The sequence below is a fragment of the Platichthys flesus genome, chromosome 21 (genome assembly GCF_949316205.1).
Source record: "Platichthys flesus chromosome 21, fPlaFle2.1, whole genome shotgun sequence".
In the NCBI taxonomy this organism is placed as follows: Eukaryota; Metazoa; Chordata; class Actinopteri; order Pleuronectiformes; family Pleuronectidae; genus Platichthys; species Platichthys flesus.
Window position 1 is genome coordinate 11,884,210 of NC_084965.1, and position 65,536 is coordinate 11,949,745.

The window sequence follows — 65,536 nt, forward strand, 5'->3', positions numbered from 1 at the left end:
CTGAGTAACTAATTACTCTAACAATGTGGTAACTGAGTTACTAACTCAATTACTTTTTGGGAGAAGTAATTTGTAACTGTAACTAATTACTTTTTAGAAGTAACTTGACCAACACTGCTTAAGATTCTTTTCCTAAAATAATCGATTAAGGATTTTCCTACAATTTTTTTACCACTACCCCTGAAGAAGTTTTCATTATCACAAAGTGGAGAAAAATAGCCTGAGCCCTTACCCCTACATGGGTGGCTTAAGGCTTGATCCTTGCTTAATTTGCACCTAGTGAGAGCCTTTGTGTGTCTGGGAATCATAGTCAAGTGTTGCAGCTTGTAGAATGTGTCCAGAGTGCAGCGGTGACATCTGGTGAACTGTACCATTCATCGTTAAAGAATATGCAAATTGTTATGTCGGATTATTTTTTTTCAGTCAGCTTTTCTTCATTCATCCTATTTGGGGCCTGATCAAGCTACAGTAGCAGGGAGCCGTGCAACAGAGCACAACAACACAAGTAATGCCATTGTTACGCTGTCGTTTGTCCCATTCATGATCTAAGTAGAAGCTCTTGTTGGAGAAACCATCTCACGGTAGTTAGATCTGAAGGTAGATTGCTGAATTATGGACTTGGCATAACATTTTCAACTAGATGTTTCTATAGCTTAAGTTTTATTTTGTTAAGCGTGTTGTTTGTTAATTGGTCATGCAAACCCGAGCCGGGACTTGTTCCAGCTTCTTCATGTTTCAAAATATTATGATGTGACGATGACAGAAACCTGGAAATAAAGCTGCAAAGTCTAGGATATCAGAAGGTTGTGGACTAAAAGAGCCGTAACGCTGGAATTTAGCAAGTCTCTCAGCCTCTCACATTTGATTTGTGAGTAATATAATATCGTAAAAAGAAGGTTAAAGTCAAACTGGCCTGCGTCTTTATCTCATTTCAAACTGGGTCAATGACGTTGAATGAATAATCATCAACCATTAGCGTGCTCTCTCCTGGGACCATGTTTGTGATGACATCAGTGTTAGTGTTGGACTCGGCTTATCAGGAGAGCCTGAGCTTTCATGTGATCCGTGCTACATGTAAGTGATGGATTTTTGGTAAAAGATGAAGCAGAGTCTCTGGGGGTTGCTGGGAGTCCCCTGATTTGGTCTCTCGTCTGCGTCATCATCGCTGTGCCAAGTTCTCCCAAGAGCAGCGGACGGGCCTGGTCCAAGTGTCTCATGCTTTATTTCCCAAACGTAGGACCAGAAAGGTCTTCTAGTTTGGGGTCAAAGCTGGAGTGTTCCTGACATTATTTTTGGTGTGTTTATTTGATATGTCAAAGTGATTGGAAATAAAGCTTGAGGGGTTAAGCGGTGACTTTAAACTGGAAGCTCTCACTTGTTGTTCCTCTCACTCGACCTGTTTTGGTCCAAACTAGGTGACCTCACATGTTTTGCACTGCGCTCCCTCTTTGTGGGGCTTGAACCCGCTGCGGCAGGTGGCATCCATCTCGAGAATTTACAGCCTGGTTCTTCTGGTTCAGTGCAAACAAACCCAGGTTTTATGGAGCAAATACTGAAGAGTCGTGGTCCCCCATAGTTTGACTGTAACACACAAAATTGCTTCATTTTATCCTACAAAACCTGCTAGAAGTATACAGAAATTCAAACTACAATTTCCCCTGTATTTTAGACCTATAACGTCAATAATAGTAATAATCCTTCTTTTCCAGTGGCGGATCAAATTCGGGGGCCATAAGGGGGACACAATTTACACAGTGGGGTCAGTTATACGTCTAACATCCATTCACAACAACTGATTCAGTGCATGTTTAAATCCTTCCTTGTTTACTGTTAGCTCTATAGCTTTGATTCAAGGCCACATAAATTAATAAATTATTGCTTGTGTGTGCCAGTGCCCCCATAGCCCCACCCCTAGATCCACCCGTGGACTTTTCACAAAATCATCCCTGATTGTAACTCAATAAATTAATAGGAATTTTTCTGATTGCAGTTATTACATTAATATGGACCTTTCTTGGATAGTTGTCCCTTTGAACTTGACTGACCGACCCTGAATTTTTCTCTCGCGCCACCTCGAAGTTGGATTTTGTGGTTTAGAGTGAAATGTCTAGACAGCTACTGCCCTCCGCCCCCCCCCCCTTCTTGACAGACTGCAGTAATGACATTCCCATCACCTTCCCTTGTATTTTGTGTAGAGTCGTTAGAATAAAATGTAGACTTGAGTAATCTGATGTTCACATCCATAAAGCTGAAAACACCACAGTGCAGCCTCAAAGCATCACTTGCATGTAATCCATCCTCAGTGCAGTAAAACATTCAGCCTCAACGTTGATTAACTGGGTCAAACAGAGATCGTACTGACCTCTCAGGTCTGGACATTTTAACATGTGTGAGTCCTCCTGTCTGGGGCCTGTAATCTGCTGTGGACTGCAGATTTATGTCTTTGTGGATCTTCTTGTTGTTGTGTTTATGGACTTAAGCCTTGTTGGTTCCTTTTCGTTTGGGTTTTTTAGATTTGTATCTGTTTGAATTGAGTTTATCACTTCCTGTTTTATTTTGCACTTACTTGTGTTACTTGTTTCAGGGCAAATCACTTCCTGTTATTGTCTGTTTTCCCACTTCCTGTTGGTTCCCTGCATTGAGCCACCTGTGTGTGCCTACTTCTTGTATTTAGATTTGGGTCCTCTTCTATGTTGGGATCCAAATATTGTTGCTTTAGTCACTTCCAAGGTGGTTATGTTTTGTCTGTGTTTGTTGATGTGTTGTATGATTACACAAAAACTATTGGTCGGATTACCACAAAAGGAAGGATGTGGTATGGGTCTGGGAAGAACCCATTAAACTGGTGTGGATTCACGACAGGGAGCAGATCCAGGAAAAACAACAAATGTCACTCATGTTGGCATTTCTCATGAAACAATTCAGAACTTTATGAAACATTCAAGCATGTGTAGTGTGTGAATATCTATGATATTTATATACATTAGTCGATTGATCTTTATTCAGTTTCTGTATGGTATCAAATATTCCTTTATACCTCTTTCTATATCAGAGAATGGATATTTTGCCTGTGTTTAATGCGAGCACTTTGCAGAAAGGTGACAGAAGAGGTCAATAGCATAAAAATGTTGCTCGTCCTTTTGCAAGAAAAGCAGCGAATGTTGAAAGGTATCGTATTTTACCTCCCCTTTTAATGATATAATAATCCCTTTGGTTTGTCATCTTGGCAGAAAGAAATCAACATCTTCTTGGACCCAATATAACATTTATTTCTTTCAAAGCATGACATCATATGAAGAAGTTCTCTGTCATTTGAAAAAAAAAATTCCACATAGTAAACTTACTTTGTTTCACCTCAGGTTCTGACCCATGTGGTGTTAATATGCATGTGTGTGTGGGTGTGTGTGTGTGTCCGTTTGTCTGGCCGCTGTGGATAGCTGTGTTGGTTTTTAACCTGCTTTGAATCAGCAAGTGTTTAGACTCTTCTCTGCAGCCTGGTAGCTTTCCCATTTTCTTTCTGTCTTCTGGCGCTCATGATAATCCCATCTGCCAAATAGTTTACACACTGCAGACTGAACTTGGAATCACGGAAAACACCAGGCCAATTTCAAATCATCCCGATGCATGCACACGTATAGATTATCGGCCGACTGACCTCGCCTCTTAACAGTCTGCGTTGTATGCAAATTACCAGAAAACACTCAAACAACATTTTATTATGTCTGTTCCTACCAAGCCTTCCAGGTTGTGACCTCTTTGTTAGACGGGCAGCAGATATTTCTGTTTAATTGCAGCAGGACTGAAAAATCTAACTTCATCATATCAGATGAGAAGAAAACGAAACCAGGTTGATATCAGGCCCATCCAAAGGTCGTTCTCGTCATTGCTGCATAATGGAAACCCGTTGCGTTAATTTAGACCAGTGCCTGACCTGCGCAGCATGTACCGTGAATTCTTAATCTACCAGCCTGAGCATTCGATGTGCTTGGCAACAGTTCGAGCGTTTTATCACTGTAACAGGAGAAGCTCCGGACACGCTTAGTCTCAGTCTGTTTGATGTGTCCGCGGGACGTGCTGCTCAGTGTAGTTCAGGGGTTATTTTGTGGACAAGTGGTGTCTTTTAGCATTTCTAGTTACTTGCTAGCCACAGTTTCCTAGAACACACCACAACCTTTAATTCAATTTATTTCATCTCCAGCTGCAGATTGTTCTGTATGTGTTTGGAATAATTAAATGATCTGGATTATTAACTTTTCATTCTACATCAGCAAACAAGAGGTCATATTTGCGAACACACTGATGCATATATAACCAGTTGAAATAGGATTGTGTTATGACGTTGGTGTGAAGGTTGTTTCGATACACATGCTCAGCTGTCAATCGTGATATTTCACCTGGTTTTTATAGCATCAAATAAGTAAGTGCAACCCACGTGACTGGAAAAACACTTCAAACATTTAAAAAAAGACTATTGGTGGAATATGAAGAGGTTTTTCCCCTAGATTAGCATTTTATTTGGAACTCCATGCTTATTCATATCAATCAAGTGGCAGCTGTTCATAAAACCATCCAGCTACAAGTCAGGAGTTTCAGTTGATGTTCTCATGAAACATCAGACTGGGAAAAAATGTGTAATCGGATTTACGTTGACCATGCCATCATTGTCATTCCCTGACAGTGCTGCAGATGGAAACACTTTGAGGATGAGAGAGGTCGGTGAAGAATGGCCACACTGGCTGGAGCTGACAGAAAGGCTCTAAAATACTCTTTACAATAGTGATGGGCAGAAAAGGGAAAAAAAAAGAATGAGCCGCACGTGAGCCAACCTTGAGGTTGATGATGGTCTAAAACAGCAGAAGACAACGTCAGGTTCCACTCCTGTCAGCCAAGAACAGAAATATGAGGTGGTAGCGGTCACAAGTTCACAAAAACTGGACAGAGGAGGACTGGAAAAAAACTAAACCTGGTCTGATGAATCTGGATTTCTGCTGAGGTACTCAGATGGTTGGCATGATTCCATGGATCCACCCTGTCCTGTCTCAACAGTCTATCCTGATGGTGTAATGGTGTGGGGAAGGTTTTCTTGGTCACAATTGATGATTGTTTCATTGCCATAGTCTGTGAGTACAGTGAATCTCTGTCTGGCCACAATCTACCACCTTCTAAAAGCTACTTCCAGTATAATAAAGCACCATGTTCAAGATTGTTTCAAACTGTCTTGGTGTGTCATTGGACTTCAGTGGCCTCCCCAGTCCCCAGAGCTGAATCAAATGGAAGACTTTTGGTTTGTGGTAGAGCAAACAATTTGCATCATGAACGTGCAGCTGACAAATCTGCACAAATTACTTGATGCAATCTTATCAACGTGTACAGAAAGCTCAAGGACTGTTCTTGAATCTTGCAGAATCCATGACCTGACCCAGTACTGTATGTGCGTGGTTTCTCTAATAGGTACTTGGTGAGTGTATATCAGAGCTATCTCAGTCAAGACTAGCCAAAGCATGTAAAACAGTACTCCAGTAATGTTAAAGTAAGCTCAAAACAGTTCATAATAGATCATTTGACAGCGGCTATGCAGCAATTGGACCACGAAAAGGCTCAAATTGCAACGGAGCCAACCAAAATTTCTGACATGCCAGAAATCTATCCAATCATCCGACAGCCAGACGGTGTTGATTTGAGCAATTAATCAGGCGCACGTGAAGCAACAAAAAATCTGGCCAAATAAAAAATTTGGAGAGGGCAACATTTCAGGATTAAAATCAAGTTTTGTCCGTACAGTATCATCCCAGTTCAAGACTATTATAGCATGAGGAACACTGTGTGGCTCCCACAAAGTTCATTCATACTTGAACACATTTTGTATTTTTCTGCTTGTATGCACCATGACGGTTGTCTACAGTAAATTATACTTGCATGGCCACTTTGGAAAAGACGGTACAAGCTGCCAACACAGCGGAACACGTGAAATCACTTTGTAAATTTGATGAGTGCACTCATCTGCTTGGCTGATTTCCACATCCACTAGATATGAAGCAACATTCACAGTCATTGGGTGTCATGTTTATGTCTTCCTAACAAATTCAAGTCACAGTTCACACATTCATGCATCTCCCCAGAGAAATATTTGGGACTTAAAGCTCCATTGGGGTATCAGCTATGTTCTCCAGCTTGTCACTGGTGGGTTTGGGTCTCTGCAGGTAGAAAGGCAGGATTGTACTGGTAATTGACTGCTACCTGTCGCTGCTGAGACCACACTGATAAGAATGTGGAGTGAATCAAAAGAGTTGTGAGGGAAGCAACCAAGGTAATGAGATTAAAGAGGCTAGAACGTTTCATAGCAAACGAAGAGTTAGTTCCTTTGAACTTGATGACTTGTGTACTTACATTACTAAAATGTTTCTAACGATGTTCAAACCCACCTACCATTAAATATAGGATTTCACGCTACATATTTCATTTATTTCTCCAAGTCTCTATACTATAGCCGTGTATTGTGTGTTTATGGGCGACTTCTACAGACCAGTATGAAAGGTTTAAGTTGCACGCATAGTCCATCTTCCCAAAGCTGTGCTGCTTGTTGTAACAGGAATTGCTTATTATCAACCAGGAAATTTGTCTGGGGCCCAGGACCTCCGCCCCGGGCCAAAACAAATCCAACCTGCTGCTGGATTTCGGCTCTAGTTTGTTCAGCAGTTAGTCTGTCTACAATGCAACCCAGCATCCCCGAGCAAATGCACATTTCCTGTCCCTGTTTCCTGTAAGATGTCAAAAGTGCTATGAAGACTCATCTAGAGACACTGTCAATGTTCGCAAGGGCTGCACATGGTTACAATTACTACAAGGTCTTTCTGCCTTTGAGCAGACGAGCATCATTTCTAAATATCAGACTGAAATTGACACCACAAGAGGAAAGAATAAGGAGCAAACTTAAACTGCAGATACTTTGCTCGTTGGGATTGTTGGCAACAGAGAGAGCAAAGAGTTTGTTGTCGTTGGAACGGCCGCGTGAATGTATTGAAAAATCGACAGCTGTCAGTTCAGTGAGAGCAAATATACTGTGGTAGGATTCAATGAAATATGAAATAGCTGAGGATTCAAAGCCGTGCTCGTTTTTCACAGCCAAAAATGGCAAGAAGAGGAGAAAAAATAGTGATTTTGTTGACAGATGTGAAACGGGGATTTCCTTTCCTTCAGGCCAAAATATCCCCAGATCACCAAGGAGTACTATGATTGTCCCCGCCCCATCCGATGGTATTAATATACTACTAACTCTCCCATAACAACAACTGCTTAAGCTCAATTCCCTCCTTTAAGATCTCAGGAGGTGGTCCTGGAGATGCCTACTATAGCAGGAACTACCACAGATGCAGTTTGGGCTGTTGTGTTTATATTGTGTCCGTGTCAGTCACTGCAATAATGTGGTCCCACCAATACATGCTAAATGTCCTGAACAATGCACCATTGCAAAAAGGTTCAATGGCACCTTTGCACCCGTTGCAGGTCTATCTAAGGATACAGCTGAGAGTTTCTTGTCTTCTGTGGAAACATCAGATATCTCCTCAGGGTACCACATTTGAAGTGCCTGTGTAAATGAGGGTTAGCTGTCGGAGTGGGTCCATTGGGTTGGCCTACCTCATCAGGTAGGAGGACTCTGCTCTGCCCCTCTATATTTCAAGTTTAGCCTCCCCTGACCTTAAGCCTGCAGCCCCAAAGACATTCATCTGCCCCTCAGACTTGATAAGGATCTGATGTATCCTCCATTTCTGGGCTTACAACTTTACTAATACACCTATTTGTTCATTGGATTATAATCACATCTGTTTTGTTTTTTTTACTTCTTTAGACCTGTTTTCAATTTTTGCTGCTTATGCTGCAACTCTAGTTCAGTTCACTTTTTCCATGACTTCATGACCAGCCCTGTAACTATAACTGTTCTGGGCCTGTTTGGAAAAAACACACATTGATAGATTAATGTGTTGTTGGACTATACAAAAAAACTAGACTTATAAACACTGTGTTCCTCTAATAATGAAAATAGGGTCATCGATTAAAAAACTAACTTTGCTACAATTAAGAATGACAGACTGTCCTACCGATGAAGAACAGCAGCATCGGTTTACTCCAAAACATCTGTTTACTTTCGTGTGACAAAGCCCTCAAGCAGGTGTGGTAATAATGAGCATAGGAAGAAGTCAGGGTAGATGAGTATAAAGACTAAAGACTGCACAGGGAGGAAGTCAGGGTGGATGGATGAGAATTTAGAGGTCTATTTGAAGTAAGTTCAGCTGAGGTGAGCAGAGCTTCCTAGAATTAGGTCAAGACGAGGCTTGACTCGTGGCTGGATTGGAATAACAAACATAAACCTGTCACGATAGAAATCCCAATAAGCGCTAGAGTTTCACGTTGATATAATATTCATATTTTTGTCTTCTTCACATAATCCTTCAGTTGTGTGAAAACCTTCCCTCACCTTTTCTGTTAACTGCAGCCATATTTTTCTCTTTGAATTTTGGCCCATTGTCCGCAAATAACCGTGCCGTTCCCCTCAGCTAGCATTACATCTCTCCCTCCATGTCCATTGTTATGATTGGACCGAGCGTGGTTCAGCAGAGCGGCAGTGTCCTTCTGAGGCATTTCCCACACTGCAGTGTTGTAATGACAAACCTTTCTCTGCCCTCTGACCCACAGAGCTCAGTCCCCAGACACACAGTAGCAGAGTGATTCCAGATGCAGGGAGCCTGTGTTCGGAAATGCGTCGCTGTTCGAGCGTCATCTCCGCAATTTCGTGTGTTTCAATCCCATCCCAGGATCGACCGATCCCAATCAAACCAGTGGCAATGGAAGCGACGAATATGAATTCATTATTTCAGTGTTGTGCCCAAGCATCCCCTTGACAGCATGCAGACTTGCGAACAATCAAGAACATTGCAATAAAACAGAACCAGGTGCTAAAGTAAAAGAACCAATTTTTCTTCTCCTCTCCGAGCTTTATAGCCTCTGCGAAAGTCATTCCAGTCAATGTGCAGCACAGTGTGTGTTGAGGACGGAAGGGCGGTGGGTCGACGGTATCGGATGACTTCTCACCCAGTAACATTTCCCCCTGTGCCAGCAACGCAGTCTGTGAACCCTCCGCAAAATGCAGTGCAACAAGTGTGAAGTGTTAATGGTATAAGCAAGTCCATCGATAAGAAAAACAGGTGCAGTGTCCATTCACATGTCTGGATCAGCTGCCAAGAAGGCCGACGGTAGAAAAAGGAGGCGGTGTTGTGACCTTTGGGAGGAAGAACGGTTTCCAAAAAGGTTTAGTCCCTGTAAAAAGAACAAATATAGTCATGATTTTGCGTGTGTGTGTCCTTGTTTGGCTCAAGGAATCCCTGGGAAAAGGTGATTTCTTTCTCTGAGACACAACCAGGAGTCTGCCAGCTGCAGTGAGGATGCATATGCTCACCAAATTATGTAACATTACCTACTGTTAAAATTCGACTATGAGATCAGCTGGCAAATTTTAAATGGCTTTTTCGTAATGCATGGTAAGACTCTGAGTCACCAACGTTTCCGTGAATTAGACACCAGCTGGATTATCCTTTTTTGCTTCTGGGTGAGCTGAAACTGCCAGACTGATATTTGAGGTAAAAGTTGAAAAGGTTGATGGACGTTTCTTTTATGCATAAATAAATCATATGGTACCTGCATAGCCACAGCCAGTTAGCTTAGTTAACTTGTTTTGTTGGAATTATGTAAAAGTAGAAAAATGGGTCTTAGCTTGTTGATAAGTGAAATTTAAAACATTCTAATTCATCCCTTTTATTCATTCTGCCGCCAAAAGCTTTAACTTAGATGGAAAGAGTCGGGCAGTCTGGTTTGCAAATCACCCCATTAAAATTTGAATAACACATTTTGCCATAGGTATTGCAGATGCGTTAGCTTGAAAACATTTATGTAAGTCAAGTTCATGCTGTGCGGCAGTACCGAGATTATGCCAACTTGGCAAACAGGATAAACCGACAGCTTGAATCATTTAGGAATCGCAAAATATTTTTGAAATTTCACATCACAGGATGTTTTTGGAACATTGTGGACATGTGCTCCAACAGTACTAAGAGGCTGAAGTCCTGCTAATGCTAGAGACTCTGAGGCTCTTTGACTTTTAGCTAACTGCTAACATGAGCATGCTAACGTAAGCTAATGATGCAAGCAGATGTTTTGCCACTTTGTTAAGTTAATTTGCTATTTGCTAAGTAGCAACAAACATCGATGAAACTAAGGCTCATTTTGATGTCGGGCTGTGTGAAGAGTGACTGAGATGAGCAGACACACACACAAACACATCACACAAACACATCACACACACACACACACACACAGACACATTTCTGCAGACAGTAGAGAAGTTCTTCCCGCAGATTATGACACAACACAGTGTTTTAACTTCATTGTTGCAGACAAAGCAATGCCCCGTTTATCCATAAACATAAATATGAATTAACATTTTGATTGTTCATTAACTGTAATCAAGGTAACAGTTTGAAATAATCAAGATATTGATTTAAAGGCCTGTTATAATTTAAAGTTAGATTTTTCCTCAAGAGAACTGGATAAACTGAAGTTTTAATGAGATGACAGCATTAGACCATAGATTTTCGAGGAAACCAAATCATGACAACACTGAGTTTTCAGTTTTTTAGGAACTACATGCTAAATGTTATGTAGTCAAATACAGTTTATACAGTCCTGTAAAACGTACTCCTTTCATGAAGGTTTTGATCCTCTGCTTTCTTTTAACTTTGTTACAGAGTTGTTGACTTTACCCTTTTGTTCATTTTGGAGGCTGGGCTGAATTTACAGTACGGTGATGTTGAACTGCAGTATGTTGACAAATGTCACTTAAAAAATCGAATTCTTTGAAGCAACCTTTTAATCAACGTGTAAATCCTTTATGGCTCATTCTCTGCTGTTGGTGTTTTATATCAGTGAAGTTCTAAATTGTATATTAGCTACCAGCAAATAGAGACTTACCCAGTCATATTAGCTGATCCTACAAATGCGGTGTAAAACCTGGATCGTGTAGACACCACAGAATGTAAACACAGACCAACTGTACATAAATATCTCAGTTTAGCATTCAGCTGCATCCAAGTGGCATCTGAGTGGGAATCCGCAGGCCGCCGCTTTTTGTTTTAACTGGAAGACTTTGAGCTCCAGGTTTGTCTCAAATCCCCTCCAGCTGGACACAGAGGCCGCCTGTGCACCAAGCATCGCCGGTGTGAAACAGATAATTTAAAACGATTTCTTTACTTTACATATGCTCTCTATCCAGATCTTTTCATGCTCAGGGATACAGGAGGGAGTCAGATGCTGTCTAATGAAGTGTTTTGGATTAGTTTTTTTTTCTCTGGGATTTCCAGCTTTCGAAAATTTGTGAGTTTTCACAGCGTTAGTGTTACTCATTGTGGGACTTTCGGTGAGTTTTACCGAGTGTAACATATTCATCATATGGAGCAGAAAAAAGGAGACGTCTGGCCAAGTAAAGTCAGTCATCCTGCCGGCGGAGGAGGGACCTGGCCTGGTCATCTTCCATCACTGGCTTTTATTGAACTGTCATAAGGAAAAAAACTGAGAAGGTAAATCTTGTTTCAACCCAGGAACTTCAAGACTGCTACTCTCATCACTGCTATGAGATGAAAACCAATTTTGCTTTTCCATTTTATTTTTATTATTCTAAATTAAGAGTTTAAATAGGTAATTTAACATGTCGTAATTTTCATCAATTGTAATTACCACCACCTACTAAATAAGAGACCTGTACGGCGATCCTGAAGTGCAAATCACAATGGCAAACACACAAATACAGAACAATAAATAAAAAGACACAGATAATCACAATGGCAAATATGAAAACGCAGCGAAGGACAAAAAACGAATCAAAAACAACAAATATACCAAAACATAACGTAATTACCTGCTACTGGTAAAGGTACCTGCTATACACAAAGCTTGTTGCTGATTGGATGGATGCACTGCCCATCTTTCTTGTTTTGTTTTGTGATCTGAACTTAAACATCACCTTAGCATTGAGGCGATACAGGGAAAAAGGTAACAATATTTGACAACTAGTTTCCTCAACTATCAACATTTTATATCTCCTATGTTTAACCTCAAACACCAGGAAATGACGAGTCGATGACTTTTTATGGAGTAGGGTTCTGACTATTTGTTGGACAGAAGCAGTGACTTTGCTGGTGCCCTGACAAGCAGATGGTGACGACAAGACTTCAAACCACAACTTGTCAGGCTGAGGTATCGCACTTCACTTCACTTTTTATATAACGCGTTAACCTGCAAGCAATCAAGATTGATTTTGTCTCCTTAGGCTGTAGCCCGGCTAGCTGTTTCCCCTTGTTCCCAGCCTTGATGCTAAGCTAAGCTAACCAGCTTTAAAGAAAAAGTGAAATTCAACGTTATCACCCAAACAACACTGATACAAAATCCATCCTTCAGGTTCTCTGAGCCGGGGTTTGTCGGCCCGTCTTTCGCCAGCATGTGCAGTGTCAGTGAGGTGACCCATGTCATCAAGACCAGGCTAAGGAAACACATTCCTGTAGCCCTACCATATGTGGGGGAAAAGCAGTGGGTGGTAGTGACGTAAAACACGCTCAAAGAACCTACTATTAAGACCCCCAAAACAACATTCCCTTCTCCTCTGTTTTCCCTCTCATCTCGGCCTTGTGCGCTGGACTATCAGTGGGCATTTAAAAATATTTGTGAGCAACCTTTAAATGGCGGTAAAAGAGGAAGGTTTATGTGAGGCATGGGGCATGTGAGGAAAGTTAGTGCTCAAGATTTTAATGTGTTGTGTTTAGTTTGGTCCGCGTTAGATGTGCTGGCTGCTCTCCTGCATCTGCTGCGGGGAAACGGCTCGGAGAAACCAAACAGGATGGAAGTCACGGGTGTGAAACTGTGCTCACCTCATCTCGCTGTCACGTTTCTTTCCAGTAAACCTCAACACAACGTGACAAATGCTGCAACAACAGCAAAGACCCGCACATGACTTCGCTTTTGTCATTTCTCGTCATTTCCCATGAGAAAAGCATAACGGCTGCTTCACAGTGTCTGGTGAGTAAGATTTTATTGAACCCTACCGTGACTGGTTCTTCTCCAGAATCTGAGATTTCCCCGTGGATGTAATTGACGAAACCCTGCCAGTGTTATTACAGAGAGCCATTGGAGAGATGACGCAGCCTGGCACAAGAGTTAGTTTAGTAAAATACACACACACACACACACACACACACACAAACATACATACACATCAAGGCGTATTATGTATGCTGAGAATGAGAGTTTTGTAAATAGGCCTGTGGGAATGGTTGGCAGAACTCCCTCAAGCAGAGGGAGAGTCTGAATTTCAACTCAGATGGATGTAGGCGTGTACAATGTATTAGTGGCTAAATTATTTTATTCTAATTGTTTCCATCCTTCCTGTTTTTTTTGCCGGTGACGTACTTTGCAACTCTGTAAACATGGTTTTCTTGTTTACTCGCCAATCATATTTCTCCTTTATTATTTAGACACCCTTCATACTGTTAGATCAACTTCTCACCTGGACCGTCCGCCAGGTACAAATATACTTAAAAAATAATTAGATGCATGTGTTGGTTTTTTTTGCTTCCACTTTGTCACATGACTCATGATTTGGAGCGCTTCAGCAGCAGTTACACCTAAAACCAATTTTATTTTATATTTATGGGTTTTGGAGGCAGTGCAATTAAGTAAAATTATGTAACTTACTGATTGATGGAGAAATGTTTGGATTTGGTCAATTTAACGGCCTTTATTGCAACATTTGAGTCATGTGTCACGAACTTTTTATTTGAAGTCATTTGGAAGAATTGTACAGGGTGCAAACCTGGTGACCTTGCAGTTGTAGTATTGGTGCACACAGTATATTTCACTCAAAATGATTTAGTTGTTTGAAATAGACATTTTGACGGGTCAGGAGTATAACAAAAATAATAAATGTTTATTATTAAGTACTCGTAACATGTTTTTTTTTAGTTACCCGAACTCAAGCCAAGTATATTACACTAAATAAGCATTTGTTAGTACAACAGACAACACCTATTCTACTGTACTTAGTTTTCTTCTAAGGGAATAAGTTTGCATGCTTTTTCAAAATAGGTTTAACTAATCAGATTTTACAGTGCATGATCTGTGAATGAATATGAAACTCAGGTTGTTGTGGAGGTCGTGTTTATACTCGTACTGTAATATTCCACTAAGCCAGTATGCTCCATTGAAATGGAAATAAAACGATCCATCATTCAACCCAAAATCCAAATAATGGTTACCCACATTTGCGGCCAAATAAGCCAAACATGAAATGAAATTACCTGATACACAATCCCCTCAGTTTGAGTTTCCACAATAAGATGTGGATTCCCCGTCTTAGACAGAAACACTGTCCAACAGAGTAGGTGCTTCCTTTTGTTTATATGGAGAATAAGAGTTTCCTTGGTCACTTCACGATGAGATTTATTTTTGTTTTGGCTCTTGTCCTGCTGGTTAGTCTGTCACTGAATGGTCTAGGTGAGCTTCAGGACATGGGACATGGGACGAATTCTTTAAAGACGGAGCATCTCAACCTCTTAGTAAGGAAGTGGATTACTTTTGGCTTAACCCCAAGGGGAGGAAACAACAATGGTCTGGGAATTCAAACTCTTGGGGATATCAGTGCAGAGTCCAATCACCAGAAGACCGTCTCTGACATGTGGTTCAAAAGATTAATTCAGAGCACAGTTTAAAATCTCCAAGGAAATAATCGCGGCCAACCTGATGGATGCAGACCCAGTCTTCCCAAATAGAGAATGGCTTCAATGAACATCAGCCCACATGATATATATAACCTGGTCGTGAGTTTGATTTCCTGGTGTTTCATTTACTGTCCGTTTCACCAAGGGGTCCTCAATGTCTTTCTGAATGTTTGCAGTCACTTCAGTACTTGTGAGGATAACAACACAAGATATGTTGTGTTGAAATTTTGGTCTGAACATCGGAGCAGCTATTAAAATAGAGGTTCAGTCGTATGAAGCATCACCCACTCCCCTTTTCAAAGTCACCAATTGAGATGGGTTCTTAGATGACAGTGTTTTACCTTGCTGTATGTTTCACTGCTTCAATGTCTTATTCACACGAATGACCATCATCATTTTTTAGATATGTCCATGAATCCTTGTCATCTTTTTAATACCTCTTATTTTTTTCCTTTCCTCTTTCCCTCAGTCCTGAGTTGAGCTGTGCGCACTGAGGAATGATGGATGAGAAGAACGATTGTTTGTGTTCATTCCCATCTGACCTTAATCCTGTTACTTTTGAGGAGTGGGCAACATGAGCTCACACACTCCTACTTGAACACACACACTGCAGCATTGTGTACATCTGAACGTGTGTAACTGACAGACAACACAAATATTTTCAGTTTACTCTTCCTCAGCTGTGTTCTGCTTGATCAACCGCAGGGAGCCCAGCGCATTACGTTTTCTGAATAACATCTCGGAGGGAGTTCCAGTTTTCATCATTGTTTAGGTGCAGCTGATTTAGCCAGGTGCAAATAGAATGACACACCAGCTGCGGAGGGGTGGCATACATGGCCCCGGTGAATCATTTCCAGCGAAGTCTGACTCAGACGGCTGAAACACAGTATTTACATTTTGTTGGTTTGAGTGCTGTTCCATATCGGTGCAAATGTTTGTTAGTACAGTGCTGCCATCCAGAAATGGAGCCCTTGCACCAAACCTCCAAGAGCCTCCAAGTCCCTGATGCAGCCTTTCTAAGTTCTCACCTTCCACACCATGGTAATAAAACAGGGGAAAACATTGGTCCCTCTCAACCTGGTGGAGCCTAGAGATGCCGGGAACTGTGCATGTCACCTTGAAAAACTTCTCATCTTTTCAACGTTTCTAATCAACGGAAGAACATGTACCTCCATAGCTTTGCTGGTGACGCAATAGGATAAACAGACAGTTTCATTTCGGGTTCGATCGACACCGTCAGCACCGGCATTGGGTGATGCAGCCTCGGAATTATGACCCGGCTATTGAGTGAAATCCCCCTCACGCCCTTTTCGCTGGCGTGAGGGGGGATGTCAAAACTGCACTTCAAAGCACTTTGAGTGGTCACCCAGACTTGGAAAGCGCTATATAAATACAGACCAGTTACTAATAACGAGCGGTCTCTCAAATGAAATGAATAAGGAGACTCCAGGTGTTGTCCATAACCTGAGTGTCTGAACGACTGTAACAACGTACCTGAAAACATCGTGCAGGAAGGATTTCACCTCTAAATCGTTACTGTCACTTCCCCCTTGGCCCCGTGCAGTCGTAGTTAGCTCTTCACTCCCCCCCCCGCCACCCCACCCCACCCCCCCGCTGTAGTTTCAAGATTGAGAGCTCCATGCAGCGGGGTGGGGGGTGGAAGAAAAAAGAGAAGCCTCTCTCCACTTGGCTGGTGTTAATGGGTTCAGGCTACTCAGAGAAAACAGAGCTCTCTAATCCTCCATGGATACAGCCGTGTCAATAAAACCCTCTCCGCATTTTATACCTCCCTTTGTGACGGTGAAATGCTGCTGGGCTGCACCGCCAGACGAGAAACTTTAAAATCCCATTTTATTTTAAGTCGAGGCAGCGTTTCCTTTCTTTTTCCTTTTTTTCTTCTTTTTTTTAAATGAGTCAACACAATTGAAGTTGGCATCAAATAAACAAACACAGAAGGACCCGTGTATGGATCTCTTTGTTTCAGCTCGGCGGGGATATTACCTTTGCAATTTTCCTCTTCTCTTTCCCTGCAGATGCATTAGGTTTGAAAAGCCCGGCGGCGCAATTACAGGACCGTTTTTTTAGAGATGCCGAGCGTAGAATTGACCCTTGGCACCGCACACGCCGATTGACAGAGCGATTGTGCTGGTGCCATTTCTTCCATTTATCATTTCTGCCTCCTCCTACAACAAACCGGGGATATTAGGCTTTTGTTATTCCTTGATTTATGATTTATTTGTCCTTGGACAGGCCGTTTGTCCGTTTGTTCTTTCCACAACAGTCGTTCAGGGAATGTCTCTCTGCAGAGAAAGTTTCCAGAAGCGGTCATGAATGTGACTTGTGTGTCGCCGTCTCTTGTTTCTTGTCATATTTCTATGTTATTTGCACCTCAAAATACTGTACTGCCCCCCCTCCTTCTGCCCTCAACCCATGACCTACACCTCCCAGGCATCTATAAAGCAAACCGACCTTAAATCTTGACGGGGAGACGTTGTATGGGAATATTTCCGTGGCCCGGAGCCAAAGCCACCAAACATAATCAATGTTAATGATATACAGTAAAATATTAGCTCAAGCTCGGCTGCTTTTGAAATGCTGTGCGGCTCGGCGGATGGTTCGTTTTTGAAACAAGTGTTTCTCATTATGTCGAGTATTGTGCTTGGCAACAGGACCAGAGGACTCCTGCCAATGCAAAATCTGCTCTCCAGCGCCTGCTTAGAATACCATATATAGTTTCACCTGTTATCCTGCTCAATTCTCAGAGATAATCCACGCAGTCAGCGCCTTTCCACGTCTTTGTTAGGTTTCTAGAGGTATGTTGTGGCTGATACCCTGCAGCAGCAAAGCACTTAGACATTTCAGAGTTGATCTCGCAGGTAGTAAAACCACCAGATTCATTATTTTTTGTGTTTTTAATGTGGCGATTTAGAGCAAACTCCCGTGAGCCTCTTTCTTCAGTTTGATTGTTGTTGTGTAGCTGCAGTTGGACCTGATGTTGTACTTCAGAGTAAGAGTTGCGTCGTAGAAAACCTCAGTAAAATGCTGACATGCTGAAAAACAGCAACTAAACAATAATCAGATCTGTAACTGCAGCATAAGAATAATCTATTATCCAATTTGATGATTTTAAAAAGCCTAAAAAGCTCAATTTGCTCTGAACGTGGTATTAACAGCAGCAGCAGGGTGCGTTGATTGTGAGCTGGTTTGATATTTATTCTGCCTCAATGTTGAACGCCCCTGCTCCCACTCAAGCATTTCTTTTTTCTTTTCTGGCAGCCATCTTGGAACCAGCAGGCGGCTTTGTAACAGACATGTGGAATTTGTGACACACCGATGAGACTATTCCAGCTTTGACCCATCTCTGTAAGTGGAATGTCTCTTTGAAGAGAAGTGGACGTTTAAAGAACTGCAGCAGCGGGTCAGAGCTAAAAATGACCCATCACAGCGGTGGACGCTCCCGTCGAGGTTACGTAGAGAGAAACGACAAGAATAACTCCAATGTCACTCGGAAGAGCGCATTCCGACGGCAACAGTCCGCTCACATTCCACGTCCAAATCCATGTTCGTTTGGAAATAGTGCTAAAAACAATTGAGGATACAAACTGTTTTGTTCCATCACATTAACTCTCTAGTCCTATTTGTTTCTGCCCATATGAAACCGTATCTTAAATCTGGATTTTTACTTGGATCTACTTCCAAACTGTGAACTCTCTGTGGAAATCGGTGATCTAAATGTGCCTGATTGTTCCCTTCATCAAGAGCCGTGAATTATTCCCTGAGAAAAGGGTGAACATTTCTAAATCTCATTATCCAGTGGCCCTGAAGTGCAAATCACAAAACACAACATCGAATAAGAAAATACAACAAATTCCTCCAACACAAAGAATATCTGAATTTGTGATTGTGCACTTCAGGCCCACCATATACTGAGATTACGACATTATGTTAAGGAAAGTGATGCCTTCTTCCAACAAGCTTATTTAAATTTGTAGCTTTTGCTGACAAACAAACAAACAAGCAAACAAATGCGCAGGGGTGAAAACACTACTTCAAGATCATCTTGTGCACTCACACAATGTCCCGTCCTCCTCACAGAGACTTTTTATTTATTTCACAGAAACGTCCTCAGAAAATATTTAACAAAAGTCATATTGTGTTGTTGTGCCCAGTCACTGCTGCAGGTCACAGAGGACGAGATGCTCAGTGGAAAATGGAAGTGGATGATTCAGCTGATTTCAATCTCTCCAGTTCCTGAGCAAAGTTTACTTTCCTGCCTCGATCTCAAATTTGTAATATTTGTTTGAATAGGATCTCTGGCTTGAAAAGGAGACAATACCAGTCGCAAAGGAAATAAAATCTTTTAATATGATTATATCAAAAAGGAATATTTGTACAATAAGGTTGGCAGTGTGAGTCTGTGATACGTGTGTTTCACCTTATTGATTCTGTGATTGACGAGTACTGCTCCATGTGCAGAACAAAAATCAACAGGCTGTTTTAAACAGTTTGTGTTTGTCTTGCATATTCAGCAGCGCTGTATCAGATTGGCTTTGCTGGATTTAAACCACTCACAATTACACGAGTCCAGATTTCATGTTTTTCCTCCACTTAATAGCAACACAGCCTCTTTCTAAGAAAAGAGGAAAATAACCAAAGCACAATGTGGTTTTCGTCAGAAAAATGAATTGTCAGCAGTAACTTCACTGACACTGATCAGTACCGATGTCGGACTTTAGTCAAACCACAATGTTTGCTATTTTAGTACCGAAGTTCAGAGAATGAACATTTTATCATATGATCAAAAGAGACATTTATATTGTCCGTAGTCTTTCCTTTTGATCTCATCGTTTACGTAGAATGAGACTCTTCAGCTTTCATACCGCCACCAAGGCCCAATTTATGTGAATCCCATTTTTGCTTTAAGATCCACGAGATATTCTCTAAATTAGTTTTCAGACATGAACTCCCGAAATTGTCCAAACAATTTGGTCCAGACTGTCTCGTAAGTTTTCTTTTCAGACATGACCAACGTGCACGTGTAGCATGAAATGTCATCGACACACGCTCTCGCTCGTGGTGAATCCTGCTCAGGGTCTCCTGCTGTGTTCATATTCGGACATTCTTTTATATAAGAACAGCAGCTGGAGAAATTCAAAAGAAAGTTTCGAACTTTTGCGTTCACACACACACATCCCCTCCAGAGAATTGAATCATGAGTTTAGTGCATTTCTGAAAGCAGCTGAAGAAATCAATGATAATAAAAATCGTCCTTTCTCACGATGTTACAAAGGGAAAAAAACTCCTTGATTCTGGAACCACACCAAAATTGAATTTCTTCCATAAAATGTCATGGAAATCAGTTGATTTTTTTGTAATCCTGCTAATTAAAAAAACACAGATGAAAATCCAATCTCCATGATGGAAGTGAATGTATCAGTGTATTCTGTACATGTCGTTGTGTGCCGCTGGTATGTTCTAAGTGACAAAGTCAAATTTCGGTCTCAGAAAGACCTTCACTGCAGAGTTCTGTGTCCTGGATATCTCACAGGAAGTTGGAGCGTATCGCTGATGTTCCCACTTCCTGCCAACTATCCCCAAAAAATGTAAAAAATACCTGCGGTAATAATTTCTGCTTGGCCTTATTTCCCTGCGCTGCTCCTGCGCCTGCATGTGCCAGAACACCGGGACAAGCTTGACAGTTAAACCTGATATCTCTGTATAGCCACTACAAACCATTAAGTCTCTGGTCCCTCCTGTTTGATACATTCTGAAATGCGATTTCAGAATGTTCCTCGGCGCGGGCCAAGTGTCTCAAAGCTGCACTAACTGGACGGGACAAAGTGGAGATATAAATTACATCTAAATGTGAGAGGAACAGCGGCTGACTCCTCTCCTGCACATGCACGCTGTGTCTCCCACTTCATTAGAGGAACAACGTGCTGCTTATCAACTCCCAGAAATGTTCTGTACAGGCACAACGCAATGTGCCCGGAGGTTCAGTGCTACACCCTCGATCAAACAGTGGTGACAAAGCAGGAAGTTGATCGCTCAACAAGCAAACAGAGCAGGTGGTGGATTAGACCCTGGAGGTGGTGGCCCTTGTCATGTTTCCCTCTAATCTGCTCCAATCCTCATCGGTAGATCTATTTGAAATTCAAACATGAACAGAAATAAATATTCTAACTGTTATGTCCTGTTTGAATTCAAAACTAAGAGTATATATAAGCACATCAGACCATTTGAAACAGTGTTAATTCTGATCAGCTGGACCACCTATATTCCTGTTCAGAGTTGAGAGACTGATGAGGATCGGTCATTCAGTCCTTGTTCAGTGTCCGTTGAGAATTATGTCCTCGTTCTGATGACACCAACATGCTAACAGTTTCATTCATTCTAAAATTAGGGTACCTGATACTGCATTCCTTGTCAATGACATTTAGCTCTGTTTTTACAAAATCGAATAACTAATTAAAAGCAAACTTACCTGTAAAATAATACTTGGACATAAATCAGTATGATAAGAACTACCTAAAATGAAACCTACCATCTTTGGGAAACATTTATTTATCGTTTACTTTGACTTTTTTATTTTCTCCATATCCCATCTACTAACCTATACCACAGCCAGCCACTAGAGGGCACTGAAGATGATTCGGCTTCACTTTGGGAGCTGTCATGACAGCCATCTTCATATACAGTCTAGGTTATATATGATCACACGTGCCTTTCTCAGCATTGATCAGTAAACAATGTGAATTAAAAATCTAAAGACGCTAAATTACTTGTACTTTAGAGGCAGGTGGAGCCATAGCTACACTACACAGCTCACAAACACGATAAGTTCCCAGTCCTTACTTCAGTGAAATGTTTCATAGCTCCTCCTTGTTTTGACGACAGGTGTTATCCAACAGTTTTTAATTCCCTGCGTAGAAGGTCAGGCCTGGTCGCCTGAGGTGGTCATGGGAGAGGAAGTGTTCACACAGGGAGAGGCGGGCTCAGTATTTACATTAGGATATCCATACATAAGCCCTCCGCTTTGCCGTCCCCCCCCCCCCCCCCCCCCCCCACACACACACACAGGGTTTGTTCACTTTGACAGCAGGTGGAGCGACCTTCAGTGACCTCTGTAATGAGGCGATGCATTAGAGCAGCACAGAACTTAATCGTGTCCAACTGAGGCACGAACGCCAGGATACACTTCAGAATTAAGTTGTTTTATTAATCCAGCTTTATAAACTGCACTTACTCTGTGATTTGTAGTATCCTCTAAAATCTGTACACGCAGAGAACAAAGAATTCAAAACGTTAGAGGAGTCGATCCTCCCATCTCCTCAGACCCGTGCTGAGATCCCTGCGGTTATCTGCACGGAAACGGCAAGGCCATCATACACAGGAAATTCATTAACACAATAAAAACCCAATGGTGTGTTTAACTTGGCCACATCTTGCCAATTGAGCGGAGATTTATAATGCAGCAAGTCCGCTTCAGAGGGCAGTGAGTGTCGTCCCTCCCGCGCAGCTCTGTTTATGTAGGCCAAGTTTAAATATTTGAGGAGCACATGTGGGGATGAATGGTGGCACAGGATTTCATCATAAAGCTGTGAAGGGCGAGTCGGCGGGGGGTCATTTTAACAGTAGTGTCAACACCACGAGATCCCACCTCTCGTCGACTCAGCAAACAGTATATCGCAGCAAAGCTGAAAGGCGGTGACGGCTGCTTTCTGGAAAGGCGCAGCGGCTTTCTGAGAACGGCTTTGATGGTGCCAACAGGCCCCTTGACATCTTTTCTGATTCCGAGCGGTGTGTCCAGAGTAACCATGAGGGGAAAAAATAACAGAGGGAGACACGAGAGAGAAGGATCTGATGCAACCACAATGCTCATTGGACAATAGCGCCAGGGCTGCTGCTGCTGCTGCTGCACAAAGAGCAAAACAGCTGCGTCTCCATTCACTGGTTCATCCTGCCATTTCATTCCTGTGTCTACAGTGTCATTATGTAACCTCACAAGGAACGAATGAAGCTCCGTCCAACGTCTTTTCCATCCGTCTTGAAGAGGAATCGCCCACGACTGGTTCTGCAGATGTGATGGAGGATATCAGCAGATGCATCACCAAAACATAGTTCCTCCTTCCTTAATCGCTTCCTCTGATTTATCTCCTGGTTTCCCATCTTTCCCCCGAAAAAACCTGCCAGTTCCCACGCAGCTCGCCGTCTCTGATCGCACCTGTGGAAGTTTCCATGCTTCCTCTCGCTCAGTCTCCACATCAGGTGGGCTTGGCCGTCAGCTGGTGCGATGTGGGTTTCTGTTTACCCAGCCTGCCTGTCTGTCTGTGGACGTCCGGCGCAGCTCGTCACGTCGCTGTGCTTCAGTCCAGGAGGACAGAAGGAACTACGTTGAATAATAATTATCATGAACTTAAAGGGTCAGTATGCAACATTCAGTGACATCTAGTGGTTAATTTGCATGTTGCAAACATTACACCCCTCACCTAACCCTCCCCTTCCAAACATGAAAGAGAACCTGCAGCCTTCAGTTGCCATAAAAACTCAAAAGGTGATTAGTTTGTCCAGTTTGGGCTACTGTAAAAAAAAAAACATGGCAGCCTCCGTAGAGAGGTCCTGCTCCCGAAGTACATTAAAAGTATTTAAATATAAAAGGCTCACTCTAGGGAATAGAAAACAATTATTCGTGAAATTTAGATGAAACACACAGTGAAAACATCATTAGGGTTATTTTATATTTAATTTCTGCCAATGGTTCCCTTTCAACTAAATCTTACACACTGAACCTTTAAGTATCTATTTGGCTTTTATAGCTATTTTATTATTGCTTTTAAAACATTATTTTTAGGATTCTTGTAATCCCTATCTGAGATGTTTCACTTGCAGTAGTTTCACTTTTCCTTCACTTCTATCCATATCCTTTCAGGTCCATCCCTCACTGCTCCCCTCTCAGTTGCATCGGCGAGTTAATTTCCATCCATCCATCAATCCACCTCCCTCTGCACTGGTCTGTGGGCGCGCACGACTGCTGGGGGTTTCCATGCCATTCCAAGACACACACCTGCACCAACCCCACCCATCCCCTGCTGACGTAGACGCTCCCTGCAGGGGCAAGAGCCAGAGAGAAGAACAGTGTTCACAGGAGAGGTAGTGAAAGGGAGAGAGAGAGAAGTGGTGGGAGTCGCTGGTGCCTCTAGTCGCAGCTCGTTTCTGTTTATTTGAATGGCAGCAATGGGACGGCGTACAGCTCAGTTAGTGGTCTGACCTGACGCCAGTCACCATCTCCAGCGTACACCAGGGGGAGTTTAAAGACGCTCTAAATGGGAGTACAAATAATCCACCGGTTGGACTACGTGTTACAGTACAACAGGAGCTTTGATACAGAGGTGACTCAACTCTAACGCCACATCATCATTCGGTCCTTTATTTCTTCCTGTTCTATATGACTGCAATTCCCTGTTCACCCGCCTCAATGAATCACCTCATGATACGCTCTGGACCACTCTAGAAATCATCTAGAAAATCATTTTAATATACTTGTTTTAACATGTAGATCACAGCATGGTCAGGCACCTGCTTACATCACTGACCTGCTCCATCTGTACAGACCAGGTCACTTAGGTGAACTCTTGACTGTGCCTTCGCAGTGACGGCCCCAATATTATACAAGATCCTCAATTTAGATTTACTTTCTGCATCGAAGCTTAAAAAAAACCTGCCTAAAGCACATTTATGCACTCTGGCTTTAGTCATGTCAAACAATTTGTGACTTTTGTCTCCATTACCATTAATATTCCACAGGTCACGGGAGCAGAGGTGAGGAAGGGACACGTTTCCCCCCTGTCTACGACTTTCTATGATTTCTGCCTCACCTTCAAACATGACCATTTAGAAAGTGGAAACACTTTCTCCCTTAGACGTGTCCAGACGGTCTTCTAAGTACAAACAAATATAAACTAAGGCATTTGAAGCAGAGTGAATCCTTTAACCTCTGTCGCACGTTGTGCCAGAAAACCCTCCTGAAGGCCCTGCTCCTCCACAACCTGGTCTTTTTAAAAAACAAAGAAAAAGTTGCCTCTGCATAGATCCAAGTGTAATTCGTTTTTAATGACATAATATTATGTTTGGCTCCGGCCCCCTGCGACCCTCAGGGGAGGCAGCATAGCTAGTAGATGGATGGACGAATGGTGCAAATTGTAAGTATTCTCATGTGGTTGCCACTGCATTGTACTCTACTGTGCTGTATAGCAAGTAGTTCACTTATTTAAATTCTGCAGATGTCACAATTGCAAATGTTTTTATTTTTGCAGGTGAATTAAGCCGATTGACAGCTCAAGTTCAGCAAGGGAGCATTTCTCCAAAAGGTGTCATATTCAGATATTCAGTCGTAGAATGATCAACTGGCTAATGAAAGTCAGGACAGTGAGTGTTTGTCATAAATATGGACACTTGTCCTCTCGTGGTCTCTGCTCAGTGATCCAACCTGCCTGCGGCTCATAGAAACACTCGACCCAGTGTTTAGGGCTATTCAAATATTGTGTTGCGTGTCCGGCCAAGCAAGGTGTTTGAGGACTGTTTAATGACACAGTAACACTCTGACAGCATAATCCAATAACACATGATATTGACTCTGCAACAAAGAAAAGCAATCCTTGCTGTGTTTCAGCTTCGTCCACTTGTTGTGAACCACCTGTTAGATTTTAAACGGCCAAATAGCGAAATGTCAGCAACGATCATCTGAACGATACTTGACCATGTCCAGGTCCAACTGCAGGTTTACTGAGTCAGCTGGCTCAGTCGCTTTCTGGCTTCAAATGTAGAGGAGGGGAAAAAAAGATGATGCTCAAATGTTGTGCATATTAACCTGTAAATAGATGTAGTTTTCTGAAAATATAAGTAATTGGAAACATGTAGAAGCTCAGGGAGTCTCACTCCTTATTGTGAATTTTAAGATTAGTGTTGTTTAAGGAAATACTGCCCTCTAGTGGGCATACACATCCACACATGTTTATAGCTTCACTTCACAAGAACAACACATTTCTAAGAAGCATGGAGGGCGTGCATTTGCAAATCAGTGAATGACAGTTTTATTCCTTGGCATTTTTAAACACTGTATAAATCTAAAGTACATGACCAATGGTCTCTCAGTATATGTCAATGATTTCTATTGGTTATTTGGAAAAACTCTGAAGTATAATTAATTTTATTTCAATAAGAGATTTTACTGAAATAAACAAAGCAACTGTCAGAATAGATTCCATGTGGATAATAACTATAATCACCTCTTTATAAACTTAAGTTCCTTCCCTCACTTGTAGGCTCATACCTGACAAAATGTTTGGTAAGTGTATATTAGCTCTTGATCACCTAAATGTCTTTTATTATATGGTTTGGTTCATATTAGTCACATATCTGTGTCGTGTGTCACTCAAAGTCCATTTGTAGTGTTGTGACGTGGTGTTACATCATCTGTCCTCCCTCAGTTTGCAGTCAGTGATTTGTGGAGATATAAGACAAACATCATCCACATGGAGTTTTGTTAAAAACATGGAGGAATCTTATTTTCTTTATAACCGGCGCTACAACTCCCTTTTGATTTGATTTACACTCATATACATTTTCATGCATTCATGACTGTTCTCCATCAACATGACACCTGAGTGAGATAAACCCTGCAGCTCAAGTGATGTCATTTCAGTTGCCATTTGTGATGGTATGATTTTTTTTCTTCTTTTTCCTGAGCTAACACTCGAGTATGAGCTTATGGTCCTTTTGACGAACACACTCGCATGCGGCTTTAACACGTGTGAGACATTTCTTTGACAGCTACACTAACCAGCCCCTCTGGACACTTCCAAACAAAGGCCAGTCTTTGTCAAGGGGTCTGGCATGGGTCTGTGTCTGAGCTCACGTGAGGGGCGGGGGGGGGGAGTTTAAAGGAAAAGACGAGCATATGTTAAATGTCGGCCGTGGAGATTTTGACCGAGCAAACAAACTGCTGTAGATGCTGACTCATTTTCAGAGTCTGGGAAATGTGATTAGCAGCCTTAAGATGTTTAGATGTGGAATTATTTTAATGGTTGATGTATTAAACAATGCAGAGTTGAGAATTTTTAATTCTGAAATCGAGCCCATTGACAGAAAATACTGGAGTTGTTTCGAAGCAGTTTATTCTGCGACAGATGTTACACATGGTGGCCTAAAAATAGGATTGGAAAAGCATTGAGAAAAGCAGTTCCTACACAAGTAGACATGTTTGATTCCTGCTGGGCGGACTGGGTCACAGACCTGGCTGCGGACTTCAGGTGTTTGCATGCCAAACGACAGTGAAATAACAAATGGTAAAGGCAAATAGATTAAGCTCTTAATATTATTTGAGCACACATAGAAACATTTAGCCCCTTTACGATACATCCTGTTTACCTTACATTAGTACATAGCTTTCAGTTGTTTTCAATAAAGTATGAAATCTATTTGTACTTGTTTATATTTGTTTAATTTTGTGATCGCATGGCACACAGTCAAAAGTATATGTTTTTCGTTTTGTCAGAGAGGAACAGCACTTTCAGGTAATGTTATATAAACATGGAGAAGAGAGACAAGTATCCTCAGCTTTTAAAGCAAGAAGTGACCAAACTCACAAGCACGCTCGCCATACTTCTCCCAAAACAACCAAACACTCCTTGTTTTCATGTTATCATGGCTCATTCACTCCAAACTTTGGTGTGATTATATTGCAGCAGTCGCATAATGATAAATGAATAAAAGTGCATTTTGTGCAACCAGCAACAGAGGAAATAATACATATATGATTTAATTACCTATAAATGATGTGCTGATAATAATTTATCATATTCTTTTCTGTATATTCATTTGATTTGGGATAAATTTGTCTGGAAATGTATGCAACATTTCTTAATAATTAATTTTACCCCCACATCAGTGCTGTCCCCAAACAAACACCACAACATCCCTCAGCTAAAGGAAGTGAGCCTCTTCTTCATGTACAGAAAGGCCATGTATGTGGCTCCGCCCAGGAGGCCTATCAGCAGAGTGGTACCCACAATTACCGGCGCGTTCTTCTTGGCCACGCGAAACGCCACCGGCAGGACTGCAGATATCAGGATGTTGTTGACGTGGCCCAAAACCCTTGTGAAGGCCGCCCGCTCCACCACACGCTCGTAGTACGTCTCCAGGTTCACCCGGTTACCGTTGCCCCAGTAGCGACGGGACAGGCCGAGGAACTTGAGGCGGTGTAGGGTTACCGCCAGAGAGATGTCGGCCATGCTGAAGAAGTCCCCACACAGCCAGGACTGAGTTCCTTCCTCTACAGGGGAAACACGGCGCAGAGAGGAATTGAGGATATGAATTATTTTGTCATTTTAAAAATACAACAGTCATATTAACACAATTATATTGATTGTTGCGTAGGATTAATGATGGTGCAACACGAGGATGTGGTTACCTGGTGTCTCTTCCTCCCTCCTCTGAAGCTCTGTCTCCACCTGGTCCATCACACCCTCCAGCTCATCCAGAAGCTTCTTCAGGTACTTCATGTTGTCGTGGTCAAACAACTTGGACTGTAGAACGTGATCGCATATAAATACAGCTGTCATAGCACATTTATCTCTTTTAAACATCACAGGAGAAAACCTGTCAAACTGCAGTACCTACAAACGAAATGTTCGCTCAGCTCCCTCATGGATCTGAACTACTGTTAGAACATAAATGTACCTCAGTGCTACTTGTACAATCAATAGTCATGCTTAAATTTATACAATACATTAATTCATAATTTAAATGACAGAAGCAGAGTTATTGATAAGCCGGGTTTTATTTTCCATCATTAATCTTTCATTGGTATTTAGCTGTAGCCCTGTTTAGTTAAAAGGTGGAATAACAAATATGGTGGTTCAGGAAAACTAATGTTTTCCAAGTACAGATAACAGATGGAGAACAAATCATGATGTAAATTAATTTTTAGATTTTGCTAAAGTTAGTCGTCGCGATACTCCCACACTGCAAATTATTTTGTTGACTGATTAAAATAAGTTCACATAGTAGTTATTTTAGCTCTGTTCCTTATTATGAATTTTTATTTATTTTTTTACATTATAAAACAAATGCCAATTACCATGTTTGACTCCATTCACCTGTTTGGTTTTCGTGGGGCAGTCTAAGTCTTGAAGGTGGTTTGGACTTAGGTGTTATGTAAAAATACAAATGCATAAAACAAAGCCCACAGTTGTTGATACCTGCCACCCTACTTATTAAATAACTTACTTTTATGCGCCTCTGTTTTGCAACATAAGCATCTTTCAGCTCTGGATTCTGCTCGGCCAGTTTTTTCAGCTCCGACTGTGTGTTTCCAATCTGTGCTGTCACACAAAAACAGAAAACCAGGTCAGACATAGTGAGGTGCACTTTGGTTTTATTACAACATTAACGCTTGGAATCAATATATTTAGGCATAGATTCAACACAATTTGACTCTATGCCTAAAAATGTGTGGCTGTAGTTTTGTTAAACAGTTTCTAACACTAACTCCCTGACAACCAACACTGTGGATAAACATACATAACATCATAGCTTGTATATTATCACCAGGGTGTCTGTCTTTGTGTCTTACTTCGGATGCGCGAGGCAGCATAGGCTGGTATGTGCGAGTCCACTGTGATCTCAGGGTGGAGGATGCAGCCGTGGGTGTAGGCATCCATCTGCAGTGAGTCCAGCAGCTCTCTGTAGTGCTGCACCCTGTGATAGTATGTGCTGCCCTCTTCAGGTACCAGCTTGGGGGTGCCCTCTGTGAAAATCCATGAAAAGGAAGGGCAGATGGTGTTAAAGTGTGAAACAAGCTTGCTAAGGGACCATTTAGAAAAGATCGAGTAGATGGAAAGGAAACTTGATGTTTTCACAGGTTACTGCATTATCTTAAAGGGTTCAATGCTTACCATATTTCCTCCCCTGTGGGGTGAGTGGACCCTTAGAACAAAGCTATTGTGGATCATTGCAAACCAAGAAAAAAAGGAATCAATGAATGAAAACTATACAAAGGCACGATGCAAAATTAAGAACAAATCAAAACAACAAAATTATATATTGAAAACATAAATTCAAAGACAAAGAAGGAAACACTGTTTGGAAAGAAATAGAGAATGGAGTCCTTAAGTGCATTAAAACAGTCGCTTAGTGAGAGTGTGCCGCTGTGAACAGCCTTTAATTAATCTCACCATCATTGAAGTTCTGCTCCAGATAGTCCACGATCTGTGTCGGGTCACAGATGACGTTGTCGCCATGGACTAAGACGGGAACTTCCCCTGTTGGATTCAGACGCATGAACCAGGGCTCATTGTGCTCGCTGAGCGGCAGACTCACATCGTACTCCTGACAGTGCAAACCTTTCTCTGCTATGGCCAGACGCACCTGGAAAACAACACCTCTGTATGACTGCGGTGGAGGTTTAAATATCTCAGTGAAAGTATAATCACTAGATCCAGGTTTCGTTCTGGATCAGAAACCTTTATCTGAAATACCATCAATTAAGTTGAAATAGAAAGGGATATGGAAAGTAAAAACAAACGCAACCATCACAACAGCAACACAGTGACCCAGAAATATTCAAAGATAAAGTGTATAGATAAAGATATAAAGTTCCTTATTCTACTGTCAAGTCAAGTAACTTTGTAAGCCTTGATTTTAGAGTTAATATATAAATAAAGGTTATTATTATCATCACAATTATTATCTCCCACTAAACTGATGCTGAAACGTTCCCTTCTAGTTAGAACATCTGGGTCTGGAAGGTAAACACTGGCCGTATGAACAGTGTTGAAACAGTGCGTTGTAGGTCAGTATTATTATTGTTATATTTTTGTTATGAATCATCATGTAGAGATGATGTGTGTGTTACGTGAATATAAAAATGTAATCTACACCATCCCATCCATTTTCTCAGAGCAGGAGCTGTCCACCGAGCTGTGGTGCTGAACCACTCACCTTCTGAGAATTAAAAGACTGAGTCCAGTGATAAAGCGTCAACTTGGACTCGTGTTGCTTCTCGGACGTTTCTCCTTGCTGCTGCTGAACAGCATCTTGTCCCGACTCTGCTTCTATCAGAGCTGTTTTCTCATCCTGGGCTACAGAGCCGCTTTCAGACGCCATTTTATTTGTTAGTATCATATTAGGGGACGAGTGAGGACGGAGCAGCAGGTCACGGTGAACTGACGGCTCCCCCTACAGACTCGGAGTGTAACGTGAATCTGATGTCTGCAATCTGACGTTTTTATTAAGAACAATCTATTTAGAAAGAACAATTCTTTCATTTACAGTATATTGTCAAAATGAAAGTATTTCAGTTTGTATAAGTGTTGAGATAAGTTTAAACGTTCACCCTCTGTTGATAATTTTCTTATCTCCATTATGTTCTTCCGTTTCTTTTCCTTCTTTGTTTTTGTTGATATCTAATAGTGCTACATTAAAATACGATGATCAGTAGTACATCAAATATTTTATACCCATAGTTCAATCAAATTAAAATTAGCTTCACTAACTAATCATAACTACATAGTATATGTGGTGTTGAGTATGTTGACTAAAATAATAGTTTTTACATTTATATAATCTATGATCATAAGATTAATATAATTGATTTAATGTAAGAAACAAACACAACAAATATTTTTGACAATTATCACAACTTTATTATGAAGAAAAATCCCTCCTTGGTTATGCAATACATGTTTTTGTACAGCAGAGGTCGCTCTGAGGTGTTTATTTAAGTAGTAGGTTTCTGTTGGTGAAGGTTACAACTAGTTCACAGTTTAAGTAGAGCACATAGTACACATAGTTTACAGCGAGTTTATGATGTACCTGATGCAAAGCCCAGAATAAGCTATTCAATTAAATCGAATACACCAGAAATGTGACAGATATCTCACTGGGTATTAATAAAACCGTGTGTTGTATGTATGTACTGTATCTCTCAAACTTAATAGAGTTATATACAGTATCAAAGTATAGACTACTGAAATAAAAATATATTAAAAAGAGAATAAAATCACCATTGATAATTACAAACACTCTGTGTTTATATATATGTGTGTGTTATTTTATTTGGGGGTAGTGAGGGAGGGAGAGAGAGAGAGAGGGGGGGGTGAGTGGGAGTGAGAGGGAGGTAGGGTGGGAGAGAGAGAGAGAGAGAGAGAGAGAGAGAGAGAGAGAGAGAGAGAGAGAGAGAGAGAGAGAGAGAAATATAGTGGGGAGAGGGTTGCAGAGACGGGGAGAGGAAGGTAGGGGGAGAGAGAGGGAGAGTAGGGGTTGGAGAGGGAGAGGTGTGGGGTGGTAGAGAGAGAGAGAGCTAGGGTGAGAGAGGGAGAGACGTAGGGTGGGAGAGAGAGAACGAGAGGTAGAGAGAGAGAGGTAGGGGGAGAGAAGTAGATAGAGAGATACATAGGGGTAGGGTGGGAGAGGGGGAGAGAGGTAGGGAGAGAGGTAAAGAGAGGAAGAGATAAATAGAGGGAGAGTGAGAGATGATGGGAGAGGTAGAGCGAGAGCGAGGGTGGGAGGTCCCGGTGTTGTGACGTTGTCATTGGCTCCGTGTGTCTCTCCAGCTCGGACTCGCCTCTCTCTCTCTCCCTCTGTGATCAGTGGGTGAGAGGGGGGAGACGAGCAGCACACAGCGGACTACCTCCGGTGCGCCTCCGGTAAACGACGCCCACCATTCACACCTCCACACATGCCTTCGCCAACATGTCAGCCTCCGTGTCCTCACCCTCCTGTTGTTCACGATCCTTCTCTTTATCCCTCTAGTCATCATCGGCTCGTCGGCTCGTCCTGTGTTCACACCGCCCGTCCTGGAGCCCCTCGCCTCGGTCCTGGAGACGCCTGAGTCCGCAGCATCGGCTTCTATCAGCAGCCTTGTTATCTGAATGACGGGCGGAAGGTTTGACTTCGACGACGGTGGCACTTACTGCGGGGGGTGGGAGGATGGCAAAGCCCACGGACACGGCATCTGCACCGGACCCAAGGGCCAGGGCGAGTACGCCGGCTCCTGGTCGCACGGCTTCGAGATAGTCGGGGTGTACACCTGGCCCAGCGGGAACACCTACAGAGGCTACTGGTCCCAGGGGAAGCGGCATGGGCTCGGGGTGGAGAACAAGGGGAAGTGGGTGTACCGCGGGGAGTGGAGTCACGGGTTTAAGGGTCGCTACGGGATCCGGCAGAGCCACAACACACCTGCCCGCTACGACGGCACCTGGAGCAACGGGCTGCAGGATGGATACGGGATCGAAACTTATGGGGATGGAGGTAAGAAGCCCCTCTTATAGACGAGTGTGTGTGTGTGTGTGTCGCTTTAACTGCTGTGGCTGGTGATGGCGTGTGCGCGTGTGTGTGTGTGATGCAGCCTGGTAGTGAGGAGGATGCTCAGACTCCAACAAACACATCAGCGCATGAATCTCCATCTGATGTGATGCGAGTTGATGCTGAGATTGCGCACTGCGGTCAAGATCCATCGTGCTACTCAAAATACAACAATAATTTATAACCCCACTGGGGAGAACTGGCCTGGTACCACGGTTCCTCTCTTATTCCATCATCATTTGGCAGCAACCAGTTGCTCCTCTCATGACCAGTGACCAGCACTATGCCTCGAAGGAGTTTCACAGCGTTTTTCACATCTGAACCTTCACCTGTTATGAAAAGTAGCAGGTGAGGGTTTCAGATTAAGTGTCTCTTTCCCATTAGAATCAACTGGTTTTCTTAGGTTTTTTCTCCAGAAAGCACAACTGTTGGTGCCAATTCAGCCTTTTTGCAACTGTCAAGACTCCAATACTCGCCTGGATGCACCTTCTCGACACAAGGGCAAATATCAATCCCGATGCATGCAACAATAAGTGTTAAAATAACTCGAGTTCAAACTCTAGCTCAACAATGTGTCCAGTGAGAATCTTTCTATTTAGCCTTGTTGAGTCATACTCCGGACACACTCTTGGACTAGCTATAAATGAGGGGTCAGCGAAAGGCTAATCCCAAAGCCTCGTCCTCACTCGTAGACGCTGCTGTGTCCTGAGATTGGGTTTTGTCTTGAGTCCCGAGTCTGAGCAAGAGAAGATACCAAGCGTGTGTTCCATGGTGTCGTTGCATCATCTCCACTTATGGTGCAGAAGTAATGACGTCTATCGACAATTATTCCCTATCCAACATAATCACAATTCAGGCACCTCATCATCCGTTAAGCCACGGAGAGTCACCCACTGGACAATCTTTTGCAATGGGTCAGTGAAAGACCCAATCACAGACCTTTGACCTCACTCATTAATGTTGGTGTGTTCATAGATTGGGTTTTGTCCTAAGACCCGATTCTGATCAAGTAGACAAGATGCCAAGTGGCCTAAAAACACAAGATCTCCATAGAGCTGCAGTATATTACGTGGTGCCGTCGCATGTGTAATTCACTCGCATCATCCGCACTAACAGACGCCTTATGGTGCAGAGTAAATGCCTCACATATGATGGTGGCAGAGGGCCGGGGTTGGGAAATCAGCTGATCCCAGAGGATCTACAGAACATCTGGCCGTCTGACCCGGCAGCATCCTGATAACTTGATCTGCAGGGTCACAGAATTGAACCGCAGCGCAGAGCCAGCCTGTTAATCTCACACAGTTTATCCATCTAAATGCCTACCCGGGCTGGTATATCGTTTCACGCCAGAATCTCAGCATAATGGCATTCTTCGCCGTGCTGGTCAATGAGATGAGAGGGCTCGATTAAAACGCCTTCCTTCTTATTAGGATCAGCATTGTAATATGATGCTCGGAAGGAGCTACAGTAGGGCAGCACACGCTCATTGGGCTCAGCAGCACTAAATGGGATTAATGAAGTATTTCTCTCATTATGTGACTCATAGCGATTCCCTGTCGTCAGAGGCGAACGGATGGTGGTGAATGTGCCTACTGTCAGTGGGGGAGTTAGTGGCCGCCTGAAAATAGGCCCCTAGCTGAGTGATTCACATTCATCCCAAGTGATCCTCAGTACCAGTTCCTTAATCAAATCTCTGTGATTGCGTTAGTTATGCTCACGGCTCCGGATCTGAGGGGAAGGAGAGAAAACATTTCATTAGTTGACATAATCTGCTCCCTTACAGCAAGGCTGCTGTGCTCCCTTATGTATTAGCTGATACAGAGAATATCAGGCCGACCAATTGCACAACAGGAATCAGACAAATCGTTCTCACTTCAACCGAGATGGAAATTAAACCCTGATATGACTCCAAAGCTTTCGAGGACAGGTTAAGCCTGTGTGCATCATCTACTATGATTTGTATTTTTTCGTCTTTCTCTGAGAGTTTGTAGAAATCCCAGACGACAGACATGTTCTATGCTTATATAGAATTTCATTTAGATAAAAGACACTTCCTTGGAATAAGGCCCAAGACAGACAGTAACCACAAGCAGGACTTTGAAACCACTTTGTCCTTGAAGTTCATACTGTAACTTTGAATTTGGAACAACAACCATTTTCTGAGACTGCACTGTAACTGCAGACCTAGTGGATCAAAGTCTTGTCACCTAATCTGCACCTTCTTCTCACCTTTATTAGTCATGTTCAGATACATCGCATATTTTCACACAGCTTTACAGACTGTGTAACAGTGGTTATAAGGCTCCAGTCCCTCCAAGGGGTCACAAGATTAATCTGAGGGGTTGCAAAAGGATTATTATTACTTATACTACTGTACTTTGCTTGTTTTATTTGCAAAAACCTGGATAATATCACCTCTCCTGGCCTGAATGGAGCTACACACAACTCATTGACATATGCAACATGTCACAAGTGGACAGTTCTTCTTTTAAAGGGTCCATGCACTCAAAATGTTTGGAACCACCACTTCAGAAATGTACAGTCATTCACTAGCACCCGCTGACCCATGTCACCTGTTTCCTCAGGTACCTATCAAGGCCAGTGGATGGGCGGTATGCGGCATGGCTACGGCGTACGCCAGAGTGTTCCCTATGGCATGGCCACCGTTATCAAATCACCTCTCCGTACGTCCCTGGCCTCCCTGCGCTCCGAGCAGAGTAACGGAACGGTGCTCCAGGACCTCTCCACCACCGCAGACACGCCGACGGGCAGTCGCGGCGGCTTCGTCCTCAACTTCCACTCAGACAGCGAGGTCGTCACCGGCAAGAAGAAGGGCCTGTTCCGCCGGGGCTCGCTCTTCGGCAGCCTCAGGCAGCTGCGCAAGTCGGACTCTCGGACGTCCATCTCCAGCAAGCGCAGCTCCGCGAGAAGCGACGCCACCATGAGCCGCATCAGCTCCAGCGACGCCAACTCTACCATATCCATCGGTGACGGCGAGCTGCCAGACGAGGACCTACCTCTGGAGGACCACGTGGACGCCACCACGACCGAGACCTACATGGGAGAATGGAAGAATGACAAACGCAATGGATTTGGTGTTTCGGAGCGATCCAATGGGATGAAGTACGAGGGAGAATGGCTCAACAACAAGCGCCACGGTTACGGGTGCACGGTTTTCCCGGACAGCACCAAAGAAGAAGGGAAGTACAAAAATAACGTGCTGGTGCGTGGAATACGGAAGCAGTTGATTCCTCTTAAAAACCCCAAAACCAAAGAGAAGGTGGATCGGGCAGTGGAGGGGGCACAGAGGGCTGCAGCCATCGCCAGGAGTAAAGTGGAAATAGCAGCCTCCAGGTATAGTGTGTTCATTTATGCTTCTGTGTGCATATGGGTGTGTATTGTGTCAACACGACAAAAAGACAAGCCGGATATCCTCAGGCATTTATTGTCTCTGTCAAAGAGTCCAAGCAGTGGCCTGTTTGACAAATATCTCCTGGTCTGATTGTGAGTGGAGTCACATCACAACAGCTCCGACCTTTATTCATCACCGACAGTCAAGGCTTTTGTGTAGCCACTGTATTCATTCCGGGGAAAAGGTCCTGTTTCTATTTTCTATTCCCTGATCATATCTTTCATTCCGAAAGGAGAGTGGTCAGGCATCTTGTGTGTGTGTGTGTGCGTGTGTGAGAGAAAGAGATTTGTGTGTCCGGGAGTTCATGTCCGTAGGCCGTATAGCCATACCCCCGCTCGAGCCAAGTGGGTCTCGTGTGCCCAATAACGATACCTGCTCCCCCTGCCAAGCGTTGCTCTGATGTGGCATCTGCTCTTTAACAGGTGGATGAGACGTGACCTTTTCATTTAAAGCCGTCCCCCCTACTGGGACACAGTTCAGGGTACGCAGCATCGCTTTGACATCCTCTGGTTTCAATGCATCAGGGAATTATTAAGCTGAAGACTGTCAGGGTGTGTACAAGCTGTGAAAAGGTCTCTCTGCAATCACACGCTCCTCTTTTCCACTCGCACACGAATTTGCATGTATGAAAACAAGAAGTCATAAAACTCAAACGTACGGATTGTGTTTCGACACAACACAAAGAAGCATAGCTACAGGGCTCTGAAGGTATCATTGAATCATTGGATCATTTCAGCCTTTAATGCTTCATGTAATTAAACCGGCCTTAGTATCTGGAGCCATGCTAGCAGCTCAGTGAGGGTGTACTCATACACAGCAGGGCTTTGAGCTAAATGCTAACATCAGAATGTAAACACCTTGACAGAAATATACTGCTAACATGCCGATGGCTAACTGATACGGTACAACGTTTACCGCGTTCACCATTCTAGTTTTATGTGCTAGCATGATGCTAACACGAGCTGATGATTGGCAATCAAACTGTCAGACAAACTGAAATGTTGACTTGATGATGGCACGAAATGAAAGTTATGGCAATTCGACCTTTTGCATTCGTTCTGGGTATCATTACAGTCCATCCTATAGCTGTTGTTACGTTTCACTCAAATCCAAACTGTTAAAGAAATATCAGGGGAATTAATTGTTTCAGGGTTTGTTTGCGCTGCTGTTCGGTCTAGAGCCCCACCTATGAATCAGTCTGACGATAATATCAGCCGATATGAGCCTTACACTGAAATATTGATATGAAAAGTTATTAAAACAATGTGAATATTTTTAGTTTCTGAATTCAAGATCTATATATTTAGTTTTATTTGTGTTCTCTTTTTATTTATAGTTATCTATAATAATGTTTATGGTTAAAACATCAAGCCTCTACCACAATTATTTTATAAGGGTTTAATAAAGACATTTTAGGAATCATCATTTTTATTTTATTATTATATTTTAACCGTTGTCATTCCAGCATTTTGTCGGCTGATCAGCAATCTACATAAAATAATAACAGAACACTGGAGCCATTGTACTGCGTATTTTGATACAGCCTGGGCATATCAGAGCAATACAATAATAGATGCTGCAGACACTATGGAGAGCTGGGTTTTATTCTCATATCCCCACAATCTTTTGTTGAGGATATAAGATGCAGATTACATGAGAAAGGATTGAACATGCTTAATATTAGAACGGCTGTTTGTTCCCCAGATAAGACCCATGATATTATGAGTCCGTTGTCTGAGTCAGCGAGGGTCGGGCTGTGATGTCGAGATAAACCTACCAGGAAAAGAGAAATGGATAATACGGTGAAAGAACGAGCCCCCTGATCTCCTCGGATTGTGCATCAGTGCAACAACTTACAACAGAAGTCAACAAATGATCTAATGCATGGCGCTAAGGCAGCAAACGAGCAAACATTCACGCTGATACAAAGTGTTTATGGCAGCAAGCAAGCTGCCCTGTACTGGAGTTAGTGATCAAATTACTGGCTGGTTTGTGCTGCTCCATCATGTGCTGCTGGAAAATCATCTCTTGCGCTCTGCTGATTGAATTCAGCAATTTTTTCCCCCCTCTGTCAAGTGTGTTTGTGTTAGAAACAGGCAGACGGTGACGGTTGTAAGCGTGTTATGTAAGTCTCATTATACAGTGCATGGCGAAAGATGCACTCCTATCGATCCAGCTCTCGTCACGTGACTCCCTGTCTTTGGATGTGGAGCGTTCGGCAGCAGTTCTGCAGGGAGTGAGGGGAGGGAGGCAGAGCAACGGCAGAGAAGACAGAGAGAGCAAAAGGAAAATGGATTGAAGCGAGAGAGCGAGGGGATGAATGTTGGGTGAATAATTTGGGAGATGCATCGAATTTGCTGAGCAAGAGCATTCTGGGAAGTCTTGAGTGTGCGGATGTGAAGAAATGGAAGAAATGAAACAGAGAGCTTGGGACACATCTACCCCTCCATTGTAAATTAGTGTACAGAGGAGCTATCCCATCAGCCTCTGGGGCAGAGCTAATGACCTCATGCTTATGGGCCAGCCAATCTATGGCGTTCTCCTGTGATGCGGTGGAGTGGAGTGGTCCCTCATTCAGTTATTATGCCCCTCTTATTGGAAAGTACGCTCTCCTCTGTGTGTGTGTGTGTGTGTGTGTGTGGTTGTGGTTGTGGTTGTGGTTGAGGCCTGTGAATGAAGATAAGTGACTTTTAGCACCATTGAAATCTTTACTACATCATGATGCTTCTCACATTAAGCTTCTTTGTCAGGGATCAGTTTATGTGTCCGGGAGACTCAGCAATGAACCGTAATGAACCTAAACTTTCCTGCACTCTCTGTGCGATTTCATGAAAGCCAAAGCATAAAAAATGATTGTGTCAACATTATCCTTGAAAATCTACAAGGCACACTTGCATATTAGTTTCAACAGCTCATCTCTGGTGGACTGTGTGTTGTTATTCAAATGATTTATTCTTAAACCTGACCTTTATTCTCTTATGTTAAGTTGATAAAAAAAAATCCTTCCGGGGAAATGGAGAAAGCATGTTTTTCCTGTTTAATAGCTCTGTGCTTAGTGAAACACAAAATATTGAGGTTCTCTAAGAGCAGAACATGTATTCATGAGAGGCTTATTTCAACTGCAGCAATCAGCCAAATGATACTCAGCAATGTGTCAAGTGTTTGTCAGAACCTCTTGAACACCTGATCTTAGGTTGACGTCTGCATGATATGGACAAGCTGCAGTTTTATTTATTTTTTAAACTGTTTGGATGAGACATTCTTCAGGTTGTATGATGTGTGAAATTTCAGGATTATGATTTTTACTGCAGCATCTATTCTATCACACTATAAGCACAGCCATCAGGGGCAAATTGGATTCAGTTTCTTGCCCAAGGACACATTGGGGCCGGGGTCATGAAAGCATTGACCTTCTGGTGAGCGGATGACCAGGCAAAACGCAATGCACACAAAAATTTACAACACAGTAAACCAGAGTTCACTGTTACTCCTGTTGCTAATGTTGTGATAACATTTCTTTAAAGTCAAGAATAAGCCAGTTGGAGAATTTCTCAGTATCATCAGATTTGCTTTTTCCGAATATCTACTTACCATGTTGTTTCTGCCGCTGTTTAAATTAGTTTATTAATTAGCATCTATTTGGCTCTAGGTACAGAATATTTTGAATGACTGTTGCACTACTTCCGCAGCACATGAAGCTTTTTTCCCTAATTCTGTAAGAAGCTGGCCACTCTACATGTTGGCAGAAAAGCAGGTAGACATTTTTGTACTGTCTCTCTGTCTCTCTTACACACACACACATACACACACACATGTATTTGCCTTATCAGAACCCCCCCTCACGGGAACGCTTCACACACATACACTGACATGCGAACACTCTCTTGGACAAACACATACAGTCAGAGTGCATGTGCGCTGCTCTGCAAGTGTGTGTCAGTGAGTACTGACTAAATAAGGCAAGGCATCAGTTGGCTTATCAGCACCAGCCAGGAATATATACCCGTCCCGCCACTGATATAGCAGCCCGCCATCTCACTCACACTCTCATCTCTCCCAAACGAGTGAGTGTGAGTCTGTGTGTGTGTGTGTGTGTGTGGTGTATTTGTGTGTGTGTGTTTGTGTGTGTGTGTATCCATATATATGGGAGGAAAAGATTTAAAAAGAATGGATGTGAGAGATGGAGCAAGGTTGCTATCATTTGGCAAGAGAACAGAGAAAGCGTGTAGTGTGTGTGTGTGTGTGTGTGTGTGTGTGTGTGTGTGTGTGTGTGTGTGTATGTGTGTGTGTCTGTGTGTGTGTTTGTTTATAACCTGCTGTGTGATGACCTCAGCCACTCAACACCTGCTCTTTTTGGAGCGCCAAAAAGCGACTGATCAGCCTGTGTTTCACCATGTGAACACAATAAGCAAAATACTCGGGACATGGATAGCAGTGACTTCTGCCCAAAACCACCCCAGGAAACCGGAATTGGATTATTTGGTTTAATTTGTGTAGATGCGTGTGTTTTTGTTCTCGCCGCCGGTGCCAGTACTCATGGAGGTTTATGAAGTGGCGCCACACACCTTTCTCAAGTGTGTCAAATTTGTCTCTTTATGAAGTGACAAAATGTACAGTAGCAATGAGGCACGAAGCGTACACTGACCGTGACTGCGTGGCGAGGACTGCCAGCCGTCTGCATCAGGACTCAGAGTTAAGCGAGCCCCGGAGATTCATCCCAGAGGTAGCTCCTATTTACAGCAACGTGATGGAGGTCATCATTTACTGCCGACACGATCAAATGCTCTTACATAGAATAATAATGACTTGAGTTATATCCAGCCGATACGTATGAAAGGTGGCACATGCGTGATGAGTTAGTCGAATGGTTTGTGAATGACCCACATTGGAATCACATGACAGTGTGTAATGTAATCTTGTTGTGTGTATCAAATTATCATTACGTGTTGTCATAACAGCCGGAAAGACGTCAATAGATGAAACCATGGATGAAGTTTGAGTAGCGATACACAAGACGGCTCGGCCAGTCTTTATTGAGCTCTAAAGTTTCTACTGATGGGTTATGTTTAAAATCATTATCTAATTATGCAAGGATTTATTATTGAATATATATATCTGGACAAATAAAGGCATATATAAAAAAATGTGCTCCACCAGTAATGTATGTTTGGGTATGAAACTACATATAACTTTTAATTTTGTTCATCTCACACCTTCAAGAGTTGTTCACTTTAATACAGTCCACCAGAATCAAACTTCTCAACAGCTTTAAACAGGTGCAAAGTTTTCAACAGCTATTTAGAGACTGTCTCAGGATGAGTAACTTTCCTTTGCTGCCATCATCAGGTCCAACATGTGATTGTCCAACACTTTGTGGTCAAATAGCTGCTAAACCAGCCTCAGCTGTACTTAGCATGTAGTGCTATATTAGCCTTTAGCCACTATACCTGACTGCACTGCATCGACAGGAGTGGCCATAGTTTTGAATTTGATGCTGTGGTTTGAAATCTCTCCAGAATTGGCACATATCTGAAATATGTACGAAATTATGTTTAAATATCAATTAAACTCTTATAATATTTTTTGAATATATTATTTCATAAACTCTTAAAACTAGAAATTAAGACGGTCCTAATGGACCTCTACAGATTATTTCCATTTGCTTAATGGTATGCGACCAGAGTAGGGATTGGACCTTTTCGAAGCTATGCCGATATTCCGCAGCAATTTAGGGGCAAGGTGCAAGACTCAACTTTATTTTGAAACATGAGACAGGATGACTTAAACTTGCGAGTGATCAAATGATGATATAATCTTACATTTTGCATTAAATGAGCTAAAGAGGGCAAATTTGGCGTAAAAGTACGATAATGATTGTACATCTGGCAACCGGTTTATGTTTTAACTGTGAGTCTGTTAGCATACTGACATTAGCAATTAGCTCAAAGAACCAATTAAGTGCAGCCACGCTGAGCCGCTAACACAGCCGTGCTGTGTGGACAGCAGTGGCCAGAGGTTTGGGTTTCACCAACATTACACCCTGGTACTGAGGCGTGAAATTTCTCAATGGCACATAGTGTATTCATGTAGCTTTTCCAGAAAGACAGGGATGAGTCAGCCAGGCAGAGAGGGGGGAGTCATGTGAAGTCCAAGGCCATCATAGAGAGTTTAAGTCATGTAGCGGTTCACCTGCAATCATTAAAAATTAAAAAGTGCTCCTTCTACAGCTGCTTTCACCCACTCCTCCACTTCCTCCACAGCCTCATCTCAGCCATGTTTGTGAAGACTTGCCTCCAACACAGAAAATAATTCATGCACTGCTTCTTTCTTTTGTATTTTCACGTCTCTTACTTATAATTGTGAATGTAAGAGAGGTCAACAGAGGTCGGCCTCAGTGGAGCGGCTTAAATATTGCATTATAAACACTGTGATTTTAGATGTAGAGAAAGAACACATGCAAGTGAAAAGTGTTGCTGCTCAGTGAGCGAGTAATCTATCCCAAGATTCCCCTGCGTGTGTGTGAGTGTGTGTCTCCTGAGAATTTCCCTGTGACGTGACGAGTTGTTACATAAAAATCCCAAATGTCAGCCTGCAGCGGTGTGTAATCACCTGCACCTGCTGCTCCACAGCCGTTTACATCATTCTAATATTGAAGTGTGTACTTCAGTACTCAAACACATGGGGTGTTGGGATGTTACTCTGTTAAAGGGGACACAGTCTTTTCAGTGTTGTAACGTCCATGTAGTGCTCTGTGCATTGATTTACAGCCCATAATGCAGTGCCTGACCTGCTCTGGAGGTGTCATCACTGACAGGAAATAAACCTGTTAAGTCCTCAAAGTAGTGTCCACAGTATTTAGACTGGGGCTGTAGCAGCGGCTATAAATATGCACTGAGGAGGCAGAGGGAACTCTTACCAATTAAAATCAACCTCTTTTGTATTTTAGTGTCCTTTTAGAGTTATTTTATTGATATTTAATATATAAATTAAACATTAAAATGCATATAGATAGAATCAACAAATGGTTATGTCTGCCTTATGGAGATTTTTAAATAACACAACATTAATTCCTCCATAACCTTGATGAAACATTGTCAAATTGAATACTGTCGGCTCATTATAGAACAATACTGTCAGCGATGGCAGCCTAGGAATGATTTAGCTCCTAAAGGTCACTGTACTTCATAATTAATTCCTCATGTGTCTTCAAAATGCTCAAATAAAGAATGGTACCAACACCAGAGTTGCCCGTAATCGTCGCCATCTGTTTATCTGAGGCACAAAGAACAGTGATTCGGTCGTTTTCAGTTTGTCTTGCCTGAGGTGACTCTTCAAATCTGGTACCTGCTGTCACGGCACAGTGTCTTTAACCTCTGGATTCTAACGTGCCCTGCTAAATCTGTTCAGCCACTCTGATTGGCTGGCTAGGCCGCTTTCACTCCAGATGTTCATGGATTGGATTACGGAGTTATCGCTTCTCTTGTTGATTCACAGTATTGCTTTCCCACACCGAATCCCCTCTTAAAGCAAGCAACGTCTCTTGTAATCACAAGCATAGATGATAACCGTGCGTGGGTCCGTGATTCCTTTCCTTTAGGATTACACAATCTGTGGTTCACCCATCACCATCACCTTTTGTTGGATTATACAATTGATATGATGCAGAGCTTGACCCACACATCATTAGGGGTAGCAGCTGATGATAATGATGTATCATTGTTAACATGATTTTCATTATCATTTACTTTTATGTCTGCTAGCAGTCATGTTTTTTGCACATTTTCCAGACAGTCCATGAAATAGCGAGAGTGTGAAGATTGCATCACCGTTTTTTTTTTCAGCAGTGGGCAGATGTAACCTAATACTAATACTTTCCTTTGGCTTTGCACTAAAGAGGAAATCGATGGTGGTGTTTGTGTGTGTTTGCGTGCAGGAGATTGGAAGAGAGAGAGCAGAGACCATAATTAAAACTGTTCCTTAAGCTCAAGTGGTTGCCAGGCGATGTGACCTTTACTCTCACAGGTTCAGCTTCGGATGACGAGCCTCGTAGTTAAATGAGAACCACAATTGAATTGTGTGTATACGTGTGTGTGCATGTGTGCAAGATTACACCCATACAGTGGGCTGTAGTGTGAGGGTTTGTTCATTTGCAAATTCATTAGTACAGGCCAATGCCCGGTTAGACAGCATGCTCAAGTGTCTCTGGTGGTTGCCGTGGTTACTGCCTCATGTCAGCCGTTTTTTGATTTTCTTTATAAAGTAGCAGAGTGAAGAGGCCCTTGAGTGGGTCAGGTTGCAATTGTGGGTTAACAATGTATGTAAAGTCTGTTGTTATAGAGTGTACTAGAGGGAACTATGTAATATTCCAAAACACTGCAAACAAATGTCCCTCAACGACACTGATTCCCTGATTCCCAGTGGGTCTCATTAAGGCACTGCTCAGTGATGGTCCTTTTCAAGTTGTTATGCTGATTTTGTGTGTTTTTTGTGTTTGTGTGTGTCTGCATTACCATTCATTTGCATGAGAGGTAGCTCATTTCTCTAAGGTGTACTTCTGAAGCTTTTGCATGTGTGCGCCTGCATTTGTATATGTTGTGGTGCGTTTGCATAGTAATGTGACAGAATGTTTTGATCTGCATCACTGGGCCCTTGTGTGTGTGTCTGTCTGTGCAGCACAACCTCAGGTTCATTTGTATAAATTATTTTTTTTAAATCCTGGGTCCCGGGTGCGTGTGAAAACAGTCACATGTTGCTTCTATAGCAACACAGTAACTGGAGGTCAGATGCTGATGTCCATGTTGAGTTCAGTTTTGACATTTAATCGATCATTTTTAGAGTTAATGTCGTCCCTAATTTGGCTTTGTTACCTGGTCCACTAATGGAAACAGAATTAACAAGAATTTACATATCTGATTAACATTTAAATCGAGCACAGATGCTCTCTATTCATTTTAATTGACCTTTGGGCCTTGGGCGAATGTGCAAAGAAAAAGAGAAGCACATAGAGATTTCTATTCTAGGTATTGATTACCAATCATACTTTACCGTATGTAACTCACTGAAATCATACATGTATATATATTACTTAATTTTGGTTAATCTCTCCATAAAGACAGATCTGTAGCTAATCCATAAAACAGAAACTTTTTATTCAGTGATGTTGTGCTCTGCACTGAGCTATGGACTTTATTAACGAATCATGCCAGTAATTGCATAAATTTCCATTACATCTATTTAAAGAACACAAGTTAGTTGCATGCAGTTAAATTCCCTAATATGTTTTATCTGATCAAATTTAAGTTGCATGCAAGAACTGAGTGCCTCCAGAGAAAAGAAACTACTCAGGGGTCTAATCATGTCATTATTTGTCTTCTATGGGTTTTTTGTTAGATAATTTAAATATTATATTTGTGTTGATATTAAAAAAGGGTTATTGGAAAACATATTAGTTTGATTCTCTCAGCTTTATTAGTTGCTTTTTCCTCATCCCCCCTATTTCCCTTATTTCCAGCAGTGACAAACAAAAACTGAGGTGACAGTAAAATCTAAGTCCCAATTTTCTGCGCTGTGTGGTTTAGCCACCATTAACCCCTCCCCCTTAGTGTCATTAGCTGTATCAGCTGTGGCCATGTTTCACCGGCAGTGTTGACACAAAGAGCGCGGAGCTGAGGTCTGAATCCCTGCCTTTGCCCTTCACCAAAACCAGAGGGATCATCTCAGCAAGGGATTGTGTGTCGCTCTCTCAGCGCAGCCGTTAGCATTCATATCAGCTCTCAGACGAGAGCGTATCAGACCTTCAAGATAAAAGAGCCTGTTACATACCACAAAATGAACAGCGTTTATAATAAAACAGCAATTCAGTGTATGCTCATTCACGTCGGGCTGTAAGCACTTCCACGTAATCACACACTGAAAACCTGATGCGGGGTCAGACTAACCTGTGACTATGGGTCTTTGGATGAAGGCTTGGTGAGGTTTCCGAACACAGGTGGGAGATCAGCTCGGTTTGTAATCCACAATATGTCAATTGATTTTTTTTCTTTCTTCTCTTGTTTAATCAAAGTTTATTATACGCATTCTTCTTCCTGGAAATGAAGTCTGTGTTTGAGTGAGTTTCCAATCTGTCTCTTCATTCTTGTGAACAAACAAAAAAATGAATGCACTGTTACACGATACTTCACTATCAAAAATGACTCCAAGGCATGAAATTAGTATTAGTTTTCACAAATTTGTAACCAACTAGATGATTTATAGCACTTTCATGCTTGCACGCAATCTTCAGTCATCTGGAGCCAGTAGTGACTCACTTAAACAAACATCTGTGTGAAAAGAGCTGAATCAAACTTATTTGATGAGTACTTTGACTTTTTGTTGGGTCCTTGTCCCATCTAGTAACATGGAGGAGGCAAGGTTTATGACTTACAAGGCAGCCATCCACCAGGGGGCGATCAATAAGCTTTGGCTCCACTTTTGGGGAGCTGTCATGTTGTCCATCTTTATATATGGTGTACGTCTGAGTGCTGAAGGTCACATTGGCAGTTACATAAGCAAAGAGAGTATAATAATATAGTGATACATTTTCATTACAATATCACACACTTAACAAACTGCTTGTTTGTGTTTGTTGAAAACACTTTTTTAAGCAAGTTTCCTTTAGCCATTGTCACATTGTGCCTAACTCATTAAGTTCAACTTATTGTGTATCTGCAGGATTTCTCTATGAATGCAATCCTCAGTGTGTCCCCATCATTTCTCCTATGTCTTTATCTTCTGCACTCAGACAAGTACATTTGTTATTTAGCTATGTCCCTGCACTCCGCCTTGTGCTTTTAAAACTTGTGTTTTCCATCGTCACACCCTGCTCCATTTACTAAAGTGCCTGTACCTGTATTTTTTAATGCTACTGCAGTGCTCTGTCTATTTGTATTCGCCTTCTCTGCCAAGTTAAGTTGTTTACACACTGAACAAAGCCCCCATGTTATTGTGAAATATGACGAGACTTATCCAGAAAGCCTATGGTTTTGTAGGTTAAGATTAGACAAAATTCAAAAGCTGTTTAATAGAATAAAAGCCCCTTAGGATAAGAGCCCCATTTGTCAAACCACTCCGATGTTCTGACATGCGAAATGATTAAAGTGCATTTTATATGCCATCAGTTAACATGACCCTGTCGTGATATATATTCACATTATACAGTACCCTACCACTGTCTTCTGGATAGACTTAGCTTATCTCGTAAGAACAGCCTTTCTGTTTCCCATTTAAAGCCTCATTTGCTGCAGCCCCAGCACGGACCTCGGCCCAGGAATAAATCCTGAATAATTTCAGACTCTGTTTTAGCTAACTGCTAACAGTGTTAGTCACGCTGGAGTAATCCTGAATTGGCACCAGCTGGATTTTCAATATAGAGGGCATGCACGACTATAAGAGATGTGTGCGGGGCCGGCTAAGTGCTAATTTGTGCAGACTTTCTGTGATTTTCTGCGCCGCCGCTTTGAACCTGGCTTGCCTGTCTGGGCCGAGCTGCACGGCAGTAATTTCTGTTGAAATATAACATCCTCTCACAAAGCAGATCTGTGCACTTAGAGCTGGAGCGGCCTAAATGGAGCGTGTTCTTGAAATATGACCCTTGCTTTGTAGTTGTAGTTCTCTCATAAAAGTGATGAAGAGAATGATGAAGAGGGTGATGGCGTTAAAAGCGAATTTGTCGAGTGCTGATGTTTACTGCGTACGAGGTCCGTTCGTCTTCTATCTTATTATATACTGCACCAGTCAGCATTATCCCCGCCTGGACCGAGGGGGAGGGGGAATAGGTCAGTGAGATGGAGAGATGAGGAAGAGAGAAAGGAGAGGGGGTATTGAAGAAGAGGGGACCAAGAGGCGAAGGGAGGGGTGTGGAACTGTGTCAGCATATGCGAAGGGGACATTCCTCAAATAGGCCATAGCCTGGGGAGTGATGGACAAGGGCTCCAGTCAAGGGAATTTGCACACACGACACACACAACAGGCACATAATACAGATACACACAAACTGTCAATCCTGCGGGAGACAAACCTTATAGGAGGATGCAGCGTGCCACTTGGGAGCCAGGGTTTGAAATTTAACCCTACAGTAAAATTAGAGAGGCCGAGATGCATACCTCAGCAGTTCTAAATATCCAGGAGTCTTTAGCTGGGCAATCTCTCTCTCTCTCTCTCTCTCTCTCTCTCTCTCTCTCTCTCTCTCTCTCACTCTCCACTTCTGTCTCTTTTCATCTCCATTCAACTTACCTCTATGTTTCTCTCCCCATCATCCTCTATCTCAAAGACACACACTTGCACACACACACACACACACACACTTGCACACATACACACACGCACACGGACAGAGAGAAAGAGCATCAGCTGCTCTCGCTGCCAAACTGACTCAACACTTTTCGCACAATTCATTTGTCTCAGTAATGAAACAGCCGTGGATCTCAGCACTCCTTCATCAATCTCATCTCGCTAACGCAATTCAGTCCAAAGAGGAGTTGCTTTAAAGACTCTGCTCCCTTCTTCCTTTTTTTCCAGATTTCTACCAACTGTTGTGCAAGTGTGGGTTTGTGTGCATCAGCAGGTGCACACAAAACTAGACATGAACAGGTGTTGCTTTATATTCAGATAGATGGGCATCAAGTAGGGAGGCTGCACAATCTCTGACCAGTTATAAAACTTTTCCAAAGGTCAAATATTAGCTTTTATATTCTAGGTTTTTTACCTTGAATATGTCTTTAAGATAATTCAATAATTAGAAAATGTGTTTGTATGTATTTTGTCTCTGTGCCAAAGCATGCCGTGTTGATGCCACTGTGCGGGCTAATCACACAATATCAGTATCTGTTTTTATTCAGAATAGATTAAGTTACTTCTTGTAATGTGATAGGATTCATTGGTAGTCGGCCTTTCTGCCAAACAGCACAAAGTCTGCAGCTAGTTAGTGATGTTTCCCTCAGGACCTGGACGCTAAGACGCCCCCGTTCCTCAATAGCTGGATAAGAGCCATCAAGATAGAATTTACTGATGCCAGGAAGAAAAACCAACCAACCCTTTCATCTCCATGCACATGCCCATGTTTTCTCGCCTTCCATTGCACTCTCCTCTTGTCACACCTCTCCTCTGCCCCCATCATTCTCCGCCTGTCACCTCCCACCACCAGACATCCTGTCTGGGAACAGCCGACGTCGCTTCCTGACTCTGTCCTCGACTTCCATAATGCCCGCTCCACCTAAAGGGAACTGTTAAGATCCTCGGAATATGGCGCGGTGCACGCCGTGCGCATTTATGACTCATTCATGCCTCCTTTCACTCGGCCGCACATTTCACACATTTCAGAAATAGACACATGTACGTCCTTGTTGTAGCATGTGTGGCAAGTGGATGTCTGCGGTATACATGTCAGTGGTGTGATGTAACTGGAATGCTTCAATGTCAGCTCCGACATGTTTGTAATAGTTAATGTCTAGAAGCAAAGAATTGTGTGGGTTGGATTTGTGGCTGTTTTTAAATTCTCCACTCTGCAGCTGGTCAGTGTCTTCCAGCAACTTTGCTGTCCTGCAAACACAGTCTTGAGTGTGTCCTCTGTCTGCTGAGGTCGAGGCGGCCACTTATTTCTGGAGAAGAAAAGCGGTCCATTCTCTCCCGCCGGCATATGGCTCCTCATGCATTTTAATATTTCACTGTCCGAGTCCATCAAAAACAAGAGCGGCCCGAAGTCCAAGGACAGAGGAGCAGTCGGAAATAGAGACATCTGTCCTTCGGGGTCACTCAGAAAGAAAGACAGAGGGAGGGGGGGAGCGGGGGATGAGGGGATGCAACGTCAATAGCTGGATGAAGAAGGATACAAAAAAAAAGGAAAGAAAAAAGGGTCATTGATTGAAAGAAAGAACTGATGCAGAAAGAAAGAGGGAGAGGAAGATGGATGAGTGGGGTTAAGCAGGGCACGAGGCACAGCTGTCAATGCTTACAGTGATACTCGGACAAACCCATCTGGATCCACGCTGCACCGTCATGTATTGTTGGAGCATTTGTTTGCAGTCGTCTCAGTTTCTGCTCATACGTGAAGTGACTAATCCGCCGGCTTGAACCGATGCATGTCATGTAACTGCATGATTCGGCCTTGGAGGCTGCAGCGGCATGGTGTCCCGGGGTCACAGGTCTCATTATGTTTTTTGTGTGTGCGTGTGTCCGCATCTCCTGGTGGAGTTTTCAAGGGATTTGCTAAGCAGGTCACCACCCAGCCTCTGTCTGTCTCACCATGGTGCGCACCCATAATGCCTCTCAGTGCCAACGCTAAGCTCACATTGATCCCAAAACACATTACTCTTCTGCCTTTTTTCCGTTTTTTGAGCATCAGCATTGCTCAGCAGATGTGAACCCAGGCTCATTCCTGGTGCGTGGGCGCGTGGACATTTCTATTCACCGCAGATGGACGGTCCTAGATTAGGAATTAAAAGTCCTTCCAAAGTGAGAATGTTAGAGATCCCACTGCCTTTAGATTTTTAGGTTTATCAATATTCTTTTGCTTTATACAGTATCATCCTGAGTGGCATACAATACGTCACGATGCAATGCTATACGATACGATACATGTGTTTTCATGGCCTTTGGGTCTCTGCTCCCTCCCGGACCAGCAGCAGTTGCAGTGCTCGGGACTGGATTAAGGTCTTGCTTGGATGTGGCTGTGCTCCATTTGGAAAATCAGGATTTGGATTTGAGATAGAAGCACAGGGGGAGGGATGGGCCGAGTGTTACAGCCCAAAGATGAGGACAGAGAGGAAGGGAGGGATGGAGGAGGAGAAAGCAAGAGAGAGAAATATATAGCTTTTACTCTGAGAATGATCTTATGTAAACATTTTAAATATTTGTAAATATGTGTATGTTTCTATGTTTTATTCTACCACACTGGTTGCCATCCTCCTTATTGTCTACATGCTATGTGACTTGAATATTGTCTCTTTTGTGTTTCTGCAGAACGGCCCATGCCAGGACAAAAAGCGAAGCCGCGGACCAGGCCGCTGTCTCCGCTGTGCACGACTCTGAAATTGCCAGGGCGGTTGCCAGGGAGCTCGCCCCCAACTTCTACCAACCAGGTAACCTTTAAGGACAAGCTTCCACGAGTATGTGCTCTCCCAGTAGCTGTAACGTTACTCTCCCCACATACTTTCCCACTGTCCCAGCAGCTCAGACTGTAGGTGCACTGAAAGGTCGAGGAGTCCAGTCCACTGCGCTCGGTGAAACACAATCCTTTGACTATTTCAAGTGGCCTTATTTGCGTGCAAGCGTGCTGGACAAGGTTTTCAGACGTTGTGGACATGACTGACCCAGAGATGAATTTGCAGGCATTGCTACGAGGCCTTGGCGGAGGGGGGGGGGGGGCCACGCCGGTCCAACGTCCGCTCCCCTTTTGTTAGCTACAGCATCCTCGAGCGACCAATTTACCCATAACAGACCACGCTGTTAAGAAATGGGTAACTGCTAAAAGGTTGTGCACATTGTATGAATAATGTTTGCACAGTCCCGAGCTGTTTGCACAGGCCGGCTCGGAGTCTGTAATGAGCTTGTTCTGCGTGCACAAAAGCAGAGGGTCGTGTGGTTGCGAGGCCGAAGACAAGAGATACTGAGCATGATATCTAACACCACAATGGAGGACTGTGTTTGCGCAGAGACAAAGCTGGAAGCCGATTACTGTATTCTGGATAGGAGCCTTGTCTCCGCTGTCAAAGGCCGGTTGTAACAGCTCGGAAATACTCGCTAAAAATTGCAACCATAAATTGTGCCCCAAAAAAAAGTTGGCAGCAAGATGTTGTTTTTTTATATATATATTTTTACCTATCACATCAAACTTGGAAATGGCTTACAGGTATGTGAGGGGCAGAGAAGGAAAGGCCTGCTCCTGATACCGAGCAGTTCTCAGCTTTCCTGTGCCTGCAGCTTCAGCAGGCACTCTGCCACACTATGCAGCAGGTCAGCGTGGGCTTACGACTCAACTCTGTGTAGTTCATTTACTAGGTAAGCTGAGTTTTACAAGGAAATGCTGTGCATATCCTACTGCATAAATAGTGTGAGATCCTTTTTGGTTAAAGAGCAGTAGGCCAGTTGGGGTCAGAGGTGGAACATAAGGTCAACATCAGACTATAGGAACAATTAAAACCTTTTTTTGATCGTGCATTGATAGATTTTTTACCTCTGCCGAAAAGGTTTTCATCTGCATTTTCTTCTTAGTTAGCAGTATTACCTAAAAACCACTAAATTGAATGCCACGACACATGGTGGACGGATGAAGTATTTTGTTTTTTTCCTTGGGAATGATTCTTTGTACCTTCTTGGTTGAATGGACTTATTGTAGATCACTTTGGATGAATGCTAAATTAAATGTAACGTAATGTAATGAATAATTCATGGTTCTTGATGATAATATTCAGGCATGTTTAGGGGACCGATATCTATGATTATGTGTAACTTGGTGCATCTTGATTGAATTTACAGAGACCATTAGACTTTGGCAGGCTGCAAGACATTCTAGTTTCCATTCTGGGTCAGACAACAGTCTACCATTCATGGACAAACCAGATAAGACTCATTTGTAGAATCATTTGAATTAACTTCAAACTGTTTTAAAGTTATATATATAGGCTCTTTTAATATGACTCAAAAGCTTAAATCATACAGTTTTTGTTTATTTTCATTTGCCATGTAAGATGTATACCAGCCTTTCCTCTTCAACTGCGTGTATTATATTTAGTCCTGTGAGCTAATCGACCTTGGGTCCTCGCCAAAGGCCTGCACCACAGAATAGTGGGTGACAAATAGATTGACAATGGGACCCCATTCAAGCATGTCCCTCCACTATGTCACAGAAATGGCGCGCCCCGGGACCAGAGACATCCTGCGGCTTGTTTGTGTTGTGGAAAACAGTGGTCATGCTTGGCAGGTCTGGTGATCTCCACGTTCACAAGTCTACACGGAGGGTGTTCTTGCCTTATAAGTCGGATCATGAATGAGAGAGTGGACGATGTCATAATTATGTGGGGCGCGGGGCGATATCTGAGCTGCTGCTTTACCGTTGCAGTTATGTAAGCATGCGTCTGGTAAGCCTAGGTGAGCCAGACAGGCACCTGTAATAAGCCGAATCTATTTTCCATTTAATGTATTCCACATATAATCTTATTTTTAGTTTATGGAAGTCTTTGTTTTGTACTATGTAAATTAGATTATTACAGGAGAGGGATCCAGGATGGCCTACTTAGTGTGTTTATTGCTGGTTCTCTGTTTGTCCTGTGGCGGGTGAGATCATGTTTGAGTGTAAACAAGTTCCCCTATTTGCCGCGTCCTGATCATCGATGAGGGAGAGACACGGACAGTGTGGTGTGATCAAAAAAAAGAACTAAGTGATTGAAGAATCAAGTTTGTTCTTTGCTGATCACCTTGTCTGTCTGAATGTCAAATTCAATCCCAGCATTACTGGGAATCTGTGTGACTTTCCCGGACTGATCTGCGTTTCTTCCTCAGCGTCCACGTCCACAGTGGAAATCTTCTCACGTACCTCCTTCCCTCCGCTTCTAACAAGTCCTCCAGGGTAACAACCAGGAGTCTAAGGCCCTTGTTGTTTGTAATTGGCATTTCAGACTCATAGCAGATTATCACCCAGATTGGGAGTGTACACTTCAAAAGGAGAGACGGGGTCACAGGGAACAGGACCCTGACCTTTATCATTGGTTCACACACAGCACCCTGGAGGGGCAGCAGCGAGGGTTAGCTGGGCGTGGCCTGTGGCCGTGACGTTAATTGGGCTATATTTGGTGCTGATGTGTGCTCGCCGGGGTCTAATGGAGACATAGCTGAAATCCTTACGCACTGAGAGGAGCTCGGCCCCCACGCTCACCGGGGCTGTCGGAGAGCAGCTGTCCCTTCCTTCAGTCGGTGACTGGAGGGGGGGGGGGCTAGAGGATCCTGTCCCGCCCTGTTTGACCCAGTCAAGGTACACTGAGACCAGGTGGAACCATAAAAGCCGGGACCTGTCAGGGCCGAGAGCCAGACACGAGCAGGTGCTGCTTTATATTCAGAGCAGCAGGTGTCGAGGAATACGTTTTGAGCCTGAGTCAAGAGTTATTTTAAAACGTCTCATTACTTTCAAGGATAAAGAATATAAATGATGTGAAGAAACTGCTAATCAGATCCCGACAGATTTCAAAAAATGTTTCATCTTTATCATTGTTTTTGAAAATGTAAGTAATTAAGTGAAGTAACTTTGAAGGTCTCCCTGCGCGAAGAGAAGAAAATGTGAAACCATTTTCACACATGAACTCTGGAAAAATTGAATCTGGACATTTTCTGGACACCAGCGTAGAATCTTGTTGTCATTCCAAGTTGACTTCTACGTGCTTGGCTCCTAATTTTTTCTGTTTTTTTTTAAGTTTTGCATCTGTCGCATTTTAGAAACGTCATCTACACGCTCACTCCATGTTCACTGGGAATTCTCCTGCTGTATTCTCACATGGGCTCACTTTTTCCGGACATTTAACCAGTGGCCTGGCAGGAAAAGACCCGGAAAATGTCTGAAGCAACTGACCTAGACATTTATGTTTAACATTTTTGATTTAAACATGGCGCCTACTCCCAAATATGCCAATGTGTCCGTGTCTATTATATGAATATGTATTTGTGTGTGGTGGAAAAACTCAGTGGTGTTTGCTGATATTTCCTCATCCGGATTTGACTCAGCGTCTTCCAGCGAGCCGTGTCTCCAGCAATTACACATCAGTTCATGTGAGGCCTTCCATGTTTGTCTTTGCGTGTGGCCACTTAGAAACAAAGAACAGGAAGACAGCGATTGCACAGATGATAGTTTATTTGAACGTGTGACTATTGATACAAATGTACGAGTTTCTGTGCGTGCTACAGTGATGGATGTAATCTTGGAACACATTGACACCCCCCCCCCTGCCCATCTACCAGTGTGTGTAGGAGGAAGCAAGAGAAAATCTAAAAAGCTACAAATCGAGTTATGAATCTTAAATACGTGTAGAGAACACTCTGAGACTAGAATATGTATACGTGAGAAAATAACCTAATACCTCATTAACACTAAATTGGAAAAAAAGCAAATGCTTTTCACTAACGCTTGTGCAAACCTTTTGCCGTAGGAAGATTAAAATTTAAAATTAAGATTCGAAGGGCGACAGATATATATTTCCTACTGGGCCAGAGATGCTGCAAGACCCTTGAACTTTGGGTCCAAGAAGATAAGATTATATACTACTGTCTCCTTATATGAATCCCGATTTACACTGGCAGAAGATTTGTGATGTTCCTCTTACACGCACACACACAGACACACACGCACATCCACGCATACAAACACATATTCAGGTCTCATTGAAGCCCCTCCTCATGTTACTGCTGTTTATCTCATATTAAGGTCAGCTGGGGTTAGCCTGGGTCTTAAACAGCCGACCCGTCATGTTTTGTATGAGTATAGTACCATGTGTGTGAGTGAGTGTATGTGTTTGTGTGTATGTGTTTGTGTGTGTGTGTGTGTGTGTGTGTGTGTGTGTGTGTGTGTGTGTGTGTGTGTGTGTGTGTGTGTGTGTGTGTGTGTGTGTGTGTGTGTGTGCGTGCGTGCATGTTGCTCAGAGTGCACCAGAGCAGAAACTATGCTATGGATTAACATGAACAAAACTGGCAACCTGCAGCATAAACATAACCCTGTATTCTAATCATCTCAAATGGACAATGAGGAGAGTACAGCTAAGCTTGTATTGATAATGATCATAATATGGTTTTATAGACATAACTGGAATTTGACAAAGTGAAATCTCAATAAATGCTGTATTCCATTTATTTATTTATTTATTTTCTGAGCTTGCGTCAATTATTTTTGTCTTGGTCATGATTAATACCACCCATGGCCTATTTTAGTGGTCCTCTTTGGAAGGCTGCAGACTCAATGCTCAGATGAAAGAAACACCACAGCTATTTGGGTAATTGAGTCCCAGTACATGTTCCAGCTGACCTAACAGGATTCCTTAGCAGAGTACGTCTAATAAATCTTCACCCAGTCTCCACAAGAGGATCCACACATGCTCACATATCTGCAAAACAACCACGCAAAAGTTCCAATAATATCCTGTGGAATGTTGCACTTTCAGAAAATGTCACTTTGCCCCTTCAGTTTGGTTAATGAAATAATGAAAACACTCTAATTTGCTTTTGTGGATTCTGGAGGGTTTTGGGGATTAAACATGTCTGTGGTGGAAGTCCTGTGTGTGTGTGTGTGTGTGTGTGAGAGAGAGACTGGGAGAGAACCATTCAGAAAATGCTTGGAACCCCCTGCAGGAATCCGTCCACAAACACAGCGAAACTGCGCGGGGTCCGCCCACGCAGCCCCGACTCTTATTGAGTTATGGTGTGAAATTAAGCTCGGCAGATACATTAAGCCGCGCAGATGTCCAAATGTCCCCCCGTGTCTTTGTAGTGGGTCTTATTGGTCGTGGCAGTTATGAAACAAATTAGGAATGCCATGCGGCTGAAAAATACTTTGGGCTTACACGTACCGAGGCCCCGGAAGATTACGCGGTCAGGCCGTTTACGCTGGTATGGGGTTAGATGCACTTGTCCCCTCCTGGATACCATGTTTGCATAATTGCTCCTAGAAGTGATGAGTGTGAAATCTAAATCAATATTAATTATTTTCCTTTGAGTTACAGCTCACAATCTTAATAAGTGGCGTGCGCTACTAAAGAGGTCTCGCAAATCCGTGGGATTGATCTCGCGCATGAACCCTTTTCCCAACCCAATGACTCGACAGAGACTGAATGCGCCAACGTGGAATAATATCTCAGCGTTAAGGATCTGTAAACTGTGCTCAAAATCATTCCCTCAACATATACGGAATCAAATGTTTCTCAATAATTTTAGGATTAGTATTTGCATATTGAATTCAATTGGCTAGGATCCCCTCCTGCTCGTACCATCTGATGCACTTCAAACAAAGCAGCATTGTCCCTGTCTGAGTCACTCTGACACCATCTCATTTAGGCAAAGTGACGAAAAACAACAGGCAAACAAAGAGCCTGATGTCTCCAATAAATATTAATTCACTACAGAACAAAGGGGCGGATAAAGTGCAATGTTCTTTTTTCTCACATGCAAAAAAGACATTTACAATGAGATGCGGACTGTATTGTTCAAGCATTAGAGTCCTGCATGGGGTCCATAATGAAACCCCAACAGAATCTCAGTCCGTAAACTGAGAGACAGTGGAGACGAATCCAGCAGAATGAGCCCCCCCAGACAAAAAGACGCATCCTTGTTCCTCAGGTTCACGTTTTATCTGTGCAGCCATGTTGGTCGGATGCTGAGTTGATAAGGATGAGCCTGCAGAGGAGGCTTCCTTTGTGAAACTCTGTTTGTGACTCCGCATTAATCATCCATTTCTCGCTGTCTCCCTCCCTCCTTTAGTCTTTGCAGAGGACCAAAGGAGGAATGATTGCATATATAATGTTGATTCATGAATATTTTATTTGAGAGCGCTGAGGGCCAGATTTAGTTTAAATCTAGCTCGCAGTATAACCAGTAGCTTGATAAGACATTTCAGAATGGCATTAGCATGATTTCGGGGGTTTGGTGACCTCATTTGTCATCATCGAACAACGTCTGAACCTCTCGTTTAAGGGCACTTAAATGGTGACGGGGCTACATGTTGTGAGCCAGGTGGTGGCGCTGGTTTGTGCCTCTCATGTTATATCATTACATTTGAGTTACATAGCTAAATACACTGATACTTGAAAGAAAGAAAAAAAAACACTGAAGCACATGACTGGTTCTCTTAGCGTAGAGACGGTGAACTAAGCTGGCACATGACTCAAAAAATTAAGAAAACATGAGAAGCAGAGTGTTGCAGGTGTTCAGGTTCGAGTGCAGCTCGGGGCTGCCTTGATCTCTCTGAACCCGTTTGAGCCAGAGAGAAAACTAACCAAGCCTGACCCGATGGAAACCCGATGGATATTCATTTTTTGTGTCTTAACCAGACCGAAGCCTGATGCAGTTAATATACATGTGAGCTTGATATTTGCTCAGGTCGGTTCTCCCCACTCTAGTCCTGGTGTGTAAGTGGATTATCTGTGGCGTTAACGTGTGTCACCTCTGTCACCTCTCCAGGTCCTGACTACGTAAAGCAACAGTCAAAGGAGCCCGTGGAGATTAAAGAGGTCCCGGTTGAAAAGAAGGAGAAGGAGAAAGATTCTCCTCACTTCTACCGCAAAGGTACGACTCCTCCCCACTCCCCTGTGACCAGTGCTGGAGGCACACCTCCCCCCTCGCCGCACTCCAGCAAGAAGAAAGGTCACCTCTCCAACAGCACGAGCCGCAAAACCAGCAAAGAGGAGAAACCGTCCCGCAAAACGAGCAAAGAGGAGAAGTCAAGTCAGAAGACCAGCAAGGATGAGCGGTCTGGCAGAAAGCTGAGTAAAGAGGAGAGGCTGTCCGTCCCCGATGGCCCCAAAACCTCTCACGTCCACATCGAGGCTCCACCTAAACCCGCTAAGGCTCAGCAGCCCACCCCGGCCTCGGCTCCTCCTCCACAGCCCCCCGCAGTTCCAGTCAACGGGCAGCTCCACACTCAGTACCACAGTTACTATGTCAAGACCCCTACAAGGGTCCCTCCTCCCCCGGAGCCTGAGGAGGAAGTCGAGGAAGAGCCCAATGCCCTGACCCTGGCACGTATGCCCCCACAACCCGCCAAGTCCTATAGCACCCCTACTCCTAAGCCGGCCTCCATACGGGAGAACAAGAGCGACCCGAAACTCAGGAAGCAGGATTCCCTCAAGCCAAAGAGCCTCGCAGACACAAAGAAAGCCAGCATGGACATTGCAGAAAACAGCGAAGAAACAGTAAGTATCAGGGTGAAGAAGGTTTCTGGAAAAGAGATATATATTTTAGGAAAGTTGCTTTACCCCCCCTCGTCTGTAGAGAAAACATCTGCCCACCAGCACATCCATAACTCAGCCATCAACGCATTATGTTTTTAAAATTGATAAAATCCAAATGTTCAAAACATTGATTTGTTTTTTGTTATTAGTGAGAAAGAGCTGCGCTATTTATAGGATTCTACTCTCAATGGATTTTTCTTTTGACAGAGCCAAACCCTTTCTATGGTCTCTGTGCTAAGCTAAGCTTACAGGGTATCGCCTCCAGCTTGTTACCATGACGATAGTAGAGTTGTATTCATTTCCTCTTTTGTCAAAACAGTGAATTATTAGTTTATTATTTGAGCACACACCTGCAGCACAGAGCTGATGTTGTTGTTGTGGATTGTTCTGCGATGTCTGATCTTTATCATAATGTCATGTTTTGCAGGGTCCTAACTCGATCCTTGTTGCCATGGTAATGCTGTTGAATATTGGCCTTGCAATTATATTTGTCCATTTTCTGACATGATGAAGCTGTTTCTCTGGTAAGTTCCTTTATTTTTCCCAGACATCTATAAAGATACCGAATCGGCTTTTGTCATGTTGATGTGATTTCACTCGAGCCTTGTGCCACAATGTGTGTCTGACAGGTGCAAAGCAGCCAATTAAATCCAAAATGATCTTCTGTGTTGCAGTAAAGCCGTCGCAACCGGTACAGTTGCATCGCCGGCCTTGAAAAGTGAAAATGGCGCCAGTGAGACACGGGGGCGGCCGTAGGTGTTTTGGAATCAGTGTGACACCGAAGAGAACCGGGAGGAAGGCAGCGCCAACACCGACCTGCCAGGGGCCTCATCCGGGGCCTGCCCCGTGAATTAGCACTCCTCTGGCTTCTCTAAAAGCTGAGGTGAAATGTTGTGTCTAGTGAGATTTAAAAAAAGACAAAAAAAGTTTAAAAATGCAACCAAACGTACACAGTCTGAAAAAAGAAGTAATTGAAACCCACTCGTGTGCTGATCCAAGCACTGGTCCCTGTGGCCCGCTGCCATGGCAGAGGTAGCGGTGGGCTGACGGACTGTGCCGGAGGAGAAGAGTGTGGAGATGCACTTTTAGATGACGGGAGCAAACAGCTGCCTTTCTATTTTGCCATCTGACGTTTTGATGGGGAGATGTGAGCCCGCCGACCGGGGGGGGGGGGGGGGGGGGGGGGGGCAATGAGGACAGTCGAGGCGGGAGCATGCTCGGGTGTTCGGAGGGTTTTCTGGGCTTCACACCACTCTTGCAGCAGAAAACTGGGCCCGGCCGCCTCCAGCAGTCGGTGCTAGCACGGTCACTAGCCAGTCTTACTCGGTTAACCCAATTATCACCGCAGCTTTCTGGAGCTCCGTCCATTGTTACCCAGGATACACTGCTTTGAAAACACCCCCCCGTGCATGGTACAGTTTTAAACATTTGTTTGTTTCCTGTTCTCTTGTAGCTTCTTCTTTGGTTCATCGTGGTACTCTGAATGTTGGTTACCTGCAGTCATAAACGCTTGTAGTTGAAAATGTCTCATCTAAGAATGAGTGAATAAATTGATTTTCCCTTTTTTTTTGTTTTTGAAAACTTCTAGTTGTAATTTGACATTACACATTCGTGCTACTGAACGTGCAATATGTTTTATTTTTTCAAAGTAAAGCTACTATATTTTGCCAAAACAGAGGGTTGTACCCATATAAAAAAAAATGCTATGTTCCATTTATTTAGTCAATTTGAAAAGGCCTGACTGGACAAAGTGTTGATTACCAGCTGGCATTGTGTTTAGACGGGAGGTTGAGATTGAAGTAGCAAATGTCTTATGTTATTTATTGAATCAGAAGGAAAATGATTTCATGCCAAGACCATTTTTTGCTTGAATTCCTTCATTCTTTTCTTTGCTTTCATTGTTTTATATAACAATAGATGCATTTCATTCACGCAACCGCTTCTGTGGGCCCGGCAGTGCTCACACGCTGATGAGACTGGATCAGGGCAGTCTTGTGGATGGTTGAAGGTGAATTTATTCAGGTTGAGGCCATGGGGAATGTGGCAGCAGGGAGAAGGAGAGATGTCTTTTAAACAAAAGAAAAATGAAGAAAAAAAAACAAGATAAAAAGTCTTTAACAGTATGACTGTTTACCTCGGAAAAAAGATGAGGAACCACGGGAGGGAGAGAGATGCCATCCTTGTCTTAACTTTGTTGTGTTGTGGGGGGGGGACACTCTGACTGTTGTCATCACCTCCATCGTGCTTTTTAACTCGCTTCATCGTAGCTGTTTAGTCTTTGTTGCGGGTATGGCATGAGTTTCTTTGATTTGAAAAAAATATAAAAAGTGGTTATTTACATGCTTGACAATTACTTGTCATCACTACCAAGATTAGTTATTTATTCATTGTACAAATGACGTGTTTGTGAACACTGGTAATCATAAAAAAAGGGCTTTAATATTGGCTGTGGGTGTCTTTGCTGCAGTACAGTTTTTAAGTTTGACTCGACGACAGTAGATTATTTTCTGTTACGAAACGAGCAGCACGGTATATTTTGGAGGATGCATCCGCCAGTTAGATGTCTGCAAACTGTCAACATATAACTACCAGAAAACTACTGAAATCTATACAATAAAAGCAGACCAAGAAAAGAAATGACTGAACATCTAATTCTTCGCCCTTCCTCGCCCTCCTTTTCTTTGTTTTCCACGTCTTCACACGAGCATCGTGAGGACTGGAGTCTCAGAGGGTTTAACACAACAGCCTGTTAATGGGGGATATTTTTTTGAAATGCAACATTGCATGTCGGAGACATTTATATATAGATTATTATATACTATTTGTAAGGATTTTTACAGAGCACAATCCAGAATCTGGTATGAGTTGGTATTTTTCTAACAATTTGCACACCTGTATTTTGAAAATGGATATAACTTGTTTGTAATTGGTAACGTAAATGCACATATGATAATGTTTGACGGTGGAAAAAAAGTACTTTTATCTCTAACTGGTTGTACTGTTTGTACCATTATGGGGATATGAAAGGCAGATGTACTTGTTTGAGTATTTGAGGACATAACGAGGAACTGCAGGAGACTTTTGATATCTCAAGGTTCATGTTACCCCACTGATTTGTGCAAAGTCTTTGGAGATCAAGTTATATGTATAACAATAAAGATGTTATGCCTTGTCAAATTAAAGTGTGTTTATGGTATTTTTTGGCTTTTTCCCCAGAGACTTCACCAACAGGATTCTTCATTTGATGCTGTGATGTTTTTTTTCAACCAATCAAATGAATACATACTTAACTAGTATGGCATTCAGTAGAGGCACACTCTATAAATATCAGTCCCCGAAACATCTGCCCCCTGATCTGGATCCACAACAACATTTTAGGGATTCCATCTTGGGTCATCTCTGACCCCTCCAGAAAATCCCATGGAAATTGGTTGAGTCATTTTTGCGTAATCCTTCTCACAAACAAACAAATGCAGACAAACACATGACCTCCTGGGCGGACTTAAGAAACATAATACTCATATATGCTGAACATCATTATTCCACAGAGCCTGTCATTATACAACTGACAGTTGCACTGACATCAAATCTACACTTTGTTTTGAGCTGATGGATGCACGGATTTTCACTTGTCTTCCCGGAATGTTTGAAATTCCAGTCTCATGTTCACTTCTAAATATCTGTGATGGTTTGTCGTCTCATTTGTGAGACGACAAACGCGGTGGCCTCGCGGTGGCCTCACGGTGACCTTCTCATAATGAGGTCCGGGGGGAAAAGACCAGGCATGAAATCAAAGTGTCTTGGTCGGCCTCTCACATGAGCGGTGCGAGCGCAGGCGGGTGCCTCGGCTTGTCTTGGGTCAGTTTGTACCGTTTCCACTGCTGATCGGCCGCGGATTAGTGTTGAGTTACACCAGCGGCGGCACCTGCCAGCAATCACCGACGCCATGTCATGCACTTGCTGTGCCCCCTGCCCCCCCGACGTCAGCAGACGCCACAGAAAATGCAGGTTGCTGTCTCATCTCAAAGTTTCATATTAACATTTTTGCTTGGGCAAGAAGAAACAAAAACAAAACAACAGCTTAATATAGAAGCATGTAAACGAGGGCCTGTATTAGACATGTTTATACTGCAATTTTAAAATTACCAGGTGCCATAATGCCGCTGGAACGGAATATTCTGGATAGTGTATAAACCTGGCACCTAAAACTCACTATGTGAAGCCGAACTTGTCAGTAATAGTATAGAATATCTCTGTTACTATTCTGATAGGGATAGGACCCTGGACAAGATTTGGTTGCACAAGCAGTCCTGGACAAATATAAACCCAAACCTTATAAGTGTATCTACCTTCTTAGTCTCCATATGACAAATTCCAGAGACAGATACAACTTTGACCAGGGTGAAAGATCTATGAGGATTTTGCTGATGTTCAGGAAACATGGCGGCGCCGTCAGAGTCCATGACGATTCACCTCAGGAGGACTTCAGGACACCAGGAGGATTTTGCCAGAAGAGAAACATACGATTTAGAGATGCATCATTAAGAGGTGATGGAAATAGTTATTATACATTGGACAATAAAAACAGGTGAACGGTTTAACAAGTGAATTTATTAACTGAGCTATTTGGTGTTTCATTTACTGATATTTAAATGAGGGAAAGAATTAAGAAAAAGGAAAAACAGCAGGAAAATGGAAAGGCAGATGAGATGAGAGTTGACCTTTCACATGCTTGATTAAAACTGTTTACTTCCGTTTGTGTTATTTCTGTTTAAAAAACTTCATTTTCAAATATATAGTGACATGCCCTTTTTTAAACAAACTATTGTGACTTTTTACAGATTTTTTTAATGAATTTTTTCAACCTCAGTATAATTTAACCTATTTATCGATGGATTCATATATTCATTTGTAAATTATTTCAATAATTCTCAATTCAATTTCCCATTTTAATATCGGGTCATCAAATATTTCTTTTTAAAGAAAATCTGTTGTATTAATTGGAATGGTTTATCATCTTTTTCGTGATAGATTTTATTGATTAAGATATATGAGATTAATGTGACAATCTAGGGTTTTGAAGTGTACATTTTACTTCCCTGCTCTGAGACCAGACCTCCACCTTGTGTTTAAAATCCAGCTCGGTTGTGCTTCTAAAATTGGATTGAGGCTCGTAAGCAGTGAGGGGATATCAGTGGCCAGCGTTTCTCAAAACTGTTGCTAAGACATCAGTATTAAGCGGATCCCCTTTCAATGCCTGGCATAGCTAGCTTAGCTTAGCATCACTTCATCTGCTCTATTTACACTAGCAAATCTCGGCTATAAAGCTGTAAACCTATCCCTCTGTCATCTAAAGTAAACTATCATCTCCGACTTATAATTTAAACACGCAGCACTTTTCTATTTTTGTCATACGCTGATGTGATTATTTTTTTCTTGAGGCAAGCACGTGACTTGGATGACCGAAAAAAATAAACATGCGAGTCATTTCACTTATGTGCAGTTTATACACAGGTCTTTTCGTGTCCGGCTTATCTGGTGACATGAATTATGATGAAAGTTTGAGTCAACACTGCTCAGACAATTTGCCTCAACCTATGAATGTGAAATCCATTTCAATGTCTCTTATTCCATTTGAAGCATTTGTTATTTAGATATAGGTCAATAAATATAATTCTTTTGTGAATAAAAATAATTGAGAAAACCCTATAAAGAACTTTTCAAATGTTCAATGTTCACGATCATGTTTGTGATCACAATATTTATGGGTTGTTGTTCTTGTAGAAGCCATGCTAATTGTCTTGTTGAGGCTGCCTGATTGACCAAAAAATTGTTAGTTTATTTTAACCTCATTGGAAATTGATTTTTATTTCACATGACGTGACATATCATTATTTCACCGGAGTCCTTTGTGACATGTGATGAGTCGGTGCTGCTCCTCTGCAGCAGCGGTTCTTCGGATTAGTAGCGACATAGAAAATCGCAGGGCCCCGGAT

The 65,536-nt window shown here is 42.8% G+C and overlaps 2 protein-coding genes across 3 annotated transcripts; one reads left to right on the forward strand and one right to left on the reverse strand.

The window, feature by feature from the left end:
- Positions 1-26,795: 26,795 nt before the first annotated feature.
- Positions 26,796-30,977, reverse strand: gdap1 (ganglioside induced differentiation associated protein 1). Of its 2 annotated transcripts, none has more exons than XM_062379086.1 (6): positions 30,047-30,235; positions 29,768-29,810; positions 29,446-29,619; positions 29,100-29,194; positions 28,282-28,396; positions 26,796-28,143 (listed from the first exon to the last, which is right to left on the reverse strand). In XM_062379086.1, the coding sequence occupies exons 1-6, from the start codon at positions 30,110-30,112 to the stop codon at positions 27,791-27,793; spliced, it is 846 nt and encodes a 281-aa protein (XP_062235070.1). In that variant the 5' UTR covers positions 30,113-30,235; the 3' UTR covers positions 26,796-27,790. The 2 variants fall into 2 exon arrangements, with proteins under 2 accessions (XP_062235070.1, XP_062235069.1); XM_062379085.1 differs by lacking the exon at positions 29,768-29,810 and adding an exon at positions 30,813-30,977 and having other exon boundaries at positions 26,797-28,143; positions 30,047-30,239.
- Positions 30,978-32,350: 1,373 nt separating this feature from the next.
- Positions 32,351-60,700, forward strand: jph1a (junctophilin 1a). Its single transcript, XM_062379970.1, has 7 exons — positions 32,351-32,518; positions 32,625-33,122; positions 35,762-36,530; positions 51,583-51,701; positions 58,771-59,501; positions 59,968-60,064; positions 60,215-60,700. Exons 2-6 carry the CDS (start codon positions 32,744-32,746, stop codon positions 60,046-60,048), a joined length of 2,079 nt encoding a protein of 692 aa, XP_062235954.1. The 5' UTR covers positions 32,351-32,518; positions 32,625-32,743; the 3' UTR covers positions 60,049-60,064; positions 60,215-60,700.
- The last annotated feature ends 4,836 nt before the right edge of the window (positions 60,701-65,536 follow it).

What these genes read in the sequence shown, in the direction of transcription:
- gdap1 (XM_062379085.1), bottom strand. Translation starts at nt 30,977, where the DNA reads ATGGCGTCTGAAAGCGGCTCTGTAGCCCAGGATGAGAAAACAGCTCTG. An exon ending in AGTCTTTTAATTCTCAGAAG is followed by an intron (nt 30,240 to 30,812) that starts GTGAGTGGTTCA and finishes GTTGTTTTCCAG; the next exon opens with GTGCGTCTGGCCATAGCAGA. An exon ending in TGCTGCCTCGCGCATCCGAA is followed by an intron (nt 29,195 to 29,445) that starts GTAAGACACAAA and finishes TTTGTGTGACAG; the next exon opens with CACAGATTGGAAACACACAG.
- jph1a (XM_062379970.1), top strand. Translation starts at nt 32,744, where the DNA reads ATGACGGGCGGAAGGTTTGACTTCGACGACGGTGGCACTTACTGCGGG. An exon ending in CCCCAACTTCTACCAACCAG is followed by an intron (nt 51,702 to 58,770) that starts GTAACCTTTAAG and finishes TCACCTCTCCAG; the next exon opens with GTCCTGACTACGTAAAGCAA. An exon ending in CAGAAAACAGCGAAGAAACA is followed by an intron (nt 59,502 to 59,967) that starts GTAAGTATCAGG and finishes CATGTTTTGCAG; the next exon opens with GGTCCTAACTCGATCCTTGT.